We start from the raw sequence: 62,720 nt of genomic DNA, 5'->3' as shown, positions 1-62,720 counted from the left end.
CCGCATGCGCCCAACCGGGATCCACCCTGCACGCCCACCAGGGGCGACGCTCTGCCCCTCCGGGGCGTCGCTCTGCCATGACCAGAGCCACTCTAGCGCCTGGGGCAGAGGCCAAGGAGCCATCTGCAGCGCCCGGGCCATCTTTGCTCCAATGGAGCCTCAGCTGCGGGAGGGGAAGAGAGAGACAGAGAGGAAGGAGGGGTTGGGGGTGGAGAAGCAAATGGGCCCCTCTCCTATGTGCCCTGGCCAGGAATCGAACCCGGGTCCCCCACACGCCAGGCCGACGCTCTACTGCTGAGCCAACCGGCCAGGGCCTGGCGTACTATTTCTGCGGAGCAGAAGTTAGGAAAAGATGGAAGAAGTGAGCACCAATATAGGTTTTACTGAACTGGCCAGAGCTTTGGAATAGTGCAGTTAATTCCTCGGTCTTTTAGGATATGTTCATGGAGGCCAATGGATGATTGCACTTTGGAACAGCCCATCTCTGAGAAGGGAAGGATTTATCCACCAGCTCCCTCGTGTGTGCTGCATCTCTTTGATCAAAGTTCACCCTTGAAGTTGGGTTGCCATATTTAGCAAATGCAAAATTTAATTAATAATAAATATTTCCATGCAATATTAGTAGCAGAATTATACTAAAATTGTTCATTGATTTCCTGCAATTCAAATTTAACTAAGTGTCCTGTATTTTACCTGGCAAATCTACTCTCAGAACATTAACACCCACGCGTGGCCAGGCAGTTTCAGGGGAAGCCTGAGCCTCCACAGACATTGCGCACAGCACCAAACTTGGTTTCTCCTCCTCAGTACAGCAGGTGACAGCGCTGGTGTAGAGAAGCAGCAGCAGTGACTTCACTCTGGCATCACAGGGCAGCTCCAAGCCCCTGGCCAGGAGCAAGGTAGGGGACAGAGGCAGTGTGGGGGAGGGGTGTGGGCAGGAGGATTGCAGGCACGGCCATATGGATGTGTGGTGATAACATAATTTTCTGTAAAGATGAATCAATATTCACTATAATATCTTGTTAGTATCTGTAGGACTGTACTATACTAGTCACTAGAAATACAGTAGCGAGTAAGACAGAGTTCCTGCTATCACAGAGCTTACAGAATATAACTTGAATACTGTGTTGAGTACTGTTTAAAAAGAAAGAAACATAATTAATGCTAGTGAAAAGAAATAATTTTGACCTGTGGTGGCACAGTGGATAAAGCATCAAAACCCTGGATTCAAAACCCTGGGCTTGCCCCAGTCAAGACACATATGACAAGTCACTACTATGAGTTGATGCTTCCTGTTCCCCCTGCCCCCCACACACATACACCTTTCTCTCTAAATATCTTCTCTTAAAAATCAATAAATAAAATATATATAAAGAATTAATTTTAAGAATGCCAACTCATTAGATGGATGTTTTTCTAAATGACTACTTTGGCAAAAACAAATACAATTCCCAAGAAATATACATGCATTTCCTTTTGGATGCTACTAAAAAGAAACAGAAAAGTCTTAGATGGCTTCCATTAAATATTGAAATTATTATTCACTAAGAAAGAAAAATTTATTTGTATACAGTACAACATCTCAAGAAGAAGTTTAAACACATTAAATAGTATTTTTATTTAGATGTTTATAAGGCAGATCTATGAGAATGATATAAAAACGTGGCATGTAATTTGACAGTGATCATTTGGAGATTACAGCATTTTAGCAAATATCTATTACACAGTTATAAAGGAGACTATTTTCTAAGCAGATACGAAATATCTAATCAAGGCAAGAAGATGAGTTATAATTAACTAACAATGGAAAATCAATTCTAGTGTGAATTGTACATTGTCCTTTAAAAACTTTTAAAGGTAAGAATTATTGCATTCTAGTTTATTCAAACAGTGTTAAACGGTATGGTGACAAAAAAGCTGAAGGCCAGAATGGATTGATTTTTTACTTCATATAAAGAAACCCAAATTTACAATGGCTTGAAAAGGCAGTCCAAGTAGTAAAGTCAAGATCCTTTTAGTCTCTATCATGCCTTCCTTAGGGTGTGGCCTTGGTCCTCTTGGAAAATTCCAGCAGCAAGATGGAAGAATAAGATAAAGAACCCATGCAGCTTTCCTTGGAAGAGACTTCCATTCTAGGAAGTCACTCATACATTCTCATGTAGTCCATCCATCTCACTGTGGACAACAGCCGGTCACATGGGAACATCCAACCGCATGGGCAGTTGAGGAATCTGATAGACAGCAGCTTTTAAAGAAGTAGGGTAACTAGACATTGAGAGATAACTTTCAGTCCCTATTCAGGTTGGATAGCTGAAAAACTACACTGCTCACAAAAATTAGAGGATATTTTATAGCTTCTTATTCATTTTGAAATATCCCCTAAATTTTGTGAGCAGTATATGTAAAACTTTTAAAGAAACTCTTAAGGAATATTTCCCAGAGGTTGGCATGTTGGAAATCATACAGGAGCACCTGCTTTGGTGATTTAACGTAGGCCCGTCTAGTCACGAGGAACATCCATATAGTCTGCCCTAATTTTGAATGGCTGCATGATGGCCATCCAATGATCTGGAAAGCTAAAGATCTCACTATGTACATGTGTTAGATGGAACTAAACATATTTTGGTGCTATATGAGAAAAATCTTTGAATATTAGCACAGTAATTTTTCACATTAAAAAAATTGAAGAACCTTTTCATTTCTGTAAAATTCACTGTTCAAAGGTAAGAATAGATGGTATTTCCATTAAAATTATTACAGTTCCATTTAGAACAATTACATATACTGAATATATACCAGAATTTGTTTTACTGACGTACGGACTTAAGAACATTTGAAAATGGAGCATCTCCTTTTCTGGATGACACATCAATCACACTGGACCAAAGTCTGTTACATTATGTGTAACAATGCTTTAAGTCATGAATTTACAAAATAATTCCAAAATGACATTTTAAGCTGTGTAAATACTTATTTCAAAAACAGATTTTATAGACTGACATAGGTTCACTGTTTATAATATTCCTAAAGTCATACTTATGAATTACATGATACTTTATTTAAAATTTCACATAAGAAACCTTAAATTTCACAAATAAGCCTCTTTCAGGGGGAATTTTCTATACAGGATTTATTATGAAATAGATTAATGTCAAAAGGCAATTAAAAAGAATTAAGGTTTTATCATATTAGATAGATGAACAATACAAAAATTGGATATGATATATTCTTGAAGTCCTTTTACACAAATAATTTTCATAATTTGACTGTATGAATATACCTTATGTTACCATTACCGAATTATTTTTCAAAGTAAAATTCCTTAATCAAGTGAGGATTATGCCAATTTATATGAAAATAACCAGTTAGTTTAACACTGGAGCTCATTAGCCAATCCCATATGTAGCACAAAATAATAATTTTTGATAAATTACCTATAAATATAATTTATTCATACTTTAAAATTTAAATAAAAATCTCTACATGTAGGCAATCTCAGCTAAATTTTCACATATACTTTAAAAAATATATGTTAGCATGAATATATTCATATTGAAATATGATTTTAAAAAAATATTAATAGAGGAGACATATGACTTCTGCACAAAAAAAGCTAAATAGCATGATTCAGTCCAGGATTATTTTCTTCTTAGAAAAAAAATTACTTAACTTTTTTGCATAGGATTAAGACTGGATATATTTTCTACATTGTCAAAATTTTTTCAGGGGCACTTCTCAAAATACAGATTAGGAAGCAAATCCCTGTTACTTTCAACTACCCAGCACTTTCTCACATCTAGCAAGAACAGAATTCAGACATACTTCTGAGGCCAGAGTAATGATTTAAAAAAAATGATTACAAAAAATAGTGATGAAGAAAAATTATCAGGTAAGAAATAGTAAAATAAAGCAATTAAAAGTCAATTAGATAAAGCAATTAACTTAATATTTTTGCATTTCAGAAAATGTTTTTAAATATTTAGGATTATAATGAATATATTAATTTGTTCTAAACTTCAAAATTAATTTCATCTTTGCAACGGTGAAAAGGAGATACTATTTGAAACAGTAGTTACATCTTATATGCAGTTACATCTTATATACATTTTCATAAACTTTGTTTTTTCATATTTTTAAAGGCCCCATTTATCTCTAATAGTGATAATTTTATTTATACCATTGGCTACTTAATATACATGTGCAACAATACACAATAGTTATCTAACTTTTAAAAGTATTTCATTGTATTTTCACATTAGATGAACATATGGTCTTAAGACAGTGAAGTTTAAAGAACAAGAGTTATTGAAAATATGCTGTTAATTTCACTAGTCCACTACAGTAGTTTATCGGTGGGTTACCTTTTTTTTTTTTTTTTGTACTTTTCTGAAGCTGGAAACGGGGAGGCAGTCAGACAGACTCCCGCATGTGCCCGACCGGGATCCACTCGGCTCGACCACCAGGGGGCGATGCTCTGCCCATCTGGGGCCTCGCTCTGTCGTGTCCAGAGCCACTCTAGTGCCTGGGGCAGAGGCCAAGGAGCCATCCCCAGCGCCCGGGCCATCTTTTGCTCCTATGGAGCCTCGGCTGTGGGAGGGGAAGAGAGGGACAGAGAGGAAGGAGAGGGGTAGGGGTGGAGAAGCAGATGGGCGCCTCTCCTGTGTGCCCTGGTCGGGAATCCAACCCGGACTTCCGCACCCCAGGCCGACGCTCCACCACTGAGCCAACCGGCCAGGGCCTCGGTGGTTACCTTTAAAAATTATCACCCAGCTGAATTCCTACTAAGAACTAACAAGTAAGTGATTATCAAGAAGGGGAAGACAATAATTAAAATAAAGAAAATGGAGAGTTCAATTAAAAAGTAAAAGATATTACAATTTACCAAGAGAACATTGGAGAATCATGAGTTATTTTTCAAACTGACATAATGCTTAATAGGGAAAGAGCCACTGGTGGGAAAGGCAGCCTCCACTAAGCAAAATCCTTTTATTTTTGGCAGTTGGATTCAGCAGTACCACAGAGGGTAAGTTTAGAAATCTTGTAATTTCAGAGGAATGCATATAATTGCATCCTGCGTGCAATTTTTAATTTTACTAGGAAAGAGCATATAGGAAAATATGTAGGGCATTTTAAGCAAAGTTTGAATAAAATGCAATTTCAATGTGGAATGTCAGCACTGAAAAATTTTATGAGTAATTTGTATGATTATATGTCTCCGGAGTACAGTTATAATTAACCACTTATCCTAATATCCTTCATGCTTGCAAACTGCCCCCAAATGAATGGCTGAGCAGGCAGGAGGACTTCTCAGGAAGAGAAAAGGAGATAACTAACCTACAGGGACTTTTTAAGACTCTGAAGGACTTCAGCCATTTATTAAAACTGCCATGGTCCCATCTCCGCTGGAGACCCTCACTGCGTTGAGAGGTGTACGGACTGCCACGGTTCTTCAGGGTCAAGTTCCAGGCGAGAGCCTCCCTCAAGGTAAGTAACTGTGCATTATTTCACAATTTGATAATCACAACTCACTCTCAAGAATGCCAACGCCCTTATACAAAAAGGGAAGCATATAGGTTGGCATCATGACTATAAATCATAACTACTGTAAATCATAACCTCTGGAAATCATAACCTCTGGAAAAGACTGTCTGGACTTGAATGCTGGCTCTGCCACTCACTCCATGACCCTGGAAAAGTTACTTAACTTTTCTATCCTTCAGTTTTCTCATATGTAAAATGAAGATAATAACCACTTCTGCCATGGACTGTTTTTATGTATTAAACGGGATAGTACAAGAAAAGTGCTCAAAACAGTACGTGGCATGTTATATTTCCTCAATGAACTTCTGTGAAATAACCACACCACAGAGAGTGGTGACTAGCTAAAGGTGCGACAACCTAGATCAGTTGACAAACAACTACCTGAGTAAACCTAATATTTTCCCTCTAACTAGAAACAGTGACAAGATTTCCAGGACTGGTACTGTATTAGAAAAACCCAAGTTGGAGGCCATGTATTACTCTTCTCCCTGACAGCATATTAATATTCCAATGGAACTGTTCTGTAACAATGTACCAAAGAAAATGCTACATGAGGTACGCATTATCAGTATCTCTTTCCTGTCTCCAATGCATTTTAAATATATTTTCAGGTTCAATCTGTCTTTTCAGTTTGTTCACATAATCACATTGATTCACAAAACTAATGAATTCTTCAAATCCTATCTTATGAGAGAAATACAGAAATATTACCATGCACCCTTACCTAGATGTTAATTAATGTGTCCTTTCTTAAAAAAATATATGATTATGCATTTCTATTTCTTATGCTGGATAATAATTAAAACCTTACTTGAGCTTCAGGAAAAAAAACCTTATCAATTGAATTATATTAAAACTAAAAATTCTGCTGGTTTGCCAAGTTTTTAATATTATATTGTATCTATTTCATTAACTATAGAAGTTTTTGCCTGACTGTGGAATATAGCTTTTTAAAACAACCATATCACAGTTGTGCAAAACATAAAATCCATACCTGTTTCAACAATAAGTTAACCACAAAAATTCATATTGACAAAGAAAAATGACATCTGAAGAAAATTCTACTACTACTTGGCTGAGATGGCACTGAACAAGGTCCAGCCCACAGCGTCGGACAGCGCACCGGCACTGGACACGGATGAAGTCGCACAAGTAACGGCATGAGCAGATAGGGGCTCTCCGCGGCATCGGGGAGCGCCCGGCGCCATCACATCACCGTGACCCTCTCTGGTGAGAGGTGAGGGACTGCTCCCCCAATCCCTTCTTCTACAACTTGGCTCTTTTCCCAGCCTTTTTTAATTCTCTTTAGCTTTTGGCTTATGCATGGAAGAAGTAAAATGCTCTTGCCCACAATGACAATGGAGGGCAAAACAAGAGCAAGGACAAAGTTTGGCGGTGTGTAAAACCTGTAGTACTCTTCTTCGAAAGCTCGTTTCCACCCATAAATTAAAACGTGGAATGTGCTGATGAGCAGAGCGATGTAGCCAAGTGTAGACTTCAGGCAGAGGAGGAAGAAAAAGAAATAAAGAATAAGAAACACATTATTCAAACTCAAAAATATGCCTATCCAGCTATACCATATTTATTTTTTATAAAACTATTTTATCTTAAATTATTGAGCTACTTTTTGTTCTCTAGCAAACTAAACAATTCAAAATTTTCATGTGTATTTCTATCATGCTTTATTTTACACAAATAAGGCCACATTGCATATAGTTTAACATCCTAATTAGTTCCTTTGCTATATGAACAGCTATGTCATTATGAAAACATGATTTTAATGCTGTATAACAGTCCATTGAATGGATGTGCTATAATTTATTTAACCATTTCTTTTGTTGCTCATTCACTGTTTCCAGCTTTTTAACTATAGAAATGTCACTTTAAACCCTTTTCCATATTTTGGCTTACATCCTTAGAACTGATTTCTTATAGTTGGATTGCTAGTCAAACACCTGGTTTTATCTTAAGGGTGTTGCTAACTGCTAAACTTCTTTATAAAGGTTACCCACATTCCTGCCAGTTGTGTGTATTAGAAAAAAATGAGTGTGTTTATATCTGTATACATACATAATATATACATATATATAATAAAATTAAATGCTGAAGAGCATTCTCAAGGGGTATGCACACATCTGTATTAATTGAAAGTAAATATGAATAATTTCATATATTAATATGCAATATAAATAGCATTTCAAACATGTGGCTTTACTGACCTTATTAAATGAGATTATTTTAGTTAACCAGGAGACAGGTTCAAATCTAATAGGTCAGCATTCTTGGCTCTCTGAATTATTATGCTCACTTGATTACTTTGAGAAATAGTCTGTTACATAAACGTGATTTTACATCCGTAGAATGCTATAACATCTAACTTTACTGGGAAAGGATCAAAACTCTAGCAGAAAATTGTTCTGTTTGTAACTACTCGTTTAAATTTATAATTTGCACTCATCCAGCACCTTTAGTTGGAAAAGTATTAATTTTCTTTCTTTCAAAAAAAAAAAAAAGAATTTAGACAAGGGATATACCCTTAATTTGAATGAGATTTTTCTTTTTTATTAAAAAAAAGAAAGCTCAGGCCCTGGCCGGTTGGCTCAGCGGTAAAGCGTCGGCCTAGCGTGCGGAGGACCCGGGTTCGATTCCCGGCCAGGGCACACAGGAGAAGCGCCCATTTGCTTCTCCACCCCTCCGCCGCGCTTTCCTCTCTGTCTCTCTCTTCCCCTCCCGCAGCCAAGGCTCCATCGGAGCAGAGATGGCCCGGGCGCTGGGCATGGCTCTGTGGCCTCTGCCTCAGGCGCTAGAGTGGCTCTGGTCGCAATATGGCGACGCCCAGGATGGGCAGAGCATCGCCCCCTGGTGGGCAGAGCGTCGCCCCTGGTGGGCGTGCCGGGTGGATCCCGGTCGGGCGCATGCGGGAGTCTGTCTGACTGTCTCTCCCTGTTTCCAGCTTAAGAAAAATGAAAAAAAAAAAAAAAAAAAAAAAAAGAAAGCTCAAGCAAATAGGCAAAACCCCCCCAAATTTAGTGAACCACCAAGTGGATCATCAACATTATAGTGCTGTAACCACCTGAATACGGCCAATACTGATTTTGTGATAATATAGGCGGGGTCTACGTTTCTATATGAAGAATAAAATATCCCCTCATTTTTGTAAGTATATTTTTAAATATGCAAATTAATTAGATAACAATAAATGGACGTGGATATTCGATTTATTAAAGAATAATGGTGTTCTGAAACTCCTTTGAAGATACCATAAACATATGTATATAACTTACATAATAAATGCCTACAAAGAAGTTCGTAAGGCTGGTTGCTTGTGCTAATTCATCAACCTAGTTATCCGGTTTGCCACTACTTGTGTTTGTGTGTACACATGCATCTTTACAAATATTAGACTGACCTTATTTGCACTTGAATTCAAATTAATGAGATTTTTCTGGACATATCAAGATAACTCAAAATATAAAATAATTCTGTATTCATTTGGTTCATAATACACTGACTTTTGGCATTAAACTTGTCCTAAGCTCACACATCCCCAACTTCATTTTTTTTTTCACAATAACTTTTATCTGTAGCAAAGCAGGCAATGCCACTCAGTAGACTCCTGTACTGGTCTTTCAGTCACTAAACCAGCGTGGTCTTACGGTAGCCTCCAACAGTATGTGTTCTCCAAGTTTACAATGCAGAAGTGCAGCCCCCAAAGGCACTCTGGTTATAAGACGCATTTTTTCTTAATTCTTTTTTTTACAAGCCCTTGAGTCAAGGGCTGACTTTCAATAGATCGCAGCGAGGGAGCTGCTCTGCTACGTACAAAACCCCGACCCAGAAGCAGGTCGTCTAGGAATGGTTTAGCACCAGGTTCCCCACGAACGTGCGTTGCGTGACGGGCGAGGGGGCGGCCCCCTTTCCGTATAAGACGCATTTTTAAAATTTAAGTATGCTTAACACTTAAATTGTATGCACCTTATTCTCCCACCAAACAAAACCCCACATACCTGAATAAAACTGAATTCCCTCCAGTTTAAAGCATTGTTCACTGAAGGGATGGATGTGACTGCCAGGAGAGAGAGTAAGCCCAGGCTCATGATGCCAAAGGAGATGTACATCTCAATTCTCCAGACTTCCTCCTCATTCCAAGAGTTTTCAATGTTTGCACGAACCTAATAAGAGAGCAAATTTGATTTCCTTTATTTGGTAGGACACTAACTGACTCAGCACAGAGTTCATTCTTGGCATAAAAAAAGTCGCATATGGACATATTTAAGTTGTATTAATTCAAGTTAACAAACTATTATGGAGAGCCTATTACTGGATGGTACTGTTCTAGGTGTGAAATAAAGAGAATGCAGAGTTAAACACAGAGGGAACCCAGATGCTCTCCTTCCCTTCATACATGTGAGAAGAGTGGGCAAACCCGCCATCACATTCGTAAAGCATCATGGTTACAAGGACTCTGGCATCCTAAGACCACGAAATGCCTAGTGGTTGGTTCTAGGGTGACATGAAGTATTGGCAGACTTAGTTTTGAGGTAGTTTTACAGGCTGGCTTAAACTTGGTTGAATATTTTGGGTACATTCTGGATTTAGTTCAACTTAAAATCCAGGAAGGGAATTTCTAAACTACTTCTGTGTGTTCCTTTCTCACGTCAAGAATATTTATATATTGATTTACGTCTTTCTTCTCACCTTCCTTTCCACAGGAAGCAGAGATTTCCCTGAGGATAAAGCCCTACTGAATGCAAATATTGATCCACTTGAATTGCCTCATTGTTTAATATACTTTTCCAACTGTCCATCTGCCTCATTCCTATACAGCACTTTCCTAAATGTCTTCCCTTCCATTAATAATGCATATTTAACCAAGTCAAGTCAGGCTTGATTAACTCTGAATGTGTGATATTCTGCATAGGGACTACTTTTAGCATAGTCTATTTACATGCAAATAATAGCACAGTATAAGTCAAGGATTTGGACTCCTTGGGCTAAGCTTTGATTTAAGTATCTATCAGGGAAAAAAGACTCTAACTTCATACCAACTTAATATTGTCCAGTTCCAGTTAACCAAACATACTTGAAATTAAAACAAAGAAAAGCTATATCTTAGCCATTAGGTCCAGAGAAGTCCTCTGTGGATAAAAGCTCTCATCATCTTGTCTGATGTCTGTACAACACAGAACAGCATACCTTGGTATACCAGAGGTTACAGCTTGGGTCTACCTGCCCACTTACTTCAATCCACAAATATGCTTTCAGACTGTCCACTATGTGCCAGGCACGGTCCTAGGCACAAGGCATATATCAGTGAACAAAATTGACAGATCCCCCCTCTCATAAACTTACTGAAGAAAGAATAAAGATAGGAAATACATAAAATGGAGTCCTTTTAAGCAAGCTGCTACAATTATTAATATTATGAAGGCTGAGGTATGAGGAAATACTCCGTTCTTGTTCTAACTAGCCTGGAAAATTAAACTTTCTTTGATGAGAGAAGGCAGACAACAGTAAGTATAATAAACAAAGAAAATACAAAGGGTGTTAGGGGTGGTAAATTGTTATTGACAGGAGAGAAAGTGGAGCAGAGTGAGAAGGACTGAGAGTACCAGGGTTGAGTCAGAAGCAGGTAGCAGAATTTAAAGTCGTGTCCAATGTCAGCCTCATTGAGGAGGTGAGAGCTAAGTGAATGACTTGAAGGAGGGAGGAAGCTGGGAGAGCAGACATCAAAGCCTCGGTATTCAGTTAAGAGAAATAGTATTTTTAGGGAAAGACCAGCTTAGAAAACATTGATGTATTAATTTTTTTTAAATTATTTTACGGTGTCAATGTTGAAACACATGTTAAGTACTAAATGCCAGATACTTGGACCAGGATGCCTTGGTTCCCTATAAAAGAAAAAGCTTTTACGCATTTGTTCTGGTGCAGTGTCCTCAGCTTTCACTGAGAAATGTTATATCGAAGGCTTCAATGACATCCTTTATGGAACATTCGCTGAATGGGAGTTACCGAGGAAATCCTAGTTGACTCCATCATTACGCTCCTCCCATGAGGTTCTCCTTGGGATGTTCTTGAGACAAGGGCTAGAAAAGCTTCACTCAAGGAACTAGTATCTTTCTTGCATTTTGGTAACAAAAACCTTGTAAGTGCACATCTCCTGTACGGCTTTTTGTTTTCACTGGTCCTGATTTGATTGTATACATTTAATAAGATTTGCCTTAACATTTCATGGAACATAACCAATTACAAAACACTCAACTAATGAGCTTGTCAGTACTGAAAGCAATCATTGCAGTAATAACTTAAAAAAAAGAAAACCCCCCCAATTCTTTATTTCTCTGCTTCTATTCTGCAAAGAAAGGAATGGTTGCAGCTCTCCCCCTAAATGATTTTGCATTAGCCACATAATTGTTATGCAGAAAGATTGTTTAAAAACAATACTTTCCCTGCCCCAAATATACCAAGGTATGCAAAGTTGTACCCTGTTTTTAATCTTATGTTTTACAAATTATGTTAAGCATTAGATAAGTAATAGACATGCTCCATACCTGCTGATAAGCCATGTTGAGAAACAAATATCTCTCTGACCTTCTCATTGGTAAGCAGAGGCTGTAGGCAACATGGACCGAAGCGAAGAAAAAGCTTAGTAATCCAAGCTGCTTTCTGCACTGTAGCCAGGTCTCCAACCAAGGTGGAAACCTCCTGTACTTGGTGCCGTAGTAGAGTTGATAAGCAGCTGCCAGAAGACCTGCCAGGTACACCAGGGACAGCAAGGTAATGGCAACTATGGGCAAGGTTTTATTCACCATCTCAATAGGAATCTTGTAGAAGTCACTCTGCTGGTTTCTAGCATATGGATGTATCACATCTCTGACAAAGGAATAAAGAAAGAAAAATGTGGCCAGGCATATGGCTACCACCACTGGCCCTCTCCAGAGAGTAAACAGTCGCAGAGGTAAATTTTCAATCTCTCTGGCTGATGATAATGATCCCAAGTCAACGGGCGTAAAATTCAACTGCCGGGCAAGTTCAATAACCTGTTGTCGAGCTGGAATATTGTTGCTGCAAATATAAACCTGCAGGAAAAACAAAAGACACATCATTACTATTGTTGCTTATGAAAATGGGAATAGGCCCTGGCCCGTTGGCTAAGCGGTAGAGTGGGTCGGCCTGGCGTGCGGGGGACCCGGGTTTGATTCCCGGCCAGGGCACATAGGAGAAGCGCCCATTTGCTTCTCCACCCCCACCCCCTCCTTCCTCTCTGTCTCTCTCTTCCCCTCCCGCAGCCAAGGCTCCATTGGAGCAAAGATGGCCCGAGCGCTGGGGATGGCTCCTTGGCCTCTGCCCCAGGCGCTGGAGTGGCTCTGGTCGCGGCAGAGCGACGCCCCGGAGGGGCAGAGCATCGCCCCTGGTGGGCGTGCCGGGTGGATCCTGGTCTGGTGCATGCGGGAGTCTGTCTGACTGTCTCTCCCCGTTTCCAGCTTCAGAAAAATACAAATAAATAAATAAATAAATAAAAATAGAAAATGGGAATAATCCCATGCTCCACTTAACCTCTGGAACATCACTTGTGATGACCCTGAGTGATGCAAGACGTTAAAGAGAGAAAAGTTATTAATTTTGTATTTATCAATAGATTAAAATAGCATCGTTAAAAACAACAAAGTCCCTATTATCTGAGATGACATGGAAATAAAATGCAGAAAAATCAAGCTAGAACCAGAGATCAGGAAGTCCTCGGGGAAAGGAAGGCAGGAGGAAAGAAAGGTTTCCAGGCCTCGTGGTTCAGCGGCACTGGTGATTTAAGGCCTTCCTGTCAGTGGGGGCTGGGTGGAGTTTGGGCTGTGGGTCCTGTCCCTCTCCTCCAGCTCTTTCCCCCACCCCACAGGGAGTAGGGTGAGGCTGGCTGGCTGTCTAAGCTTTCCTGGGTAATATTTAATTGTAGGACTAACTGATTCTGTCTAGTAGAGTGATTGTAAGCACTGCCCTTTACAGATATTCATCAAGAGAGAAGTTGGGCATGGATTCTGGACTGAATTTGCAATGAAAGTGTTAGATTCAGGGAGTACTGACATGCTGGGGCTGCCAAGAGTGTACAAGGTCCCTGTGACGCTGAGAACAAAGAGTTCAGCAACATCCTGCATTGAGTCAGAGACCCTTATCAGAAGTTTATGTTTGAAATTCTCCACTGAGTAATACCCCCCCCCCCGTAACTGCGCACAACCTCCCTAGCCAATAGCTAACAGCCACATCAGCTTCTGTATGATGCTTGCTCACCCTAGATAGCCACCCTATAAAAAGGAGCCATTTTAGAAGCTCGTGGCTGCAGTGCTCCAGTCTCTTTGGAGGCGTGGGTTGCCTGCAGTCCCTGCGCAGGTTTGGGGGGCTGCAGTGTTCCCCTGTGTGGGTTACCTGCATCCCTGTGCAGGTTTGGGGGGCTGCAGTGTTCCCCTGTGTGGGTTACCTGTAGTCCCTGCGCAGGTTTGGGGGGCTGCAGTGCTCCCTTGCATGGGTTGCCTGCAGTCCCTGTGCAGGTCTGCAATAAAACTTATAAAATTCACTTTGTGTCTGCTGTGGCCTGTCTCCTGGGATGTAACAAAAGCCTCTAAAATTATATCATTTTGCTGCTGTATTACTTATAACATTTAATTTTGGGGCTTAGAAACCAATTCGCCAAATACCTCTGAAAAACATGGATTATCTCAAGGATATTATTTCATTGGTCAGAATATGAGATTCTTTCATCTTTAAATGATGATAATCTACCTGGAGAGGGGGAAATGGTATTATAAGGCTTAGCTAGTTTAAGAAGTAAATCAACTGCCTTTTTCTAACAAACACTAAGGTGTTAGCTCTATAGGAACAGTGATGACATAATGGGTGAGGGTGACCATGGGCTTTCAAACTACCAAAACCTCTTAGATATACTACTGTGGATGAGAGTTCAATAAATTTTTGTTGAACACTAAGTCTATTGCTAGAGCGAGCCACTATTATTTAAGGATAGGTCATTTCACTTAGGGCTAGAAAAATACTGCTATTATGTCTCTGAGTAATGTTTGGGAAAAACAAATTCCTAAATATATCTAACCCTGAAGATTTTTATATAAGGGTTCTGGAACAGACCATATTGAAACATTTGCATGCTAAACCTTTTTACATTATGCTGACAATATACAGCTCTTTGGATTTGTTTGTGTGTGTGTGTGTGTGTGTGTGTGTGACAGAGACAGAGAGAGGGACAGATAGGGACAGAGAGACAGGAGGGGAGAGAGATGAGAAGCATTAATTGTTCATTGTGGCTCCTTAGTTGTTCTTTGATTGCTTTCCATATGTGCCTTGATGGGGGGCGGCTACAGCAGAACAAGTGACCCCTTGCTCAAGCCAGTGACCTTGAGCTCAAGCCAGCGACCTTGAGCTTCAAGCCAGCAACCTTTAGGCTCAAGTGAGCCCATGTTCAATCCGGATGAGCCCACGCTCAAGCTGGTGACTTCAGCAGGCGTCCCCAAACTACGGCCCGCCGGCCACATGCGGCCCCCTGAGGCCATTTATCCGCCCCCCCCACCTCGCTTCCGGAAGGGGCACCTCTTTCATTGGTGGTCAGTGAGAGGAGCACTGTATGCGGTGGCCCTCCAACGGTCTGAGGGACAGTGAACTGGCCCCCTGTGTAAAAAAGTTTGGGGACCCCTGCTTCAGGGTTTCGAACCTGGGTACTCCATGTCCCAGTCCAAAGTTCTATCCACTGCCTGATCAGGCAAAGCCCTTTGGATTATTAATTTGACCTAATATTAGGCAAATGAGTGACAAAGTCTGTATGTATTATTATACAAACGTTCATGAATCTCTAAAATGGAGTGGGCAACAATACCTATAAAATAAAGAAATAAGGAAAAGCATTCTAAATTAATTTATTACAGTTGTGACAATAGTAAAATAAACTTTTTTATTCATTGGAAAGACTCTATAAATTATGATATTTTATAATAAACTTAAATGTATAAATCAAACATTCATAAATAGGACATGAGGACTATGAAATACAAATGAAAGTATTTTTGTAGTTCACTTTGATTAAATCGTTCCACAAAATTTTTTGTTAAAGAATTAAAATGATCAGAAACATTGGCAAAGGATTAAATTCAAGTTTATCCCTAATTTTTTTTTTTTTTGTATTTTTCTGAAGCTGGAAACGGGGAGAGACAGTCAGACAGACTCCCGCATGCGCCCAACTGGGATCCACCCGGCACGCCCACCAGGGGCGATGCTCTGCCCACCAGGGGGCGTCGCTCTGCGGAGACCAGAGCCACTCTAGCACCTGGGGCAGAGGCCAAGGAGCCATCCCCAGCGCCCGGGCCACCTTTGCTCCAATGGAGCCTTGGCTGCGGGAGGGGAAGAGAGAGACAGAGAGGAAGGAGGGGGAGGGGTGTAGAAGCAAATGGACGCTTCTCCTATGTGCCCTGGCCGGGAATCGAACCCGGGTCCCCCGCACGCCAGGCCGATGCTCTACCGCTGAGCCAACCGGCCAGGGCCAAGTTTATCCCTAATTTAATCCACTGCTAAACTTTGGTGGATATGCAAATGGAAAAAAGAGTTCAGAAATAGCCTCTAGGAAAGTTGGAAAACATATACTCTTTTACTAGCCTTCTAAATTAAAGGCCTGAAAGAGAATGGTTCTCGGTACTGATCTGCAGCATACAGTGATACAATACTTGAATTTATTTTTTAAGATACCTAATCAACTGTCTTTATGGGCAAAAATAATAAAAGAATGCTATCATCATGGTTAATTATAATGCATAATAACCACACCTTTAAGAGATTTTTAAGGTACACTATTTTAGGTTTACTAATAAACACTCATTCCACAAAGGCATTGATGGAGTTCCCTGCCTGCTTTTATTTTCAAGTTAAACTTGACAGAACCCCTTGACCAAAAGAAAACCTAAGAAACCCAATCTGCCTCCACCTTCCCCACATGGAGTAAAATCTGCACTTTAACAATCTGTACTACTAAGTTCTATGAATAATCTACGTAAAAGAAAAAGGTATTTCTAAAGCATTCTCCTTGAGGGTCACATTAAATTGTATGTCATACAGAGACAGAATACTGTCACCAAATAGCTGCAAGGAGAAAAGAGGGAAGAAAAAAGAGAAAGGAAAGAAGGTTGGGAGGGAAGGAGGGACAGCAAGAGGACATGTCTTCCGTTGTTTCTGTTTCTGAGGAAGCAAGGAGAGATTCAATGCAATGTGTCTCCTTAGTCAATGAATTGGCTGGCCCAAGTTATTTTCTCAGCTGTCCACATGGTTTTGAGAATGGAAATGTGCCCCCACAACGCCAGGGCAGGAACTTTCAGGTGTTCTTACATAGTTTTCAAAATGATAATCATTGAAGGGTGTCAGAATTTGGTTTTCAAATGTATGATATCTGTTTAACTACGTAACTACAAAATACAAGATAAACAAGAATAAAATTTACAAAAACATACCTGCCGGCTGGCATCCTTAGGTCCTAGCTGAAGTGCCCAAGCTGAAATAACATTAAATCCTTTGACAATCAGTGAATCTGGGAACAAGGAAGCCAGATACTCAGCATTGGATTCCGGGTATTGGTTTATCCTCATGTTATTGCTCACGTCAATCAGGATTTTACCCACAAGCAGATGTCTCAGGTCCCACAAGGAAGTGTAATGTTCTCTGTGTATAGCAATAAATATTATATTTGTTTTTGTCAGTGCATCTTCATGATGAGTGACATCTACCACATGAGGAAAAAATTCAGAAGCAAATTTAGGGTTTCTGCTTCCTATGACCACATGATAGCCACATCTAATAAGTCGGATGGTCAGGGATTTGGCAAAATCCCCACTTCCAATTACACCCACAGTGACCTTCCTGGCATCTTTGATACCATTTATGCCATTAGGCAAAAAAGTTTCACCAAGGCTCTTAGGGCTTCCCATCACAGAGATCGATTCCATGGTACAGACTCTTCCAAGATCATCAGGAATACCCTAGGGGATGGAAAATAAAACGTTCGTCAATTACCTCTTCCCAAACATTAATACACTTCAGCATTATGATATGTTCCTGGCTTCTGGAGGTAAAACATTTCAGCAAGCTATAAAACCCAGAACACAGCCAGACCAAGTTAGCTAAAAAAGGGTCGTAAAACATAAAAATGAACCGACACAAAGTTGATGTACTACAGTGGGGCCTCTCGAACTTTAACGTGCTCATGAATTACCTGAGAATACTGTTAGAACGTCGATTCTGATTCAGTATTTCTGGAGTGAGGCCCAAGATTCTGCATTACTAGTAAGGTGAGCTGACTGGCTGGTTTGCAGACTCTTAGTTGAGTGGCAAGGCACTTAGGCACGAAAGGAAGAGACTGATGCTTCACCTAGAACTTTTTTTAAAACATAGCTTGATTGCTCAGTTTCTTGACAGATCAGAGGCAGCAAACCAGAGAAGCTGCTAGAGTTAGAAAGGACTATGATAGGATGTACTTGCACACAGGACCACAGAAGACAGAAAAACCATAAAAAACCCAACTATTTAAATCCAACTGTCTGGAGTCATTTGGGGTAGAGTCTATGAACTATCCTATATACCACAGTAGTTAGTGAGTGACTTTATTAAATGAGACTAAGATAAATCAGTACTAAAAATGAATGTTGGCACCTAAATAATATCTTAAGAAAAATAGGCATCAAAATAAAACAAAGGGTTAATTAAATATCATTGGCTTCTCTCATTCACCCTACAGCCTGTAACTTATCATTGAGAAAGATAGTTTCTCTGTGAAAAGGATGTTAGTATTGTGTTCATGGTCTTAAATTGCACAATAATTATGAAATCTTTTTCTTCTTTTATTCCTTGGTGGAATAGAATATGGTGCAATTACTCTTTCTGAAAAAAACTGTCAACTTCTTTTTTATTTAAATGACTAACATTTGAAATGCTCATAATAACTTGCTCAAAAATACCAATCAGATTACCATGAATCAGTAATGAATGAGAATGAATGAAAAATACTCTTTTTTTCTTTCTCCATTGCACAATTTCTTTTATGCTAAAAACAGATGTGGATAACTTCAGAGGATTTAATGAATTTTACAGAAATAGGTGGAATGTTTCAAAAAACATGGTTTTGAGTTTTTACTAAATAAAATGTGAAATAACTGGAGCCAGGAATATTCAATATTTCACCCTAGAAACAGATCACATTCAATGACTCCCAAATAACCCAGTAAATTAATCTTTAGAAAGACAGTATAATATTACCTAATATTCATTACAGCACATTCTTTGCCAGCTTTGTTTGTGCTTTACTTATTAACTGATTGGATTCCTACACCCATCCTGGGCACAGGTACGCTAATATTGTCATGCCCATTTTGAAGATGAAATTGAGACACGCAGAGGATAATTTGTTCAAGGTCATGAGAGAGAAAGTTGTGGGAGCCAGGACTAGAATCCAGGCAGTTCAGCTAAGGCATGTATCATTTGGGCACATGTAAGGAATTTAAGAAAATGTTTTTCTTTGGGCATGGGGGGAACAGGGAAGAGTTGTGGTCATATTATTATACTCCTCTTCGTTGGTCGTATCATTACTCCTCAGCATTATGTAGTGGTCTCTTCATGTCTAACTCAGATGCTGGGAAGGAGAAACTCACTATTTTTAATCTCTTACACATGCTTCTCTTCACATTTTTCAAGAGAGAAGGGATGGTAATTATCTGCTTCCCCTTGGAGTGATTCCAGGCATCCAGAAGGTTAGGAGGGGTCAGATGCATCAGGGTAGTAACAAAACCATCAACCTCCTCTTGGAGAAATTGTGGGCTACCTTGATTGTTCAGGAGCAGTTAAAGGAACCAGAAGTAATGCAATAAATGATCACTTCATTTGCCAATTCATAGTGAGCTGATCAACTGACCCCTAATCATCTATGTAATCTAAGGGTAAAAGGGTTACCAGACTCACACACAGGAACCCACGTCCTATACCACAGTCCTAACTCCTTCTGAGTAGAGATTGTAGCATCTCGCAAAATGTAAGAATTGCAGAAATCTTTAAATCTAAGAAATTATGATGATCAAAGCCTTTTCAAACTAAAATCAAAACAAAAGTGAAACAATGTCAGTTATCTGCTCATTTTACAAAGCAAATTCAAATCCCTTCAGAAAATCAGGATATGAACAGGTAAAAATACATTAGGACATAATAATGTCACCTATGAGCCTCATTATATCATGTATTTTTATACATATTTATGGTAATTTCTTCTAACACGTTTGAGCCTTATTCACATTATATTTCTAATGGCAAGTTCCAACTGAACCTTTTAATGGTGTGACTGTGACTGCAAATAAATGTTGGTCTAATAAATGAGACTCTTCTCTCTCTCTCTCTCCCTCCCCCCCTCTAAGAATTCATTTATTGATTTTAGAGGAAGGATAGAGAAAGGCAGGGGGAGGAATGGAAGCATCAACTCATAGTAGTTGCTTCTCACATGTACCTTGACCCGGGAAGCCCAAGATTTCAAACCAGCAAACTCAGCGTTCCAGGTTGATACATATCCACTGAAACACCACAGGTCAGGCAATGAGACTCTTTTCATTATAGTTTTAAGGAATATAAAAGTAACTCCGAGAAAGAAAAAGATAACCTGCAAAAGGATCTGAGAGATGGATTATTTGTGTACTGTTTAAAGCATTTAACACTAAAATATGCTTGTGAGCTATTTAATAGTTTACATTTTCATATGTAATATTATCTTATTGAATTCTCAATGGCCGTGCAGTGCATATTACCCCCATCTTAAAGATGAGGAAACAGGGTGAGAGAATTTTAGTCAATTGCTTAAGACAATAAACTTTTTAGTGACCCAACTAGAATGTTAAATACGAGTCTTCCCACCTCTGCTCATTGTAAAACTGCAAAGCAAACATTTTTTGAGGCATCTTAAAATTGTTGAGATCTCCTAATGTCATCTGCAAATATACAGTGTGTCCGTAAAGTCATGGTGCACTTTTGACCGGTCACAGGAAAGCAACAAAAGACGATAGAAATGTGAAATCTGCACCAAATAAAAGGAAAACCCTCCCAGTTTCTGTAGGATGATGTGGCAGCATGTGCGCATGCGCAGATGATGACGTAACACCGTGTATACAGCGGAGCAGCCCACGGCCATGCCAGTCAAGATGTGGATGGTACAGAGGAAAGTTCAGTGTGTTCTATGGCTCGCTAAATTCGAATCCGTGACCAAAGTGCAACGTGAATATCAGCGTGTTTATAATGAAGCGCCACCACATAGGAATAACATTACTCGGTGGGATAAGCAGTTGAAGGAAACCGGCAGTTTGGTGGAGAAACCCCATTCTGGTAGGCCATCAGTCAGTGACAAGTCTGTAGAGGCTATACGGGATAGCTACCTAAGGAGCCCTAAAAAATCTGTGTGTGAGCCCACATCGAACTGCACTGAATAGGTATGAAACTGGGAGAGTTTTCCTTTTATTTGGTGCAGATTTCACATTTCTTTCGTCTTTTGTTGCTTTCCTGTGACCGGTCAAAAGTGCACCATGACTTTACGGACACACTGTATTCTCTAAAATCAATACTAACTTTAAATAGTTACAACAAGAGTCTCAGCTTAGGACTGTTTTAGGTAAATCCAGAGCTATAGGCTTAGGAATTTTAGCTACAAAACAGATAAAATGTTGAAATAATTCCAATTTTTGGATCAAAACCAACCAAAGAACTAGATGTATTAATACAAAACAAAATGTGAATGGTGGCTGGGTCCCTTTTAAAGAATCCAGTCTAGCAACCCATTTGTCTTCTGGGGACTACGCAGACTGCCCTCCTTTTAGAGGGAGGGAAGAAGAAAGGACCAAGGAGAGCCCTACAGAACTCACCCATACACAGACCTAAGACCCACTCATGGCCACAAGCTGTGGGGAACTATTTGGTGCTGAGGCTCTGGAGCAAAATCTCATCAATCAATTTCTAGTTTGCCAAGCTACCACTTGAATTAACAGCTTGGTTAATAGCTGAGCTAAAGCTAATGAATACTTGTGATATCCATAAAAATGAATAATGTTCATATCTGAAGGAAGTTAGCCTAGCATTTACAAAAAGAATACTAAAAAACTTACATTGTGCCTGACCAGGCAGTGGCGCAGTGGATAGAGCATTGGACTGGGATGCGGAAGGACCCAGGTTCGAGACCCCCAGGTCGCCATCTTGAGCACGGGCTCAACTGGTTTGAGCAAAAGCTCACCAGCTTGGACCCAAGGTCGCTGACTCGAGTAAGGGGTTACTCCGTCTGCTGAAGGCCCACGGTCAAGGCACATATGAGAAAGCAATCAATGAACAACTAAGGTGTCGCAACGAAAAACTGATGACTGATGCTTTTCATCTCTCTCTGTTCCTGTCTGTCTGTCCCTATCTATCCCTCTCTCTGACTCTTTCTCTGTAAAACAAAAACAAAAACAATAACAAATTTACATTGTATATTCCCATTGGCAAGAAATGATGCTACTATAATCTCAAGACAGATCTAACCTGCTGTGACCCAGTATGAATTTCTTGAGACCATTGTGTATCTTGCACAGAGAGATAAAGGACAAAAGAAGCATGGTGCTTACCCTCAAGAAATTTACATTCTAGGTAAAAAGAGACAAGTTGTACCTAGAATAAAAACTCAGAAAAAAAATCTCACCTCATCGTATAATTAAGAACTAGATTGTACAATCAGAATGTAGATACTAGAAAATCTGGGAATGGAAATAGCACATGGTATTCCCTTACCTCAAGTCATTCATATATATAAAATTGTACTTACAAAATAATGTCTAAATTACATAATACCGCTTTCAGCCATGTTTATCACAGTACACTACAGGTTCATTGAAGCTTAAAACTGTAAGGACACAAAGTTAAATTTGGCTTTCTGCAACCTTACCTTAAAATTGCCAGGGCACTGGTTTCCAACCCCAATATAAAGTTATCACTGATCTACAGCAATTTTTAAAAAAGTGTATGGACACAACACAAACAACAGTTCAAATGCGATAGAAATGTTTAGCTGAAACCATTGATTTATGTCATGCCATTAAATTTCATTTCTAAATAAAAATATGGGGAAAAGTATATGGAACCAAAACAAACAATCTGGCTTAAAAATGGGCAGAAGATCTTAATAGCCATTTTCCTATTGTCTGTGAAGACACACAGATGGCCAACAGGCATAAGAGACATTGCTCAACATCACAATGAGATACCACTTCATACCCATCAGATGACTATTAGCAAAAAACCTAAAAATAACAAGTGTTGGCAAGGATATAGAGAAAAAGGAGCCCTTCTGCACTGTTGTGGGAATGTAAACTGGTATAGCCACTGGAGAACAGTATGGAGGTTCTTCAAAAGTTAAAAACAGAACTACCATAGGACCCAGCAATTCTACTCCTGGGTATTCATCTGAAGAAGCTAAAAAACACTAGCTTGAAAAGAAATATGTACCCTATTTTCACTGTGGCATTATTTACAATAGCCAAGATTTGAAAACAACCTAAGTGTCCATCAATAAACAAATGAATTTATAGATACATATAAATATCTACAATATATAAATATATATATGTGATAGAATATTACTCAACCATAAAAGAGAACAAAATCTTGCCATTTGCAACAACATAGATGGACCTGGAAGGTATTGTGCTAAGTGAAATACTGTATAATTTTACTGACATGGGCAATCTAAAGAAATAAAACAAACAAAACAGAAACAGACTCATACATACAGAGAAAAAACTGGTGGTTGCCACATGGGATGAGGGGTAGATGGAAAAAACAGGTGAAGTGGGATTAAGGGGCACTTCCAGTTATAAAATAAGGAAGCCACAGAGATATAGCAAACAGCACAGAGAACATACTCAATAATATTGTATTAATAACTTTGTATGATGACAGAAGGTAAATAGACTTATCGTAGGATCAATTTGGAATGCATAAAAATGTTGAATCATGAAGTTGTATGTCTAAAACTAAAATAATATTGTAATTGGATTGGGGAACAATTTTTTTTTTTTTTGCTTTCTGTTGCATGAAGTTTTAGAAGTGTTTCTATATATCTCTGATATCAGATTTGCTGATTCCAAATCTGAAATTCGATTTTTGGTGCATGCTCTAGTTTTTATGCAATTTTAATCTCTTTTTGTTACAGTTAATGACATGCATTGGTTTTTAAATTGGAGTTAAAGGGCAACGACTCTTGGATTGAACATAACCACGAGGCAATTAATGTTTTACAAACATCACTTTTACATAATTGTAGTTGTTTTTAAATGTAAAAAGTTATTATCTGATAAAAACACCCTCTTATTTTGTTTTAAGATTGAATCATGGCTTCTTCGAGTAGGCGTAAATGTAAGAATAGTCCTGACACCTTCTGTTATATATGCGGCTGTTACACACTTCAACGTCAAAGGCACAATATTTCATCATTTGTGACACGTGCATATATTGCCTGTTTTCAACAGTTCCAATTGGTTATTCAACTCATTTGTGAGAAGATTATAATGACATAAAAATTGTCCTCGACTTTCGGAAGTATGAGGAGCATAACTGGATCATTTGTGTGGATCTTAAAATGGTCAATTTCCTGCTAGGACAACAGAGAGGTTTCACGAAGTATCCTTGCTTTCTGTGTTTGTGGGACAGCCGAGCTCGGGAGAAACACTGGACACAGAAGGAGTGGCCGAAATGTGAAGCTCTGGAAGTAGGGATGCAAAATATTGTGAATGAACCTGTAGTTTTCCCCCACTTCACATCAAACTTGGCTTAATGAAGCAGTTTGTTCAGGCTTTGAATAGAGAAAGTGAATGCTTTCAACATATTATTTCTGCTTTTCCTGCTTTGTCTTTCAAGAAGATAAAAGCAGGTATATTCGATGGACCTCAAATTCAAACCCTCATACGTGACAAAGAATTAGCCAGGAAGATGAATAAGGAGGAGAAAGCAGCATGGCAGTCTTTTGTGGCAGTTACAAAGAACTTCCTTGGCAACAAAAAAGCAGAAGACTATGAACTTCTGGTTCAAAGGATGCTGTTGGCTTTCTGCAACATTGGATGTAACATGAGCATTAAGATTCACTTCCTGAGCCTGACCTGTGGTGGCGCAGTGGATAAAGCGTCGACCTGGAAATGCTGAGGTCGCCGGTTCAAAACCCTGGGCTTGCCTGGTCAAGGCACATATGGGAGTTGGTGCTTCCAGCTCCTCCCCCCTTCTGTCTCTCTCTCGCCCTCTCTCTCTCCTCTCTAAAAATGAATAAAAAAAAAAAAAAAAGATTTACTTCCTGAACAGTCACCTTGATAAGTTTCCTGAAAATCTTGGAGCTGTTAGTGATGAGCAGACTACTGCTGAAGCATCAGACGAGATTGTCCTCAACAAGTACACAAACACAAGAGCTACAAACTCAAATTTTTGCCTGAATAGAATTTAAATAAGTTTTGCGCAAATTCTATGATTAAAATAAGTGTTTTAATGTTCTATTTTGAAATTGTAGACAAATTCTGATGCAAACATATCTTTTAGTGTATTAGTGTATTTACTGCATTATATATATATATTATATTTTCACAAAGATGATATCCAAGAAGACATTCTACTTCATTATGTTAAACTAAATGTTGAAAATTTTACAATAAGATGAAAACCTAAAATCTTGAATTGCAAAAAAACTGTAGCTTACAGAGAAAAACTAATGTCAGATTTGAGGTCAGCACACTCGAATTAGATAAGAACAAGTGTTTCTGTGGATGCCAACAAAAATTTTGTTTACCAGTGTTATACTTCCACAAAATTTTAAGTATATGGGCACAGGAGGGAGTTTTTCATAAAATTATTCAACTTAAAGAATTGTCTTTTACTCTGATGTCTCTCCTACTTTTTGTGGTCAAAATGTCCTCCTTTCACAAAGGATAGTGATATATAATAGTAATAATTAAGTGACCAACTTTTTTACAATAAAAAGGACAAAAATAAATTGAAGAAAACAATATTATAAATAAAAGAAACATTTTATTCATTGCAACAATACACTATAATGATAAATGCATAATAAAACATTTGTAATATTTTATATTGTAATTATGCTTACATGCCTATTAATTTTTAATAATTATAAGAAAAAGTACTCATTTAGATACAAATACGTCACATCACACGCAATGGATTGACTGCATTGATCGAATATGAACATTTAGATTAGTTTTCCAATATCAAAAAGGAGGGTATGTAGGAGCATACTTTTCGAGGGAGGATGGAACTTACAGAAGAAGGACTGTCCTCCCTAAAGGAGGACAATTGGTCACCTTATGATAATAACAGCTGCTTGAGTTGGCAGTCTGTATGGCCAGCAGTCGCGGCCAGGCACATGCAGGTTCACGTTAGATTTGGACAGACAGTAAAGAAATGTGGAGCCGAAATCTAGTGGACTATACCTTTATTCTAGCCTTGCACCCAGACAGCGAGTAAATACAAACACACAGGGCTCCAAAACCCACTCATTCAGCGCTCACAAAGCTACTGACACATCCGAGTTTTCCTAGAATCAACGGCCCCCACAGCTCAGTCCCCTCTAGTTCCCCATCTCCTCCTCTCTGCACAAACTGGCTTCTCCTTCAGCACCCCGACATCTTGGCTGCCTTCTCTCACTCTGCAAGAACATGGCTTCCTTCTTCTCCTTCTCCTTAAAACTTTTTGGTGTGAAACCCCTCCTCCAGCACACATTAGCATAACAAAGCCCCTTCCCAAGCAGGAAGGTAATTAGCCATTTCAAGTGAGCAGTGGCCATTTTTAACAATAAAAGTGAGCAAAATCAAATAACAGAAATTTTACAAACTTATTTGCCAAACACAGTCCTATAAAGCTTCTCTCTCCCTTTTATTTTACTCATCTTTAAAATCTGTGTCTGAGGCCCTGACCTAGTAGACATTAGGGAGCTTTCTATGTGAAAGGGCTCTTTAAACCGGTTGGACAGAAAAGCTTTCTGGAGAGGGGAGATAAGCTCACTGCAGCTGGAGATGTCTGCTTAATACTCAGGTGAACACATTCTGGAGATAAAATAGCAAATATCCCACCTGAATTTTCTACAGCTAAGTGGTGATTTTTAGTATATCCAAATTCTCTTGGTATTTAAATAAACAAATAAAACCCAACTTTAATATCCATGACAATACAGAATTTCTTTGGGGGAAGAGATGGGGTTTTTCTTTTTCTTAGGTTTTTTGTGTTTTGTAAGATCTTAAGTCCTTTAGAAAACCCCAGAAGCAAAGCTGCAGTTCCTCTTGACAGGTTAGAATGTGATTTGCTAAGCAGCAGTGGCCCCGGTGTGATGGTGTGATTCCTCCAATTGCCGCATTGGTGTCCCCTGGGTTGGATGTAAATCCTCACACACCCCCCCCAACCCCCGTCCTGAATCAGAAATTCTGGTGGGCCGGAGCCCAAACTGTTTTAAGAAACCCTCAGGTGATTCTGATGCTTATTAAATAACTGAGAATAACTGCCCTAATATAATGCAGTCCATATCATTCATTGATGGTTTGAATAATAAAAATCACCTTGAGTTAGATTATTAAATTCTTTCCCTCAGCTGCAGCTCTCAGGTAAATGGTAGGCATCTTGACTTGAAAATCATTTTCCAAAAATTGTGAAATAGTAATTTTATTAAAACTATGTAGATTTATTCTTTGAAATTCTGTCCATAAACTATCACAATTGTAAATGATTTATTCATGTCTCATGGTGGGATCTGAGTGTGTTTTGTGTTCATGTTTTACAGAATAAACCAAAGGATTTTCAGAAAAGAAATATGATAGCATTCTATCTAGAGCCTGACTATAAGCTTTCCAGACTCTTCAAACAATCAGAAATTTAATGAGACAATTTCAAAATAACCAGTAATTTCTAAGATATTTCCTAGGCTCAGTATGTATTCCACATATATAGGTATGATTTTATGACATTTCTATGTCCCAGATCATCAAAACAAAACTTTATATGTTTATTATAATACATCACAATTACTAGGGCAGGAAAGCAGTCTAATTCATAGTAGGAAGATTTTCAATAAAAAAGCTTTCTGGTTAAATTTAGGTTTATAAATTTAATTTTAAAAATGTATTTCCAAGGATTTTAGTTAATAGAATTTTAGGATCCTCTCCAATAAATTAAAGCAACACCCTCCCCATGTACTTCCCACGCATTTCTCCCCTGTGTATAGGACAGCAGAGAAGGCTATACCTATCCCTCCATCCAGCTATGCCAACCAGAGCCATGTGCCCTTGTCCATACTCAGGATTTCATAACCCTGCAAGTTAACATGATTGAGGGGTATGTCTAAAATAAAGCTGGCAGTAGTGGGTCATAACATGACTGCAATAACTTCCTCATCTGATAACCTTGTTGCAGATGGTACTTTGATATAAAAATATTTGTTTATCGGCTAGCAAATATAATGTTTTTGCATTGCAGTTAAGTCACTTGTAAATTAAAAAAAAATTCTATGTAAGACCTGACAATCTAGCTTCTACACAAACCCATTTCCCTAATTTCTATGCATACCACAAAACAGGTTACATATGGCATCAATGCCCAGTGGGTGCTATGAACTTTAGGGCTCTCTGGTGGTTATCATCAATTAAGAAATCAGTCCATAACCCAAGATTATAATGATAATTCATCCATCCATCCACCTACCCGTTGGTCCGTCCATCCGTCCGTCCATCCATCCATCCATCCATCCATCCATCCATCCCCAACCATTCACTCATCTAATATCATATTCAGCTCTATCCACTAGGCATTTGGCTAGGTGCGGACACTCCAATTAGAACCGTCTCCAGTTAGACAACTCTGCTCTGGCTGGTCGGCTTTGCCCTGTGCTAGCCTGCCCCATACTGTGCCAGCCTGTTCTGGCCTGCTGCGCTGCGCTGCTCAGCTGTGCTCATTGGCGGAAAGGGAAAGAGCATTCTCAGAATCAGAGGGGAGCTGAATTATATAGACAGAAGTCTCCACTCTTGGGCCCTTATTGGTCTATCTTCATGCAAACGTGGACCCCAAATCCTCGCAGTTTGATTGCTCCAAAGACACTGTCCTGATTGGTCAGAATGGAACCACTCTGATTGGTCATGAAGAAGCTGATGGGATACAGCTGTGCAGTTCCAAATGGACGGGGAAAGCCTCCATTCTATTGGTCGAAATAGGATTCCAGGAACTGCTTTATAAGGAAAGCCTGGCTCACACGGCAGGAACACAGCAGGCAGGCAGTTCAGTGCAGGCTTCTCCTTGAAGGGTAGTTTGCAGGAGAGGCCCCCTCGGTAGTAATTGTCTGCTAGGCTGTTTCTTTTGTTTTTCAATTTGAGCCCAGTTAAGCCACTGGGAGCCCTTTCCCGTAAGTATTTTCTTTCTCAGGGTCCACATTTTTAATCAGAAAAAGAACACTGGAGGGAGAATAACAGTTGCCGTGACGGGGGGAGGTGAGGAATTGGCACGCAGTCCCTTCCCTTTCCCACTGGGGCAGTAACGGTCTCCATAGTCCACTCACTGTTTTGTAATTTCCTCTCTTCACTTTCTGGAAAGGGCAGAGCTGTTCCTTAAAATGTGTCATCCCCACTGCACAGCATACTTTGTTCCTATTGTTTCACAACATTGGAAATTCTGAATGTTCCAGTGAGGTGTCCCTTCCCTCCATCTGACCAGATAAGGGACTCCTCAGTTCTCTGGACATCACAAGTTCCGCTGACCTGAGCACAGGAGAGTTTCCACGTGGACAGGCTGGCCTTGGAATAGCACCTCTCAAATTTTAACATTAACGTGATCACCTGACTCTTGTTAAAAGGCACATTCTGATTCTCTTGGTCTGGACCGAGGCTGGAGATTGAGCAGTTCCCTCAGGCTCCCAGGGGATGCCTGTGATCCTGGTCCATGGGCCACACTTTGACTAGTTGTGGGGCAGCTGTGTTAGGCTTGCTCGTTGGTTACCAGCTGCAAGCACTTTGCTTGATTAGTGCATGAGCACGTGGCAGAGGCATGTGTGCACAGCCTATATAAGGGTGTGGGTGCTCGTGCGCGGGACAGATGGGAGGTTGCGGATGGCAGATTTCCTGCCGGCCACTGTGAGAGGCAGTTTCCCTTGCCTGTGTGCCTGTCCACCATTGTGAGACTTTATTAAATGGAACAGCCCAACCCTTCCGATTCTGCAGTTTTTCTACCATCTGCCAGAATCCCATGCGAACCTGCCTCCAATGTGAACAGTGCCTCGGCCATTGGCATTACAGTAGTCCTGTAACCTTTTCCTTTGATGTTATTCACAGGTAATAACTAATGAAATAATTGAGAAGACTACTGTGGCAATTATGGAAGTTTTGTCTGTGTGGTGTTCAGAAAAGGACAGGTCTAGGCTTCTGAAATCAACCTGTTTTTTGAGTCTGTTTCCTTTGTATAGTGGAAAAGGAAGAGGTTGTATTTGACTCCTGTGGTCCTTTCCAACACTAAAATTCTTTTGTTTCCAAGTCTGAAAGCTATATAATAATGGTAATATCACTGTCTTATATTTAACACTATGACACTTCAACTTTATAAGCTTAATCTAAAAGTGTGATTTAGGCAGCACACAGGCTTCTTTAAATACCAAGGTGACAGTCTTCCTGAGTCGATATTTGACTCCCTGTATGCATTTAGTACTTGAAGCATATTATCAAGGTAAGAGAGTCTAATTACACTCATCTACATAGCCTCCTAAGATTTTCATTTTAGAAAGATTTCTTGACATTCCTCTGGCCAAAATGACAAATGTGGTGCTTATTAATCTTGAAATATGGAACCTAATTTGTTTCACATGTAAACATCTAGGGCATAATTACTAGATGACAGTAACTCTGAAAGAGCTGTCCTCAGAGATGTCTTTTCATTTTTCAATTATAGTTTACATTCAATACTATTTTGTATTAGCTTAGGGTATACAGCACAGTGCTTATACAGTCATAGACTTTACAAAGTGGTCCCCTGATTTTTTAAGCACTCACCTGGGCCATTCATAGTTATTACAATATCATTTACTATATTGCCTATGCTGTACTTTACAGCCCTGTGACAACTCTGTCCTCAGAGATCTTGATGACATTCACAACTTGCTGATTTGCATATGCTATCAAGAAAATATAATTCTCCAGGGTCATGAGAAGGAGTAGATGAATTTTTAACTTTGCAAGGCCACATCTAGCCCTCTCTTCTTTTTCTCTCCTGGAAACACCCGGCTCCCTTGAGGCTCGTGGCACCTCATAATAACATCTCCGATACTCACTGATGTCATCTACTGACGTTAGCTTATTTTTTATCGCTGGCGACTATGCCCCCAGTACATGCATAGTCTTCCTCTTTGCCAACAGTTGTCATCCTTCTCCAGTACTTCATCATCTACATGGATGAAACACTCAATCCCATGGCCTCTTGTTTACTTATCCATCAAAGGCAATGAACCTTTGCCTCTAATCCATCTCAGAGACTTACTTTCTGGTATCTCCGAACATTATTTCCTAGCCTTCCAATAGTCTTAGTCAAATATTCAGACTGTTAAACAGCAGACGACATCTGATTCATTGACACAATATTTTCTCTCCACTGACATACTTCTTGTTTCCCTTTACCCAGCTGAGACTCTATAGTGTATCTTTATCTTCACTTGCTTAAAAAAATGACTTTTTTTTTTTGACAGAGACACAGAGAGTCAGAGAGAGGGACAGCTAGGGACAGACAGACAGGAAGGGCGAGAGATGAGAAGCATCAATTTCTCATTGCGGCACCTTAATTGTTCATCAATTGCTTTTTCATAAGTGCCTTGACTGGGGGGCGGGCTATAGCAGAGTGAGTGACCCCTTTGCTCAAGCTAGCAACCTTTGGGCTCAAGCCAGTGACCATGGGATGATCCCATGCTCAAGCTGGTGACCCCGTGCTCAACTGGTGAGCCTGCGCTCAAGTTGGCAAACCTTGGGGTTTCGAACCTGGGACCTCTGTGTCCCAGTCTGATGCTCTATCTACTGCGCCACTGCCTGGTCAAGTGAATGACTCTTGTTATGGACTAAATGTTTGTATCCCCCCCCCCAATTCATATGCTGAAATTCTAACTCCCACCGTGAAGGCATTTGAAGATGTGGCCTTTTGTAGGTTGTGAGATCATGAGAGTGGAACCTTAATGAATAGAAACAGTGCCGTTAGAAAACAGAGAGCTTTCTCTCCCCTTCTGCCCTGTGAGGACACAGCAAGTGGATGGCAGTCTAGGAACCAGGGAGGACGCTCGCACCAGATACTGAATCTTCTGGTGCCTTGATCTTGGACTTCCCAGTCTCCAGAACTGTGAGAGATAAATGCTTGTTGTTGGTATTCCATTATAGCTTCCTGAATAGACTAGGACAACTCTTGCTTTTCATCACATCCACTGGCAATATCCTAGTCCTAGAAGACCCAGCTACCCATTTTCTGTCTGATTTTACTGAAGAAAAATCAGACAATGGAGCTCATTAGCTTCACCACCTTCAGCTATCAAAGAACAGTCTGTCCACTCTGGAGACCACCACTTTCCTCCTTACAAGGGGCTGTGGTAAAGATTCCCTTAGAGACAGCTCTCAGTCAATAGGCTCAAAATGGAACTTGTTTTCCATCCAGACCTATTCCCACTCATAAAAATTTTCTCATTGCAGTAAATGGTACAATTATTCACAAGTTGCTCAAGTCAAAAATCTGGGAGTCATTCATGAGTCCTTGCTTTCCCTCACCCTTGACATAAAATTCACACCAACACCTGTTGTCCAAAATATTTCTTTCTTTTTTTTAAGGTGTGGGGGGTAGACAGTGAGACAGACTCCTGCATGTGGCCCCCCCAGCAGATGCTCAAATCAATTGAGCTATTTTTAGTGCCTGAGGCTGAGGCACTGGGACCAAGGGAGCTATCTTCAGTGCCCCAGGAAACACTTGAATCAATCAAGCCACTGGCTGTGGGAGGGGAAGAGGGAAGGAAGGGGGAGAGGAGAGAAAGAGGGAGAGAAGCAGATGGTTGCTTCTCCTGTGTGCCCTGACCAGGAATCAAACCCGGCACATCTATACACCAGCCTGACACTCTATCCACTAAGCAATCCCACCAGGGCCCAAAATATTTCTTAAACCACTCTCTACCAACACCATTTTAATCCAAATATACATCATCTGTCATCTAAACTCTGGAAGCACTTCCTAATGGATCTATTTTCTCCATAGCCTCTTTCCAGATAATTTTTCACATAGCAACTAAGATCATTTTAAAATGTAAATAAGATGATGTCTCTCCTCATCTTAAAATTCAATGGTTTTCACCTGACCAGGCAGTGGCACAGTGGATAGAGCGTCGGACTGGGATGCCAAGGACCCAGGTTCGAGACCCCAAGGTTGCCAGCTTGAGCGCGGGCTCATCTGGTTTGAGGAAAAGCTCACCAGCTTGGACCCAAGGTCGCTGGCTTGAGCAAGGCGTTACTCGGTCTGCTGTAGTCCCACAGTCAAGGCACATATGAGAAAGCAATCAATGAACAACTAAAGTGTTGCAATGCGCAACGAAAAACTAATGATTGATGCTTCTCATTTCCCCGTACCTGTCTGTCCCTATCTATCCCTCTCTCTGACTCTCTCTCTGTCTCTGTAAAAAAAAAAAAAAAAAAAAAAAATCAATGGTTTTCTGTGGCACTTAAAAACTAAAGCTACCTTCCTTGACCATGACCGAAAAGGCCCTACATGAGCATGAGCTCGAGAGCCCTTGTACACCTCTCAAACCCATCCTGTATGACTGTTATTCTCTATGGCTCAAACACGGCTTCCTTTTCTGGAAGTGGAAAAGACCAAACTCAGTCCCTTGTTGGGAAGTCTGCACATGCTGTTATATCTCTTGAATAGAATGAGTCACTTCAGTTGTGTTTTGTTTTCCTTTCAGCTCTTACGTTTCCTTTGTAATTATCTCACACAATTGTTTCTTTCCTCACTATAATTTCTCCCACAAGACAAAAAGCTCCCTGAGAGCAGAACCAGGTTTATCTTGTCCATCACTGACTGCACAATGCCTGGCACATAGTAAATAAGAATCCAATGAATATTCTTTGTTGTTGAATGCATCAAAAATGCCAGGACCAAAAGAGATGTAATAGTTCTCTAGGTAAGATCCCTCTTTTTTGCTGATCAGGACACTTAGGCCCAACGGGGAGAAGTGATGTGTCAATGTCATGGTTACTGGCTGAGTACAGAATAAATGTATGTCCTGGTTGGGTCCTGAAGTCCCAGTTTCTCAAACACCTAGTGTGCCTTCTTTCTCACTTTTGTAACTCATTTATGATCCTTTCTTTAAACATTTGTTTGCTTTTATCTATGCTACTTTTCTGTATTAAAATATAACTTGCTCGCTCACTACAAGCATATTTTAAATGTCATCAGTGCAATAAAAAGTGCCTTGGATACAGCTTTTCATTTCCTTTTTTGCAAAATTCACTCAATTTATCATTATTGATATTGTCTCATTCCCCCCCCCTAAAAAAAAGACTGACTAGCTATGAGAAAGTAACTGCAAACTGTTTCTAAATACATACTCTGAAAAATATCTGGAATGGGTAATTTTAATTTACTTATTTTTAGCAAGAAAGAGAAAGAGTGAGACAAGGACACACAGGAAGGGAGAAGCATCAACTTGTAATTGCAGCACTTTAGTTATTCATTGATTGCTTTCTCATATGTGCCTTGATGTGGGGAGAGGCTCCAGCTTAGCGGGCAAACCTGAGCTGCAAGCCAGCGACCATGGAGTCATATCTACGGTCCCACATTCAAGTAGGCAACTCGTGCTCAAGCCGGTGAGCCTGTGCTCTAGCCAGATGAGCCCCTGCTCAAGCTGGCGACCTCAGGGTTTCCAACCTGGGTCCTCAGTGTTCCAGGTCTACACCCTATCAACTGCACCATCACCTGGTCAGGCTAGCTTTAATTTTTGAAACAACAGAGGGAGAGATGCAGAGTAGAAAACTTAACCTAGAGAACGAAAAAATAAATGGAGATTAAAACAGCAGAGAAATAATAAAGATGGAGGAAATATATGGGTGTGTGTGTGGGGGATGGCAGAAATGGTTTGGATTGATTTTAAAAGGCTCCCAGTAGAGGGGCTGCTACCTGGACTATAATCAAAGTCATTAGGGTGGGGGTAGGGGCATGAGTTCCAATTCCATTTCTTTCCATTTCACCCATAGTGATAAGTGATAATTAACCAAGGCCCATAATAAGTTTTTCCATCTAAAAAATGAACTGCCTGAGGAGTAAAAACTGACACCAATTCTTCTCCAATGGGTGGGAAAGATATACATGGAATTCTCTTGACAAAAATTCTCTTGATCTCTCTGCCCTATTTTAAGAGCAAGATTTTTAGGGCATAGTTTTCAACAAGTTTTGGCTGAGGCTGAACACAGAGCTCACTTTAATTTAGGACACTTAAAGACGAAGCCACATGTATACTGCTCACAAAAATTAGGGAATCAGGGAACGTGCAATCCTCCAGTACTTTCAGCCTTTTGTATAGTGCAATTGCACCAATTAAATGAAAGTTGGTTTTGCATCTCATTTGCATAATCAAACTTTGACTTGTCATTTGCTTTTCTGATGTTGTTTTATTAAAAAAACAGCGAGTGCTTCTTTTTTTTTTATTGCTTCATATTCATTTAGAAATATCCTCTAATTTTTGTGAGCAAAATACTTCCTAACATACCTATAACGGCCTACAAACACCACGGTCACATAATTGGGTAATAAACAAAACGACTACTAGAAATACTCCCTTGTTCGCAAAGCAGTGATGTGTGATTTTCAATGAATCATGCTGCATCCACCCGCAAAGTGGTAGCTAGATAGGCTATCAGGGAGGCTAAGGTAAACCGCCCGTCCCTTCCCTCTGGGCACATCCTACCTGGGTCGAAGTCGCTCTGGCCTCCTTTCTCCTGGGCCCGACCGCCAGGTTATCTAGGAGCTAGGGGAAGACCCAGAGGAGTAAGAGGCGAAATCGGAATCGGTAATAAACAGACACACCCCTCCGTACCCTTCCCACCTGGCGCTGCCACGCGATCAGGAACCTACAAGCTCAGGACACACGCCCGCAGAGAGCGCGGGATCCCGCGAGGACGGACGCAGCGCGTGGCGCCGCCTGCATCTTGACCTCCACCCCGCGGCCGCCACCTCATCCCACGCCCTTCCCCGACCCGCTCACCTCCGCGCCCTCCGCACCCTCCGCGCCCTCCGCGCCCTCCGCGCCGGGCAGAGGCCAGCGTGCCAGGTCTCCCGCGGCGGCGCGCCTCCCCGGGGCGGCCCGGGCGCTAGGGCCTACCGACCGCGCCTGCGAGCGGCGGCTGCAGGGCGGCTGCGGCGGCGGCGGCGGCGGCGCTCGCGGCTTCCCCGCCTCCCCAGCTGGCTCCGGGGAGGTGGAGGGAGGGGCGCGCGCCGCGGCCGGCCGGGTGGTGACGCGCTGCCGGGGGCTGCGCCCGGGAGGGGGCCGGCGCGGGCCGGCCGGGGAGCGCCGACCGGAGGGCCCTGCGGACCGGGACGGAGAGCGGTGGGGCGCGGGGAGGAGTCGCGGAGTTCTGGGAGTCCGGCGAGGGCTTGGAGCGCTGGGGAGCGCCGAGTGCGGCGAGCAGTGCAGCCGCTGCACCCCCTTCCCCCAAACTGGGAGCAGCTGAACATCTGCTGGCCTCTGCCTCCTTGTAGGGCTTCCCCAGGACACCTTTTGAAACAGCTTCAGAAAAATCGAGTCGCTTTTCTACTCCACTGCTTTTGTGCTTTGTGGTCGCCTGTCCCCGCCAGACTTTGCTTTTTATTACGCCCAACCCCAAATACCTCTTTCCAACTCTGACTTCCTGTCTAGTCTCCAGTAGTGTTCTTTCTCTTATTTCTAATCGTCTTTGGCTGGACAGTGATTTGGGAATAAAATGCTCAGAAATGCCCTTTCGCGAATCACATTTTACAGCTCCCTCACAGCCAGCGGACTGGAGATCAGTGTGTTGACTTTGACCCTCACTCTAGCTGGTTACACTGGAACTTTGGTGTTGGGGAAAAGAAGGTCAAGTAGGGGGAGTTAGGAGACCTGTGTTCCTGACAAAGCCTCTTAAACCCCAGGGATCACAGTGACCTTGAGTGTTCAGGGGGATCTTTGAGCTGTAAAGGCACCCTTCGTTCTGGGATTTTATGAACATTTCCCCTGCAGATTATCAAGTAGTCAGGTAGCCTTTATCTTTTGTGTAGGTGTCAGTAGAAGAAACAGATCTTTATTCTCAAATTTAAGATCAACTTGCGAAAAATTCTCAAATTTTGGGAATTTTTTTATACGTTAGTGGATTTCCATTTCAACAAATTAAGTTTAAAGATTATCTCTCTCTGTGGTTTATTAACCAGGGTAGAAGCCAAGAAGGGGGTCTTAGATGGTCACCGGACACTGAACTTTCCCCTCTGAGGCCCATAAACAGATTAACCTTTGTAAATGCTGCTTTGAAAATATATCTCTTGTTTGACTAGACATGTGCCAACATTATTAAGATTTAAAGTTTAGGCATAAGCTAAGTTTTCCTTGATGTGTTAGGATATAGCGCATTGACAGCTGGTAAAATTCTTTCCATTTTGGTAACTGGAAAAAAATTAATTATATTTCATCTGGAAAATGAGACATGAGGAGACCAGGTAAACAGGACAAACCAGAAGAGACAACTTGGTAGGTGGGAGTGTGTTTGTGTGCCGGAGACGAGAATATGTAAGTTCTCTGTATTTTTTGAAAGTGTTGATTTTTGTTTCGATTTCTCCTCTAACACAGAATCCTGTGGTTGTCTCACACCTAAAGCTTCAACGCCAACCAGGCACTCTTGCAAATAAGATCTACTTGTCAAAATCCATAATTCACAGACGAGAAATGCTTATTTGATCTTTTTTTCCTTAGTACAATACTTCAATATGATTATTCCCATGGAGAAAAGCAAGTTTCTTTTTTTTTAATTAAAAATTTAGTGATTGATTTCTGGGAGAGAGGAAGGGAGAGAGAGAGACAACAAGAACACCGAGCTGTTCCTGTATGTGCCCTGATCAGGGATGAAACCTGCAACCTCTGTGCTTCTCTATGATGCTCTAATTAACCAAGCTATCTAGCCAGGGCTGTAGTCTGTATCAGTTTTTATTATTTCACATCAACACTACTCTCAAATAATGAAACTATCTGTTTTATTTTTTTTCTTCCTAGCACTTCTGGAAGACAATTGGAAGAAATTTATGAATCTTAGCAGTTGATGAAAGAGTGAAGCTTTTAAAAAACAATAGTGTTATAGCCTGACCAGGTAGTGGTGCAGTGGATAGAGCATTGGACTGGGACTCAGAGGACCCAGGTTCAAAACCCCAAGGTTGCTGGCTTGAGCTTGTGGTCGCTGGTTTCAGGTGGAATCATAGACATGACCCCATGGATGCTGGCTTGAGCCCGAAGGTCGCTGGCTTGAGCAACGGGTCATGTACGAAAGAATTGATGCTTCTCATCTCTCTCCTTCCTGTTTGTCCCTCTCTCTGTCTCTCTCGCTAAAAAAAAAAAAAAAAAAAAAAAAAAAATGAAAGAAATCAATAGCATTGAAATTTTCACAAAGGATCATTACAAAATATACCACTTTTTAATTATCCTAGAACCATAAATTATTGTATAAAACTTTTAGGTTAACCATGTATTTTAATTATTTTTAAAAATTATCTAAATATGGCCCTGGCCTGTTGACTCAGTGATAGAGCGTCGGCCTGGCGTGCAGAAGTCCCGGGTTTGATTCCCGGCCAGGGCACACAGGAGAGGCGCCCATCTGCTTCTCCACCCCTCCCCCTCTCCTTCCTGTCTCTCTCTTCCCCTCCCGCAGTCGAGGCTCCACTGGAGCAAAGATGGCCCCGGGCGCTGGGGATAGCTCCTCGGCCTCTGCCTCAGGCGCTAGAGTGGCTCTGGTCACAATAGAGCGTAGCCCGGAGGGGCAGAGCATCGCCCCCTGGTGGGCAGAGCGTCTGCCCTGGTGGGCGAGCCGGGTGGATCCCGGTTGGGCGCATGCGGGAGTCTGTCTGACTGTCTCTCCCCGTTTCCGGCTTTGGAAAAATACAGAAAAAAAAAAAAAGTTGTCTAAATATGGACTCTGACTATTCAAAAATAAAAATGCTTGACTGGTGGTGGCACAGTGCATAGAGCATCGACCTGGGATGCTGAGATTCAGGTTCAAAACCCAAATGTTGCTGGCTTGAGAGTGGACTCACCAGCTTTAGGATGGAGTTGCTGGTTTGAACATGGGATTATCCACATGATTTTATTGGTCACTGGCTTGAGTTTAATGTCACTGGCTTGAGCATGGGGTTACTGGCTCAGCTGGAACCACTCCTCAGTCAAGACACCAATGAGAAGCAATCTATGAACAACTAAAGCAGCAGTTCTCAACCTGTGGGTCGCGAAAGGCTTTAGGCGACCCCTGTGTTTTGGTCGTTGGACCCCCGCCGGGGTCACGACCCACAGGTTGAGAACTGCTGAACTAAAGTGATGCAGTTACAAGTTGATGCATCTCATCTCTCTCTCTCTTCCTCTCTCTGTCTCCAAATAAATAAATAAGTAAATAAATAAATATAAAATGGAAGTAGTATGTGAAATCAAAAAAGAGAATCAATGAGTAGTTTCCAGAAGAAATAGTTGCATTTTATACTTAAACTATAAAAATCAGAAACTATCCTTGGAGGACTATCTCAGGGAGTAAAATGTGTTCCAAAAAACAGTTGGTATTAATGCACAGCATGATGTCTTTCGACCTTATTTCATGGTAACTGTAATGTTTACTCCTGCTTGTCAGTGGCATTTGAGTGTAAAAGTGATTTCGCAAGATTTTTTCAGGTCACGACGTGCTCTCTGAGCAATTTCTTCAGTTTCCTGAAGTAGTAATCGACTCCACAGAATTATTTATTAATGCACCTCTAGTGGCCTAGAGGTGTAAACATGATTTCTTCTTTGCAATTATTCTATAACTGATAACTTCAGAGTGGTAGTTGCCAAAATGTGTGACTTCAAGCACTAGTCCTTCCAGATGCTTCTTCGGTAGTCTTTCACTAGGATATATTGATTTAGCTTCTGCTGTATGCCCTGACTGGGGCACGAGAAACAATGGTGAAGAACCCAGATATACTTACCTTTCCTGGTAGAATTTATAGTTTCGTTGGGAAGATAAATTAGCAAACAAATATAAATAAGATGCACACAAGTAAAATAAGTATACATCATGGTGAAGATAACTTTGAGATAAATAATAATAGGGATTATTTTAGAGATTTCTTTTTAGAGAGCCACAATGCATATCAATAGGTTATAAAGACAAACTTTCTACAGTAAAAACATTTAACCTATTTCCAATAAATATCCGAATTTGTTTTGAGGACTGAAGCTTTTTGAGAGCAATACTTATTAATAAAATAAAACCATTTTTGTAGAACACTGCTTTTCTGAAACCAAAGAATTGAATAAACATAAAATTCTGTTAACATTACCTTACTTTTAATTATCGATCTACATTCATGTATTTTTTTTCTTTTTTATAAGCGAGAGGAGTGGAGATAGTGAGACAGACTCCCACATTTGCCCTGACTGGGATCCACCCAGCAATTCTCTTCTGGAGCCAATGCTTGAATCAACTGAGCTATCCTTAGCACCTGGGTCTGATGCTCAAACCAATCGAGCCACTGACTGCCTGAGAGGAAGAGACAGAGAAGGAGGAATGAAGGGGGAACAAAGGGGAAGAGAAGCAGATGGTCGCTTCTTCTATGTACCCTGAGAATTGAACCCAGGACCTCCATATACTAGGCTGGTGCTCTATCCACTGAGCAAGCTGGCTAGGGTCTACATTCATATATTTTAATAGATTTATAAATATACCTATAATTTTTTTAAAATAGATTTTGTTTGAAAACAAATTATATAGAAACAATTATAAATACCCACATTCATATATTTTAACATTTATAAGAATGCATACATTTTATAGACTTTGGACAAAATGTCAGAAATATTTATAACTCTATTAAATAAAGTATATCAATGTATATCTGTACAAAACAAGTGTTTTATAGTTAACATTGTTTTATGAACATATTTCCACATGTCATCATGGTTGAGGTATGTATAGTTCTTAATTCTATACCCATAACATACATATAGAATAGTTTTCTTAACCCCAAACTTTAGGAAAATACATTTTCTGATTCTTTTACTATTATAACTAACACTGCTTTGAACAAATTATTCTTTGGGGTAATAAGTAAAGGGCATATTTCTGATATTAGTTTTCTATCAAACATTTAAAATGTGTATTTTTTTGACCCTGGCTGGTTGGCTCAGTGGTAGAGCATCGGCCTGGTGTGTGGAAGTCCCAGTTCGACTCCCAAGCAGGGCACACAGGTGAGGCGCACATATGCTTCTCCCCTCTAACCCCCTCGCTTCTGTTTCTGTCTCTGACTCTGTCACTCTGTCTCTCTCTTCTCCTCCCATCCTGTAGCCATGGGTAGATTAGAACTATGTTGGCCCCCGGTGCTGAGGATGGCTCCATGGCCTCAAGCACTAAAAAATGGTTCTGGTTGTCACAGAGCAAGGGCCCCAGATGAGCAGAGCATTGCTTCCTAGTGGGTTGCCGGGTGGATCCCGGTTGGGGTGCATGCAGAGGTCTGTCACTGCCTCTCCTCCTCTCACTAAAAAAATAAAAATAAATAAATAATGTGTATTTTTTTTTAAACGATAATCTTAAAAATTTCAGTATATACATATTTCATTATGGGTCTCTTGGTTGATCAACTTATAACTCAGTACAGTACAACCATGCAATTTCAGAGTCCATGTTTTTCGCATTTAATATTGCATTGGTGCCTAGCTGTATCACTCTGTCAGACCTTAATGAGAGAATGCTTACAACTGAACAATAAAAAAAACCCAATCATAAAATGGTCAAAAAATTGAATGAGCATTTCTCCAAAGAAGATTTGCAAATGTCCAATCATTATGTCATGGTTTCATATTATTTCATCTTTTTTTTTTTTTTTTTTTTTTTTTTTAATGAGAGGAATAGAGAGACAAACAGGGACAGAGAAACAGGAAGGAAGAGAAATGAGAAACATCAGTTCTTTGTTGCTTCATTTCATCTAAGTTGTACATTAATTGCTTTCTCATATGTGCCTTGATGGGGGAGGGCGACGCCAGCCCAGCCAGTGACCCTTGCTCAAGCCAGTGACTTTGTACTTTAAACCAGTGACCTTTGGGCTCAAGCTAGCGAGCATGGGGTCATGTCTATGACCCCACGCTCAAGCCGGTGAGCCTGCACACTCAAGCTGGCAACCTCAGGGTTTCCAACCTGGGTTCTTAGTATCCCAGGCCGTAGCTCTATTTACTGCGCCACTGTCTGGTCAGGCTATTTTATATATATATTTTTTGATGCCTGGTTTAGGATGTTTGTTCTGGGAATAATTGAATTATCTCCAACATTAAAAATCTTCTTAATACTCAACAAATGAAATGGCTTTAAGAAATAAAACCGAAACAAATAAGAAGAAACAAAACTCAACTGCTATTTTTATAAACATAAATGTTTGGCCCCCAAAGGGATCAGAGAGGTTTAGAAATGGAAAAGATATCAAGTAAGAGTTTATTTTAATCTCTATTTTATAATTTAAAAATTGTATTTAACATTATTTATTTTAAAACACATTGAAAAACTGAAATGTTCATTAAAATGATATAATTTTATGACTATAAATCAAACTATTTCTGAGGGGAGATTTCACTTGTTTTTACACAAAAGTTATAAGAATTGATTACAGTGATTATAAGTAACAAAGTACTTTGTAATACTTAATTCTATAATATATCAAAATAAATTTTATTTAGGTCAAAGTGTTAAAACTTAAAAGTAACCTGATAAAATAATTAGAAAAACTAGAAATGAATGTTTTGCTCTAATTCTAGAAGAGAAAGGACTTTTAAAGTTTGAATAGATGGAAGCAGTCCTAAAGATAAAAATTTATAATTTTGACTGAATAAAATTTAAAGTTCTACATGTTTTTTAAACACATAAAGTGAAGGAAAATGTTTGCTGTAAATTTAACACAAAGTTAACGTATGAAATATTTAAAATATGTCACACAAATTCAGAGGAGCAGCAGAAGTCTAAGCTCCAATAAATGGGCAAAATAACTCAATGAATATTTTAATGAAGAGTAAATAAAAACTATTTAATAAGCAGAAACATTGAGAAAGATAGCATCTACAGGCTTTCTATAATCTCTAGTCTTTTCCTGTTTATTAACATTTAGCTATCAAGTTTTTCCCTCTTTAAGCAAATCACCAAAGGTTTTACCTCTTTAAATTTTGCAGTGTATCTTTGTCAAGGCAAAAACTGAAATGTAGCCATTGGTCTACAAATGCGAAGAACAAGATTTCTCCTGTTCTTATTTTCATTATGCAATTGTATAATAAAGTAATCCCCAGACTTTTCAACATTCAATGTATGTGCTGGGGTTTCTCTTATTTCCCAGATTATTTTACAGCAGTAAATTTACCCATTTTATGAGAACCATTAAAATTTTTTAATGGCTCATCTCTTTTTTTAGTTGAATTGATTGGGGTAACATTAGTTAATAAAATTATACAGGTTTCAGGCGTACAATTCTATAGTACATCATCTGTATATCGTATTGTGCGTTCACCACCCCAAGTCACGTCTCCTTCCATTAGAATCATTAATGTTTTGAGGCTCTATTTTCCAGGATTATGTCATTTAGTTAAAAAGGTGTATTTTTTATTTTAAAACTGTAACTAATAACTTTCATTTTTTTGTGTGTTTTGTTAAGCTATTAATTTATTCTATAAATACTTATTGGGTGTTACTTGTGCACCACTGTCTAAGGGGCTGGGGACACAAAAAGCAAAACAGATCCCTGCCACCATGAAGTATTTTCCTTGGGGCTGTCAGTCGTATGTGTGATAATGTACCGTCCAAAGACACCTGTCTGAGGATTTAAATGGGGGTGACTACAATTCATCATGCACTCTGCTCCAGCTTATGCCTTTTTTTTTTTTTTGCCCAGAGGTGGTTGCTAACCAAACTGTGCTTGGGTAGGAAGTGTGTGTATGTGTTTGTGTATGTAGAAAAATACACACATGCCTGAATCTTCTTCTAATTTGCACCAAAGTGCCAAAGCTGAGGCTCTAGTTCTAGTTCTAAAAAAGAACAAAATCAAGGGTAATGTCAAGTTTTAGGCCTGACAAACAGGAGACAATAAACAAACTACATAAAGATATGGAGTATGTCTCATGATAATAGATGCCCTTAGGAAAAATAAACTGAGAAAGGGAAATGAGAGTGTGGTCAGGAAAGGCCTCCAAGGTGACCTTTTAAAAGTAAAAGACAAGTCAGTGAGCCATGCAGACAGCAGGAGAAAGTGTCCCATGGGGGGGAGGTAATCAAGTGGAAAGGCCCAAAGGCCTGTCAGCAGCCGTATCCAGAGAACAGGCCAGCTTGTCTGGAACTGACTGAGACCGGCAGTGGAGGTAAGGTCAGAAATCGGGAAGGGAGGGTAGATGTGGAAACGTGGTTGGGCCTAGTTGTGTAGGTCTCTATAGGATAATGTAAGGAATTTAGTTTTTATGAAGAGTGATATGAGAAACCTTGGCAGATTCTAAATAGGCATGACAGGGTCAGATGTACATTTTAACAGACTAACTGTAGCTATAGTGTTGAAAATAGTCTGAAGCGAGGCAAGGGTGGAAGCTGGGAAGTCAATTAGGGGGCTATTGTAATAGTCCAGGTTGATGGTGGTATTGATAAGGGTGGTAGAATAGAGTTGGGAGAAATGTAGAGTTCTTGATACATTCTAAAAGCAGAGCTAAGAGAACTTGATGGTAGGTTGGATGTAGGTCTGAAAAAAGAACAAAATCAAGGGTAATGTTAAGTTTTAGGCCTGACAAACAGGAGCCATGGTGTTCATTCAGTGAGAAGGGGGAGAGTTTGTCTCGATCAGATTAGGAAGGAGGAAAGATCAGGAGTTCAGGCTGAGGAATGTTACATTAGAGATGACAAATGCGGAGCTGAGGTTCATATGTGAGTCTGGGATTCAGGCAGGTCTGGCCTAGAGATGTTAATTTGGTAATTATTATTATTTTCTTTTAAAAAAATTAATTATAAAGGGTGACTGATAGAGAAAACATCTCTAGGTTATACTGACATTTGATTTTGCTGCATTCCTATCACCCAAAGTCCAATTGTGTTCCGTCACCTTCTAACTGGCTTTCTTTGAACCCCTCCCCTCCCTGAACCCCCTCCCTCCCCTCCCCTCCGTAACCACCACACTCTTGTCCATGTCTCTGAATCTCATTTTTATGTCCCACCTATGTATGGATTCATATAGTTCTTAGTTTTTTCTGATTTACTTATTTTGCTAAGTATAATGTTATCAAGGTCCATCCATGTTGTTGTAAATGATCCGATGTCATCATTTCTTATGGCTGAGTAGTATTCCATAGTATATTGTGTACTAAAGCTTTCTAATCCACTCGTCCACTGATGGACACTTGGGCTGTTTCCAGATCTTTGCTATTGTGAACAATGCTGCCATAAACATGGGGGTGCATTTCTCCTTTTAAAACGGTACTGAGGTGTTCTTGGGGTATATTCCTAAAAGTGGGATAGTTGGGTCAAAAGGCAGTTCAATTTTTAATTTTTTGAGGAATCTCCATACTGTTTTCCACAGTGGCTGCAACAGTCTGCATTCCCACCAGCAGTGCAGGAGGGTTCCCTTTTCTCCACATCCTCGCCAGCACTTATTCTGTGTTGTTTTATTGATGAGCACCATTCTGACTGGTGTGAGGTGATATCTCATTGTTGTTTTAATTTGCATTTCTCTAATGATTAGTGATGTTGAGCATTTTTTCATATGCCTATTGGCCATCTGTGTGTCCTCTTTGGAGAAGTGTCTATTTATTTCTTTGCCCATTTTTTGATTGGACTGTTTGTCTTTCTGGTGGTGTTGAGATTTACAAGTTCTTTATAAATTTTGGTTATTAACCCCTTATCAGACATACTGTCAAATATGTTCTCCCATTGTGTAGTTTACCTTTTTATTCTGTTCTTATTGTCTTTGGCTGTGCAAAAGCTTTTTAGTTTGATATAGTCCCATTTGTTTATCCTGTCTTTTATTTCCCTTGCCCGTGGAGATAAATTGGCAAATATATCACTGCAAGAGATGTCGGAGAGCTTACTGCCTATGTTTTCTTCAGATGCTTATGGTTTCACGCCTTACAATTAAGTCTTTTATCCATTTTGAGTTTATTTTTGTGAGTGGTGTAAGTTGGTGGTCTAGTTTCATTTTTTTGTAGGTTGCTGTCCAATTTTCCCAACACCATTTGTTGAAGAGGCTGTCTTTACTCCATTGTATGCCCTTACCTCCTTTGTCAAATATCAGTTGTCCATGGAGCTGTGGGTTTATTTCTGGGTTCTCTGTTTTGTTCCATTGATCTATATGCCTGTTCTTATGCCAGTACCAGGATGTTTTGAGTACAATGGCCTTGTAGTATAACTTGATATCTGGAGGTGTGATACCTCCCACTTTATTCTTCCTTTTCAAGATTACTGAGGCTATTTGTGTTCTCTTTTGTTTCCATATAAATTTTTGGAATATGTGTTCTATATCTTTGAAGTATGTTATTGGTATTTTAATTGGTATTGCATTGAATTTATAAATTGCTTTGGATAATACAGACATTTTAATGATGTTTATTCTTCCTAACCATGAGCACAGTGTATGCTTCCACTTGTTTGTATCTTCCCTGATTTTTTTTTAATCAATATTATATAATTTTTTGAGCACAAGTCTTTAATCTCCCTGGTTAAATTTATTCCTAGGTACTTCATTTTTTTTGTTGCAATAGTGAAGAGGATTGCTTCCTTAATTTCTCTTTTTGACAGTTCATTGTTAGTGTATAAAAATGCCTCTGATTTCTGAGTATTAATTTTATATCCTGCCACCTTGCTGAATTCATTTATCAGGTAAAGTAGTTTTTTAACTGAGACTTTAGGGTTTTTTATATACACTATCATATCATCTGCAAATAATGATAGTTTTACTTCTTCTTTTCCAATTTGGATGCCTTTTATTTCTTTTTCTTGTCTGATTGCTGTGACTAGGACTTCCAGAACTATGTTGAATAAGAGTGATGAAAGGGGGCACCCTTGCCTTGTTCCTGATCTTAAGGGAATTGCTTTTAATTTTTGCCCATTGAGTATGATGTTGGCTGTGGGTCTGTCATAGATGGCCTTTATCATGTTGAGGTATGTTCCCTGTATTCCCACTTTGCTGAGAGTTTTGATCATGAATAGGTGCAGGATTTTATCAAATGCTTTTTTTGCATCTATTGAAATTATCATGTGGTTTTTCTCCTTTCTTTTGTTTATATGGTGAATCACATTGATTGATTTGTGAATATTGTACCAGCCTTGCCTCCCCAGAATAAATCCCACTTGATCATGGTGTATGATTTTTTTCATATATTGCTGGATCCAGTTTAATATTTTGTTGAGGATTTTAGCATCTAAATTTATCATGGATATTGGCCTATAATTTTCTTTCTCTGTGTTGTCTTTGCCTGGTTTTGGAATCAGAATTATGCTCACCTCATAAAAGGAGCTTGGAAGTCTTCCCTCCTCCTGAATTTTTTGAAATACAGTGTGTCTGTAAAGTCATAGTGCACTTTTGACTGGTCACAGGGAAGCAACAAAAGAAGATAGAAATGTGAAATCTGCACCAAATAAAAGAGAAAACCCTCCTAGTTTCTGTAGGATGATGTGGCAGCATGTGCACATGTGCAGATGATGACGTAACACCGTGTATACACTGGAGCAGCCCATGGCTATGCCATTAGAGATGTGGATGGTACAGAGGAAAGTTCAGTGTGTTCTGTGGCTCGCTAAATTCGAATCTGTGACCAAAGTGCAACGTGAATATCGGCGCATTTATAACGAAGCACCACCATATAGGAATAACATTACTCGGTGGGATAAGCAGTTGAAGGAAACCGGCAGTTTGGTGGAGAAACCCCGTTCTGGTAGGCCATCAGTCAGTGACAAGTCTGTAGAGGCTCTATGGGATAGCTACCTAAGGAGCCCTAAAAAATCTGTGCGTGAGTCTATATCGAACTACACTGAATAGGTATGAAACTGGGAGAGTTTTCCTTTTATTTGGTGCAGATTTCACATTTCTATTGACTTTTGTTGCTTTCCTGTGATGACTTTATAGACACACTGTTGCTTGAGAAGGATAGGAGTTAGTTCTTCTTTAAATATTTGGTAGAATTCACTTGTGAAGCCATCAGGCCCAGGACTTTTCTTTTTTGGGAGTTTTTTGATAACTGTTTCAATCTCATTTGTTGTAATTGGTCTGTTTAGGTTTTCTGATTCTTCCAGATTCATTTTTGGAAGATTATGTTTCAACGAATTTGTCCATTTCATCTAGGTAGTCTACTTTTGTGGCATATAGTTCTTCATAGTATTTTCTTACAATATTTTGTATTTCTGTTTTATCAGTTGTTATTTCTCCACTCTCATTTCTAATTTTATTTATTTGAGTCCTCTCTCTTTTTTTCTTGGTGAGTCTGGTTAAAGGTTCATCGATCTTATTTACCTTTTCAAAAAACTACCTCCTGGTTTTATTGATCCTCTGTATTGTTTCTTTAGCCTCTATGTCATTTATTTCCGCTCTGATCTTTATTATTCCTTCCTTCTACTACCTCTGTGCTTTACTTGCTATTCTTTTTCTAGTTCTTTTAGATGCAGGGTCAAGTAGTTTATTTGAGCTTTTTCTAGCTTCTTAAGGTTTGCCTGTAATGCTATGAACTTCCCTCTTTGGACTGCTTTTTCTGTGTCCCATAAATTTTGAGTTGATGTATGCTCATTATCGTTTGTTTCTAGGAATTTTTTTATTTCTTCTTTGATCTCATTGTTAACCCATTTGTTATTTAACAACCTGCTATTTAGTTTCCATGTGTTTGAGAATTTTTGAGCTTTTCTGTTGTGGTTGATTTCTAGTTTCATGTCATTTTGATCAGAGAAAGTGCTCAATATGATTTCAATCTTCTTAAATTTGTTGAGACTGATGTGATCTATCCTAGAGAATGTACCATGAGCACTTGAAAAGAATGTATATTCTGCTGCTTTAGGGTGAAAAGTTCTGAAGATATCTATTAAATTGAGTTGATCTAGTGTGTCCTTTAAGTCTGCTTTTTTTTGTTAATTTTCTTTCTTGAGGGTCTATCCAGTGATGTTAGTGGGGTATTGAAATCCCCTACTATTATAGTATTACTATTGATCTCGCCCTTTAAATCCATCTAAGTCTGTTTTCTATATTTAGGTGCTCCTATATTAGGTGTGCAGATATTTATAACGGTTATATCTTCCTGTTGGATTGCTCCCTTTATCATTATGTAATGATCTTCTTTATCTCTTACTATAGCCTTTGTTTTAAAGTCCATTTTGTCTGATATCAGTATTGCTACCCCAGCTTTTTTTTCATTTCTATTTGTGTGAAATATTTTTTTAAATCCTTTTATCTTCATTCTATGTGCATCTTTTGTTTTAAGGTGTGTCTCTTGTAGACAGCATATGCATGGGTCCTGTTTTCTTATCCACACAGCTACCCTATGTGTTTTGATTGGATCATTTAATCCATTTACATTTAAGGTTATTATTGATACGTAGTTGTTTATTGTCATTTTATTCTTTAAAACTGTATTCCTCTTTTGCTATATTCTTTTCTCCCTTTTGATCTGTTTCCAAGAGGCCCCTTAGCATTTCTTGCAGCATTGGTTTGGTTGTAGTGAATTCCTTTAGTTTTTTTTTGTCTGGAAAGCTTTTTATTTCTTCTTAAATTTTAAATGATAGCCTTGCAGGATAAAGTAGTTTTGGTTGTAGGCTCTTGTTCTGCATTACTTTGAATATTTCTTGCCATTCCCTTCTGGCCTCAAGTGTTTCTGTTGAGAAGTCAGAAGTCATCCTTATGGGGGCTCCTATGTGATAGCCTTTTTTTTTCTAGCAGCTTTTAATATTTTCTCTTTATCACTTAGCTTTGGTATTTTAATTATGATGTGTCTTGGTGTAGATTTCTTTGGGTTTCTCTTTAATGGAGTTCTCTGTGCTTCTTGAACTTGTGAGACATTTTCCTGACTTAATTTAGGGAAGTTTTCAGCTATGATATGTTTGAACAAAGTCTCTATTCCATGTTCTTTCTCTTCTTCTTCAGGAACCCCTATGATGTGGATGTTATTTCCCTTCATATTGTCATAGAGTTCTCTTAGAGTTCCCTCAGACTTTTTGAGTCTCTTTTCTTTTTTCTGCTCTGCTTCCATGCCTTCTTTTATCTTGTCTTCTAATTCACTGATTCGATTCTCAGCTTCATCCATCCTGCTTTTAATTCCTTCCATTATGTTCTTTATTTCTGATATTGTATTTGTTATTTCTGACTGATTCTTTTTTATTATTTCATTATCTTTTTTATATTTGTTATCTCTTTATTTAGGTGTTCATAATGACCATCTATTGTTGTTCTAATGGTTTTGATAATCGTTATTTTAAACTCTGCATCTGGTAATTTGGTTATATCTGACTCATTCAGGTCCTTTTCTGGGGATTTCTCTTGATTCATTTATGTTGCATTTCTTTGCCTTACCATTTTGTCTATGTAAAAGAAGGTTTTGGCCACTGGAGTTCACTGGGTGTGGCCTCTGTGTTCCCTAGGTGTGGTCTGTCTGCAGGCCTGCCACCCCCTCTGCTGCTACTGCCTAGGGCATTCCGATATGAGCATTGCCGGTGCCAGCCCACTGGGGCTGTTGCTGTGTTTTCCCCATTTCCTTCATGGGAAGGGCTGTGATCACGTGCTTGGGTGTATAAGCCTCAGTGGCCTCAGCCTTTGCCTGGCCCCCATGGTTGGGGTTATGAGCCATGCCCAGCCTGCAAGCCTTGGCCCTGAGGGCAGGGGTGAGCACCTTTGCTCATCTGCGGGTCTCTGCCTGATTTCAGGCTTTCACCTCACCGCTGCAGGAGGAGCCCACTCACGGGTTGGCTGTAAGCTTTGGCTCCATTGGCTGGGCGGGGCTGTGTGCCCTTGCTCAGTCGTAGGACTCCACCTGTTCTGGGCTTTCACTCCACCCCCATGGGAGGAGTTGTCTTGTGGTTCAGGCTGCAAGCCTCGGTTCCCCTGGGGCCAGGTGAGGCTGTGCTCTCACACCTTGCTCAAGGGCGGGTCTCTGCCCCTTCCGGGGCTGCTGCCTTTCCCCTGCAGACTAGATTGCAGGCGGCCCACAGGTGGGCTTTACCACTTTCATGCATCCCCTCCCCCCCAGTCTGGCAAGACTGAGCTCACACCTGGGCCTCAGGGTGGCCAGCCAGCTTCCATGTCCTGCCGCTGCCCACCCTCGGGTGAGCTCTCAGCCATGTGGGTGGGGGTGCTGCTCCTCAGACCCTAACACTCAATACTGTATTCCTGAAAGCTCCCTCCTTCTAAACGACTCTGCTCTAAGTACCGCGGGAGAGCTTATTTGGCTGGTGTCCTGCTTCCCGTTGCTGGTATTGCTCTTTCCAGGGGAAATATTCACTTCAGATTTTGGGAGTGACTCATCCCAGAGGTTAGGGTTGCTGTCTCTCAAAATGTTTCTCCCTGTGCCTCCTAGATCACACTCTCTTCCTGCTACTCCAGTCCTCTCCTCTCGCCCCATCCCCCAGAGCCCAGGGTGAGTTGTTGTGAGAGAGGTTTTCTGCACGGTCCCTTTAAGAAGAATCCTGGGTCTGAGAAATCAATCTCTTTCTCACAAACAGTATCCTGACTTGTTTCCAGCTAAATACTGTCCATATGCCTCTTCTAGGCTCTGGGGCTTTAGGCTGTGGCTTTGTTCCTGGGGCTCGGGACTCTCCTTTCTCTGATAAACTCACTTCCCACCACATGAGTCTCTCCAGGCTGCCATTTTCTCTGGGGAGCTGGACAGCCCTCTCCGTGTTTCTACTTTTCCTACCAGTCTCAGTGTGGCTTCTTCAGTGTTCCTTGGTTGAAGAGTCCTCTTAGTTTAGTCCAAAGTTGGTTTTTCCAGATGATGGTTCTCAAAATTAAGTTGTAATCCACTTTGCTTCTGGGAGGTGGAAGTTGGTACATCTTCCTACTCCATCAACATCTTGTCCTCTCTATTATTATTTTCACTATTTTTTTTTCTTCAGTGAGAGGAGGAAAGGCAGACTCCCACATGTGCCCCAGCCAGGATCCACCTGGCAAGCCCACTGGGGTTGATGCTTTGCCCAGATGGGGCGCTGCTCCATTGCTCAGCAACTGAGCTACTTTAGTGCTTGAGGTGAGACTATGGACCTATTCTCATCACCTGGGGCCAACTTGTTCCAACAAGCCATGGCTGCAGGAAGGGGAGGGAGAGAGAGAGTGAGAGAAGTGAAGGAGGAAGGTTGGAGAAGCAGAAGGACACTTGTCCTGTGTGCCCTGGCCGGGAATCAAACTTGGAACATCCATATGCTGGGCCAATGCTCTACCATCAAGCCAACCAGCCAGGGCCTAATTTGGTAATTATTGGCATGTAAAATATTTAAACCATGAAATCACCAATGGAGTAAAAGTACTTATTTTAAAACTTCCAAGGATTGAGCATTGGAATATTTCAATGTTTGGTGGTGAGAGATAAGGAGTAAAAGACAAAGGAGATTAAAATGCCACTGATGAGATACAAGAAAGAGTAGGACAGTTGAGTGTCCTGGAAGCCAAATGTAGACTATGTCAAAGAAAGGGGAATAATCAGCTCTGAAATGCGTTTGTGTGATCAAGCAGGATGAAAAAGAGAACGCGATTTAAAAGGTGAAGGCGATTGGTAAGTTAGCTCATTTAAAAGGTGAGGGCGATTGGTAATTTAATTCAGAGAATGGGAGAACAGAAACTGGAGACAATATGGATAGACAACTCTTAATGGCTTTGCTGTCAAATGAAGAAGAGAAATGGAGTGGTAGCTGGATGAGGAAGTAGGATCCAGAAACAAGAATATTGTAAAATGAGGGAAAAATGGTATACAGGGAGTCCTCGGGTTATGACACAGTTCCGTTTCTTTTTTTTTTTCTTTTTGTATTTTTCTGAAGCTGGAAACAGGGAGAGACAGTCAGACTGACTCCCGCATGCGCCCGACCGGGATCCACCCGGCACGCCCCCCAGGGGCAACGCTCTGCCCACCAGGGGGCGATGCTCTGCCCCTCCCGGGCATCGCTCTACTGCCACCAGAGCCACTCTAGCGCCTGGGGCAGAGGCCAAGGAGCCATCCCCAGCGCCCGGCCCATCTTTGCTCCAATGGAGCCTTGGCTGAGGGAGGGGAAGAGAGAGACAGAGAGGAAGGAGGGGGCGGGGGTGGAGAAGCAAATGGGCACTTCTCCTATGTGCCCTGGCCGGGAATCGAACCTGGGTCCCCCGCACGCCAGGCCGACGCTCTACTGCTGAACCAACCGGCCAGGGCCTCAGTTCCGTTTCTACGACAGTGATGTTCCCTAAATTTGTGTGTAAGTCAAAACACATTCTAGCCTGACACAAATGGGACACTTGCGCTTTTTTTTTTTTTTTTACAGAGACAGAGAGTCAGAGAGAGGGATAGACAGGGACAGACAGACAGGAACGGAGAGATGAGAAGCATCAATCATTAGTTTTTCGTTGTGCATTGCAACACCTTAGTTGTTCATTGATTGCCTTCTCATACGTGCCTTGACCATGGGCCTTCAGCAGACTGAGTAACCCCTTGCTCGAGCCAGCGATGTTGGGCTCAAGCTGGTGAGCTTTTTGCTCAAACCAGATGAGCCCTCGCTCAAGCTGGCGACCTCAGGGTCTTGAACCTGGGTCTTCCACATCCCAGTCTGACGCTCTATCCACTGCGCCACTGCCTGGTCAGGCACACTTGTGCTTTTTTTTTTTTTTTTTTAAATATGGAACGCTTCAAGAATTTGCGTGTCATCCTTGCGCAGGGGCCATGCTAATCTTCTCTGTATTGTTCCAATTTTAGTATAAGTGCTGCCGAAGCAAGCACCACACTTGTGCTTTTAACAGTCCAGTATGGTGCAGGTAAGCATACTAGAGGACACGACTCCCTCACTCATATCCCTCACTCATACGTAGTCTTCACCATGCGCATCCAAACTAGTTCGCCCATGGAGTCTGTAAATATGACGCTAATGGCGTAAGACAAAACACGTCTCAATTTTTTTTTTTTTTTCCTTTTCATTTTTTCATTTTTCTGAAGCTGGAAACGGGGAGAGACCGTCAGACAGACTCCCGCATGCGCCCGACCGGGATCCACCTGGCACGCCCACCAGGGGCGACGCTCTGCCCACCAGGGGGCGATGCTCTGCCCATCCTGGGCGTCGCCATATTGCGACCAGAGCCACTCCAGCGCCTGAGGCAGAGGCCACAGAGCCATCCCCAGCGCCCCGGCCATCTCTGCTCCAATGGAGCCTTGGCTGCGGGAGGGGAAGAGAGAGACAGAGAGGAAGGAAGGGGTGGGGGTGGACAAGCAAATGGGCGCTTCTCCTGTGTGCCCTGGCCGGGAATCGAACCCGGGTCCTCCGCACGCTAGGCCGACGCTCTACCGCTGAGCCAACCGGCCAGGGCCACGTCTCAATTTTTAAAAGTTTTTATGGGAGTGAGTGTCATAAACTTGACATTTATGCTTATGTAAACCAAAAGAGGGAAGATTCATCCATTTGACGCTAAGATGAAAACTTCTCCTAATGAGAAGAAACCATATAGGGACTGAAAAATACCAGTTCCTTTTTTAAAAGATATTTACTTTATGTGTCAGCAAATGATTAGTATCCCAAAATAAAACTATACAAATATAAAAGCGTGGGATGCCAATTATAACAAGGAAGAGCACCTAGGAGACTCTGACACTAATATTTTGTTTCTTTAAAAGTTTTTTTTAAATGTATCAATTTTAGAGAGAGAAATGAAGGAAGAAAGAGAGAGAGAAGAACATTAATCTGTTCCTGTATGTGCCCTGACCAGGGATTGAACTGGCAACCTCTGTGCTTCAGGACAATGCTCTAATCAACTAAACCATCCTGCATGGGCACTAATGTTTTATTTCTTAAGCTGGTTGTCTGTTGTATATCTGGAGTGTTCATTTCATTATTATTCTATTAATTGTACACATATATATTTCAGATACATCACATATAAATATTATATAATTTAAACATGTTTTATAATATAATAAAAATCCATTTAAAATGACTTAAACAATACGGGAAATATATTGGCTTTCATAATTGGTCCAGTAGTAAAGAGAGCTTCTGGTGTGGTTTGATCCAGAGTGCACCCCTGTGGCTGGGGAAGAAGTCATTTTTAAGAACATATAGACTATATTGGGAGTGGTTGAGAAACCTATGTACTTTGATTGATCAATGTCATCCTGTTAAATTTAATTTTCTAAAAAAAAAAAACCAAAAAACACCCAAAACAGAATTGCTGAAAGAGAAGCAGTCTAGGCAGGAAAAATTGTAAATGTTCTGAGCTGCAACACATAAAATAGGTGCCATAAGTAATTCAGTTACACTTCTCATCTTATATCAAACTTTTTATTTTATTGTGTTTTAAAATTTTTTATTCATTGATTTTTAGAGAGAGGAAAGTGAGAGAGAGAAATCTCAATTTATTGTTTCACTTATTTATGTGCTCATTGGTTGCTGCTTGCATGTGCCATGACCATTGATCAAACTCACAACCTTGGCATATAGGGACTCGAACCAACTGAGCCACTTGGCTAGGGCTGCCCAACTTTTAAAATCTTTGTTTTTCCTGTTTGACTTTTGTTAATATGGATTTCTAACTGTAAGAAAACTTGTTAAGAGGCATATGATTCTATAATATTCCTTTTATTTTGTACCCATAACATTCCAGCTTATGCTCTTTTTACTAGAATGATATTTTGATTAAGTAGTGAGTATCCTTATAAGTGTGGTGGCATTCTGGCTGAGAATAGTATTAAAAACTTGTTAAAATTGTGACTTCTGTGTCTGTGTCCCTGTATTCCAGATATTTCTATAGGTTATAATTAAGATTGTATTGACTTTTATTGTATTTATTTATTTAATTAATTGTATTTATTGTATTTTTCTGAAGTGAGAAGCTAGGAGGCAGAGATAGACTCCTGCATGTGCCTGACTGGAATCCACCCAGCAAGCCAACCAGGGGTGATGCTCTGCCCATCTGGGGCATTGCTTTGTTCCAACTGGAGCCATTCTAGCACCTGAGGTGGGGACCATGGAACCATCCTCAGCCCCAGACCAACTTTGCTCCAATGGAACCTTGGCTGCAGAAGGGGAAGAGAGAGATAGAGAGAAAGGAGAAGGGGAAGGGTGAAGAAGCAAATGGGTGTTTCTTCTTTGTGCCCTGGCTGGGAATTGAACCCGGGACTTTCACACTCTGGGCCAGTGCTCTACAACTGAGCCAATAGGCCATGGCCAAGATGATATTGACTTTTCATATAATTACAACTTTTGTTTATCTCAGTATTTATATTAACTTTTCATATTTTTCCAATTTTAAAAATTTTACTCAAATAGACAACTTTCTCAAGCCATCACAGTTTAGCATTTCTTTCAAATAATTATAGAATTATTTAAATTGAAAATTTCCTTTTTAAGGTCCAAAAGTTATTTTAAAAATTATTTTTGATAGTGATTTCTCAAGGCCTTAAACAGATTAAATGCTACGTAATGTTATGTTTTCTTCATGACTCAGGGTCATTAGGAATGTAAATTGCTTTGTTATAATTATAATAATTTTAGATGCAAGTAGCTATTAGTTACTTGCTTCTATAGTGAGGGGACTGGTCTAACTGGTAAGTGTAATTTTTTTCTTTTCCTTTTTTTTTTGTTTCTACACTCAACATGAGTTTTAACTTTCTGATGCTATTAATATGCTAGTGTCTAGCAGTAAAACTCTTCTAAGTTGTTGCATCTGAAGTGCTAAAAACTAATAAACTAGTTAAAAGTTTGATGTAAGCATGCCAAAAGTATCACTAAATTTTGAATGAAGTTCTCACTAAAAATTGTATTTGAATTTTAGAGCAAAGATTTTTGATATTCCTTTTATATCACAACAGCTTTTAAATATTTACTTCTAATTTTCCCTCTTACCAAGTTTCCAGTTATATTTTACATAGTTAAAATTTCTAAAACATTTTGCTAAACAATGAATATGAATTGCTTTATAATCAAGAAAAAGCACTAAATGTGAATAAAAGTGTTGTTACTTTAGTTATGTAATAATATTCAGTTATAATATTTAAATTCTGTGCTTTCTACACATAATGCTGACAATAAACTTTATCAAATCCTTTCTCAGCTATTTGTGATTTTTTTTTTTATTAAAAGTGATTCTGGCCTGACCAGGCAGAACATCGAACTGAGTTGCTGAGGACTTAGGTTTGAAAGCCCTAGGCTCAAGCATGGGCTCATCCAGCTTGAGTGCTGAGTTGCTGACTTGAGCGTGGGATCATAGACATGACCCCAAGGTCTCTGGCTTGAGCGCAAGGTCACTGTTTTGAGCAAGGGGTCACTAGTTTGGCTGTAACCTTCCCCCTTATCAAAGCATATTTGAGAAAGCAATCAATGAACAACTAAGGTGCTGCAACAAAGAATTGATGCTTCTTATCTCTCTCCCTTCCTGTCTGTCCCTCTGTCCGTCTCTCTTGCTAAAAAAAAAAAAAAAAAGTGATTGTTTTTCATTGTCTCTTTTTCTTCAAGTTACGTTAGTGATTTGATTATTTCCCATTTTGATATTAAAATACTATTTTTCAGGTGTTCTAAAACTTCTAATAATTTCCATTGTCTATAGGATAAAACACAGACTATTAAAACTCTTCTCTAGTGTATTTCCAAATTACCTACTTTTTATTACTTACCGTGGCCCCATATAGACTCTCTTTTTACATCCTATTGGCTTAAAACATGTCATTTACATTCTTCTCTCCTGGTAGGACTCTACTAAATCTGACTCACCTCTACTAAGTGATCCATTGGCTAGATCTACTCCTGGATAAAACCTTTCTTGAGTTCTCCCAGCCCACACGAAACTCTCTTAATTGTGTACAGCAGTTATTATCCTTATTGCTGTTGTAGAGCATGCATACTTGTTTGTAATGCTAATCTTTCTAAGTATCCTTGGGGTGATTTTGTATATCTGCTATACCTACCACAGTATTTATCCAGAACAGAGTCTTTATCTAAAACAGTGTCTTAGTAGATACTTGGTAAACATATTAGGATAGGTAGGCTCATTCCATTTAGAATGGTTTTCAACTTTTTTACAATTGGGGACCAGTAAAATTAGAATTATTTGGGGGACTGCTATGGCAGGAATCACCCTGAGCATAAGCAAATTTGACTAAAATCATTCAGTTTATAATCTTTATACAATATCAGGGTGTTAATCCTTTTATGAACCAGCATAAATTTTTGACAGACTGTTCTGTGGAACAGAGGTTGAAAAACACTGATTTAAGAGTACATGCTGTCTGATCAGGCGGTGGTACAGTGGATAGAACATTGGACTGGGATGTGGCAGACCCAGGTTCAAAACCCCGAGGTCGCTGCTTGAGCAGGGGCTCACCAGCTTGAGCACAGGGTCACTGGCTTGAGTGTGGGATCACAGACATGACCCCAAGGTCATTGGCTTGAGCCCAAGGTGTCAATAGCTCTACTGTAGCCCCCCAGTCAAGGCACATATGAGAAATCAATCAATGAACAAGCAATCAATGAACAGCTAGGATGCTGCAAGGAAGAACCGAAGCTTCTCATCTCTCTTCTTCCTGTCTGTCTGTCCCTATCTGACTCTCTCTTTGTCTCCGTCAAAAAAAAAAAAAAAAAAAAAAAGAAGAAGAAGAAGAAGTTGTGCGGGTTTCCCTTTGGTGAGACATCTTTGCAGGCAGGGTACTGTGGGCACACATTTCTACCAGGAAACCAAAATAGAGACTGCAAGCTAAAACTCAAGTAATTCTGGCCAAACACATAAACAGCCAAATTCTTTCAAAAAAGGATTCTTAGAAGCAATTTGCATTGACTGTGTTTCGGTCCAGAAAGGCTCATTTAATAGTGATAAAATAGTATGTGGTAAATCTAATCATTGTAGATAGATAGCTTATAGTAGTAGGCATCTTTTTATACCTGGAGTACATTTCTAAGTACTGAACAGCCATTCCTCTGGTGTGGACTTAGGTTGTAGCTAGTGTGTTGAAAAAAAATTTTAAATACATATAAATGTCATTATATAGTGGCTAAAGAGTCAATGGAAACTTGGAAATTTCCCTAATTGGATACATTGATCAGAAAGTAGAATTCTTAAACTGGATTAGAAACATTTATATCTATAAGTTATCCAGAGGTGTACAATCAAAATCAAATGAACGAATGTGTATTGGTTGCAAGCTAAGCCTTACTTTGGATGAAAAGAATCATTCCTGGCCAGGTAGGTCAGTTGGTTAGAGCATAATCCAGATACACTAAGGTTGTAGGTTTGATCCCTGGTCAGGGCATATACAAGAACCAATCAGTGAATGCATTAATAAGTGAAACAACAAGTTGATGTTTCTCTCCCTCTCTCTCTTTTTCTCCCTTCATCTCTCTCTAAAATCAATAAAAACAAAACAAATAATACACCTTATGTTTAAAAGAAGTTTGCAATCTGGATAAGCATATACAGGTAGATAATATGTGCAGTTTATTGAAATATGAATTCTTGATAGAGTAAAACAGTACATCATAGCTGTCAAAGAATAATACAACAAAAATGTTATCATGAGAGAGAAAAAGAGAGAAGTTCCTTTGGTTTGGGGTGACTATAAAAAGGTACATAAAAATGAGACTCAGAGACATGAACAAGAATGTGATGGCAACAGGGGTGGGGGTTGGGGGGAGGGAGGATGGGGCGAAGAAGGAGTGAGGGGTTGGGGGAGGGGAGGGGTACAAAGAAAACCAGATAGAAGGTGACAGAAGACAATTTAACTTTGGGGAGGGGTATACAGCGCAATCAAATGTCAAAATAATCTAGAGATGTTTTCTTTTTTTTTCTGTATTTTTCTGAAGCTGGAAACGGGGAGAGACAGTCAGACAGACTCCCGCATGCGCCCGACCGGGATCCACCCGGCAGGCCCACCAGGGGCGACGCTCTGCCCACCAGGGGGCGATGCTCTGCCCCTCCGGGGTGTTGCTCTGCCGCGACCAGAGCCACTCTAGCGCCTGGGGAAGAGGCCAAGGAGCCATCCCCAGCGCCCGGGCTATCTTTGCTCCAATGGAGCCTTGGCTGTGGGAGGGGAAGAGAGAGACAGAGAGGAAGGAGGGGGGGTGGGGGGTGGAGAAGCAAATGGGTGCTTCTCCTATGTGCCCTGGCCGGGAATTGAACCCGGGTCCCCCGCACGCCAGGCCCTCGCTCTACCACTGAGCCAACCGGCCAGGGCCCTAGAGATGTTTTCTCTCAACATATGTACCCTGATTTATCAATGTCACTGCATTAAATTTAATAAATAAATTAAAAACAAAAACAAAAAAAAAACGGTATATGGAAGTAAGTTGTACCTGAATAATGGATGGACCTTGAAAACCAGAAAAAGAAAAGGGCATCTTGTAGAGTGAAGAATATAAATTATGTGAAGCAAGCCAAAGCCATTCGGGGTAGAGTGACTAAATTGGTTTCTATAGAGAGGTGAAAATTTGTAAATTAAACTAGAAAAGGAGTTTGAGTCAGGTTATGGAAAAGTGTGAAGGTCAGATAAGGACTAAAGACTTATTTTGTAAGCAGTCAGTAGTTTTTGGGCAAGATTTTTAATTATTTTTATTTATTTACTCATTTTAGAGAAGAGAGAGAGAGAGAAGGGACGGAGGAGCAGGAAGTATCACCTCCCATATGTGCCTTGACCGGGTAAGCCCAGGGTTTTGAACCGGCAACCTCACTGTTCCAGGTCCACGATTGATCCACTGCGCCACCACAGGTCAGTGGACAAGATTTTGATATAAGAAAAGTCTTGATCCAAGTTGAGCTTTAGGAAGATTAATTTATTAGTCGTATGCCATTTCAAAAGGAAGACAAAGATGAGCTTGGAAATCTTTCCTCCTCTTAATTTTTTTTGTAATGGCTTCAGAAAAATAGGTGTTAATTCTTCTTAGAATGTTTAGTAAAATTTGCCTGTGAAGCCATTTGGTCCAGGACTTGATGACTATTTCAATTTTATTTGTTGTAATCAGTCTGTTCAAGTGTTCTGATTCTTCCAGATTGAGTTTTGGAAGAGTGTATGCTTCTAAGAATTTATCCATTTTGCCTATGTCATCCAATTTTTTGGCATATTCACAGTATTTTCTTACAATCCGTTGTATTTCTGTGGTGTCAGTTGTTACTTCTGCACTTTCATTTCTAATTTTATTTATTTGGGCCCTCTTTCTTTTTTTTCATTTTTTTTTCATTTTTCTGAAGCTGGAAACAGGGAGAGACAGTCAGACAGACTCCCACATGTGCCCAACCAGGATCCACCCAGCACGCCCACCATGGGGCGACGCTCTGCCCACCAGGGGGTGATGCTCTGCCCATCCTGGGCGTCGCCATGTTGCGACCAGAGCCACTCTAGCGCCTGGGACAGAGGCCACAGAGCCATCCCCAGCGCCCGGGCCATCTTTGCTCCAATGGAGCCTTGGCTGCGGGAGGGGAAGAGAGAGACAGAGAGGAAGGCGCGGCGGAGGGGTGGAGAAGCAAATGGGCGCTTCTGTGTGCCCTGGCCGGGAATCGAACCCGGGTCCTCCGCATGCTAGGCCAATGCTCTACCGCTGAGCCAACTGGCCAGGGCCCTCTTTCTTTTTTTCTTGATGAGTCTGGTTAAAGGTTTGTCAATCTAGTTCACCTTTTCAGAGAACCAGCTCTTGGTTTCATTGATCTTTTGTATTTTTTTTATAGTCTCTATGTCATTTATTTCTGCTCTGATCTTTATTATTTCCTTCCTTCAGTTTCTTCTGGGCATTATTTGTTGCTCTTTTTTTAGTTCTTTTAGGTGCAGGGTTAGGTTGTTTACTTAAGCTTTTTCTTCCTTCTTAAGGTATGCCTGTAATGCTATGACTTCCCTCTCAGGATTGCTTTTTCTATGTCCCATAGATTTTGAATAGTTGTATGTTTACTTTCATTTGTTTCAAGGAAATTTTTGATTTTTTTCCTTGATCTCATTGTTAACCCATTTGTTATTTAATAATATCTGATTTAGCTTCCAAGTTTTTTTTTTTGTTTTTGTTTTTGTATTTTTCTGAAGCTGGAAACGGGGAGAGACAGTCAGACTCCCGCATGCACCCGACCGGGATCCACCCAGCACGCCCACCAGGGGCGATGCTCTGCCCACCAGGGGGCGATGCTCTGCCCCTCCGGGGCGTCGCTCTGCCGCGACCAGAGCCACTCTAGCGCCTGGGGCAGAGGCCAAGGAGCCATCCCCAGCGCCCGGGCCATCTTTGCTCTAATGGAGCCTTGGCTGTGGGAGGGGAAGAGAGAGACAGAGAGGAAGGAGGGGGGTGTGTGAAGAAGCAAATGGGCGCTTCTCCTGTGTGCCCTGGCCGGGAATTGAATCCGGGTCCCCAGCACACCAGGCCGACACTCTACCGCTGAGCCAACCTGCCAGGGCTGCTTCCAAGTTTTTGAATGCTTTCAGTTTTTCTATTGCAAATGTTTTTGGTTTCATGCTATTGTGATGAGAGAAGATGCTTGATGTGGTTTCAATCTTCTTAAATTTATTGAGAGTTGGTTTGTGTCCTAACATGTAGTCTATCCTAGAAAATGCATCATGAGCACTTGAAAAGAATGTATATTCTGCTGCTTTGGGGTAAAATGTTCTGAAGAGATTGATTAAATATGGTTGATCTAGTGTATTGTTTAAGGCCGCTGTTTCTTTGTTAATTTTCTTTCTTGAGGGTCTATCTATTGATGTTAGTGGGGTATTAAAATCCCCTACTATTATA

General features: G+C 40.4%; 1 protein-coding gene and 1 non-coding gene across 5 annotated transcripts; both read right to left on the bottom strand.

The window, feature by feature from the left end:
- Nucleotides 1–2,571: 2,571 nt before the first annotated feature.
- STEAP2 (STEAP2 metalloreductase) lies at nt 2,572–36,218 on the bottom strand. 4 transcript variants are annotated; one of them, XM_066239827.1, is made up of 6 exons: nt 35,864–36,218; nt 35,567–35,626; nt 17,031–17,555; nt 12,093–12,620; nt 9,549–9,713; nt 2,572–7,036 (listed from the first exon to the last, which is right to left on the bottom strand). In XM_066239827.1, exons 3-6 carry the CDS (start codon nt 17,520–17,522, stop codon nt 6,749–6,751), a joined length of 1,473 nt encoding a protein of 490 aa, XP_066095924.1. In that variant the 5' UTR covers nt 17,523–17,555; nt 35,567–35,626; nt 35,864–36,218; the 3' UTR covers nt 2,572–6,748. The 4 variants fall into 4 exon arrangements, with proteins under 4 accessions (XP_066095924.1, XP_066095920.1, XP_066095923.1 ...); XM_066239823.1 differs by lacking the exon at nt 35,864–36,218 and adding an exon at nt 35,705–35,812; XM_066239826.1 differs by lacking the exon at nt 35,567–35,626 and having other exon boundaries at nt 35,864–35,887.
- A 17,439-nt stretch (nt 36,219–53,657) lies between these two features.
- Nucleotides 53,658–53,764, bottom strand: LOC136311316 (U6 spliceosomal RNA). The gene has a single exon (XR_010726719.1). It is a non-coding gene; the product is annotated as a U6 spliceosomal RNA (small nuclear RNA).
- Nucleotides 53,765–62,720: the final 8,956 nt, after the last annotated feature.

The sequence above is a fragment of the Saccopteryx bilineata genome, chromosome 7 (genome assembly GCF_036850765.1).
Source record: "Saccopteryx bilineata isolate mSacBil1 chromosome 7, mSacBil1_pri_phased_curated, whole genome shotgun sequence".
NCBI classification, from domain to species: Eukaryota; Metazoa; Chordata; class Mammalia; order Chiroptera; family Emballonuridae; genus Saccopteryx; species Saccopteryx bilineata.
The sequence above is the reverse complement of the archived record's forward strand: the minus strand, read 5'-3'. Positions and strand labels throughout refer to the sequence as shown.

Excerpts from the sequence above, each read along its gene's own strand:
- STEAP2 (XM_066239827.1), bottom strand. The coding sequence starts at position 17,522 with ATGGAATCGATCTCTGTGATGGGAAGCCCTAAGAGCCTTGGTGAAACT. Across the intron at positions 9,714-12,092 it reads TCAACATGGCTTATCAGCAG|GTTCGTGCAAACATTGAAAA; the intron begins GTATGGAGCATG and ends CTCTCTTATTAG. Across the intron at positions 7,037-9,548 it reads GGGAATTCAGTTTTATTCAG|TCTACACTTGGCTACATCGC; the intron begins GTATGTGGGGTT and ends CTCTGCCTGAAG.